The sequence below is a fragment of the Microcebus murinus genome, chromosome 22 (genome assembly GCF_040939455.1).
Source record: "Microcebus murinus isolate Inina chromosome 22, M.murinus_Inina_mat1.0, whole genome shotgun sequence".
NCBI classification, from domain to species: Eukaryota; Metazoa; Chordata; class Mammalia; order Primates; family Cheirogaleidae; genus Microcebus; species Microcebus murinus.
Window position 1 is genome coordinate 27,461,904 of NC_134125.1, and position 57,649 is coordinate 27,519,552.

At 62.9% G+C, this 57,649-nt stretch overlaps 2 non-coding genes and 12 pseudogenes across 2 annotated transcripts; all 14 read left to right on the forward strand.

Annotated features, from left to right (window-relative positions):
* Nucleotides 1-3,099: 3,099 nt before the first annotated feature.
* Nucleotides 3,100-3,218, forward strand: LOC142863628 (uncharacterized; annotated as a pseudogene).
* Nucleotides 3,219-7,018: 3,800 nt separating this feature from the next.
* On the forward strand, nt 7,019-7,137 carry LOC142863630 (uncharacterized; annotated as a pseudogene).
* Nucleotides 7,138-10,925: 3,788 nt separating this feature from the next.
* On the forward strand, nt 10,926-11,044 carry LOC142863631 (uncharacterized; annotated as a pseudogene).
* Nucleotides 11,045-14,830: 3,786 nt separating this feature from the next.
* On the forward strand, nt 14,831-14,949 carry LOC142863632 (uncharacterized; annotated as a pseudogene).
* Nucleotides 14,950-18,745: 3,796 nt separating this feature from the next.
* LOC142863633 (uncharacterized) lies at nt 18,746-18,864 on the forward strand (annotated as a pseudogene).
* Nucleotides 18,865-22,660: 3,796 nt separating this feature from the next.
* Nucleotides 22,661-22,779, forward strand: LOC142863634 (uncharacterized; annotated as a pseudogene).
* Nucleotides 22,780-26,575: 3,796 nt separating this feature from the next.
* Nucleotides 26,576-26,694, forward strand: LOC142863635 (uncharacterized; annotated as a pseudogene).
* Nucleotides 26,695-30,490: 3,796 nt separating this feature from the next.
* On the forward strand, nt 30,491-30,609 carry LOC142863636 (uncharacterized; annotated as a pseudogene).
* A 3,799-nt stretch (nt 30,610-34,408) lies between these two features.
* On the forward strand, nt 34,409-34,527 carry LOC142863649 (uncharacterized; annotated as a pseudogene).
* Nucleotides 34,528-38,314: 3,787 nt separating this feature from the next.
* On the forward strand, nt 38,315-38,433 carry LOC142863579 (5S ribosomal RNA). Its single transcript, XR_012914350.1, has one exon. It is a non-coding gene; the product is annotated as a 5S ribosomal RNA (ribosomal RNA).
* A 3,797-nt stretch (nt 38,434-42,230) lies between these two features.
* Nucleotides 42,231-42,349, forward strand: LOC142863650 (uncharacterized; annotated as a pseudogene).
* Nucleotides 42,350-46,153: 3,804 nt separating this feature from the next.
* Nucleotides 46,154-46,272, forward strand: LOC142863637 (uncharacterized; annotated as a pseudogene).
* A 3,791-nt stretch (nt 46,273-50,063) lies between these two features.
* Nucleotides 50,064-50,182, forward strand: LOC142863580 (5S ribosomal RNA). The gene has a single exon (XR_012914351.1). It is a non-coding gene; the product is annotated as a 5S ribosomal RNA (ribosomal RNA).
* Nucleotides 50,183-53,980: 3,798 nt separating this feature from the next.
* On the forward strand, nt 53,981-54,099 carry LOC142863651 (uncharacterized; annotated as a pseudogene).
* The last annotated feature ends 3,550 nt before the right edge of the window (nt 54,100-57,649 follow it).

Sequence of the window (57,649 nt, forward strand, 5' to 3'; positions counted from 1 at the left end):
CAATCCTGCTGCCTCAGCCTCCCGAGTAGTTGGGACTACAGGCATGCACCACCACGCCCGGCTGTGTTTTTCTATATATATTAGTTGGCCAATTAATTTCTTTCTATTTTTAGTAGAGACGGGGGTCTCGCTCTTGCTCAGGCTGGTTTCGAACTCCTGACCTGGAGCAATCCGCCCGCCTCGGCCTCCCAGAGAGCTAGGATTACAGGCGTGAGCCACCGCGCCCGGCCCCCCCTGTGTTCTTATTCATATACCTCTCATGTTGTTGCAGCGTATTGTGGGGGTACCAATGTTAAGGTCGGGTGCCTTGCCCTCTCCAAGCCTCCCCCCTCGGGTCAGAGCTTCAAGTGCGCCCATCCCCCAGTCGGTGCGCACCCACCCCATGCCTAATGGATGTGTATGCCCCTCCCCTCCCCCCACCCGCCCGACACCCACCCGATGAAGGTGATTCCTCTCTGTCCACTTAGGCGTCCATCCGTTCGTACCAATTTGCTGGTGAGCGCGCTCACGTGGTGCTCGTGTGTCCATTCTTGGGATACCTGGCTTACTGGAACGGGTTCCAGCTCTGGCCAGGAGAACACGAGAGGCGCCCTCTCACCGCTGCTCCTCACAGCCGAATGGCACTCCGTGGTGTCCACGCGCCACATTTTATTAATGCACTCCTGGATGGATGGGCACTCGGGTCGCTTCCACGTCTTTGCGATTGTGAATTGTGCCCTAACTGTCACCCTAACCCTTACCCAGCCCGTCTCCTCTGCCCCTGCCTGACGCGCTCCTCCCCGGCCAGGCCCGTCACTGTCCTGGGCCCCCGCCTGACCGGCTCCTCCCCGCCCGGCCTGTCACCGTCCTCTGCCCCTGCCTGACATGCTCCTTCCCGCCCGGCCTCTCACCGTCCTCGGCCCCTGCCTGACCGGCTCCTCCGTCGCCTGGGCCTTCCAAGGGCTTGGTGTGGACGCTGCTTCCAGGAAGCCCTCCAGAAACCCGGCAGCAGGGTGGCCGCAGCAGTCTCCAGCAGCCGTCCCTAAGTCGCGTGAGTGCGGGGGACGTGCCCCCGCTGTGCCGCGGGGGCCCAGCCTGGTGTCTTCCCTGAGGCCCTGCGGCTGCCGGCTGGGCTGCCGCTCCCCGCAAGGGGAGAGCCGCGGAGGTGGGGACCGCCTCCTGATGGGGACGTACACGCAGCTCTCCAAGTCGGATTCCGGGGCTCTCTGTCCTGCCCGAAGGCCCAGCTGGCCTGCTGGTCCTTAGAGTGGCAAAAACCTCCGAAAACTGAGACTGAGGGTCCGGTGGGTGTCTGCACTTTTGTGCTGGGCACCCCAGGGAGGCCCGGGGGCTGGCTGGACAACGTGGTCTGCTGGGCTGGGGGGTTGGAGGAGCAACTGATGCCCTTTGCACTTTGGGTAGCAAGAGTCTGAGGTGTCTCTGAGCCCTGTGCCCTGTGGGGGGGGGGCGGGGGGAGGAGGAGGAGGAGGAGGAGGAGGAGGTGGGAAGGGCCGGGGCCTGCAGTCCTGTTCCCGGGGTGGCACGGCAAGTGGCTTCTTCCACAGGCTGCTTGGCCTGGGCTCCCTGCACCTGGGCCTTTGGAGGACCGGCCCTGTGCTTGCCAACACTTCCTGCAGGGACCCAGAGCTGGGAGGTGGCATCTCTCAGCCCTGGGTCGGGCAGAGCCCCAGCGGGCCATGCCCACAACCTCTCTCAGCACCGGTCCCCCAGAAGGCTCCTTTGGGACCAGGATTCTCTTGCGGTGACTCTTTAAGGTCTGGCCCCTGGATGGAGGGGCACCAGGAGTAGAGGAGCAGGAAGGGGAAGGGGGTGGCCATGCGAGGGGACACTTTGAGGCCAAGTCCCAGCTTCAGCCTGATCCTCCTGGGAACCCCGCTCTGAGACAAGGAGCCGGGCTTCCCATTCCCACAGCAGCCAGTCGTGGGCTGAGGACACCTGGGGCGTTGGGAACTCCCTGGCTTCTCCTTGGTTTAACATCTGGAGCTGCTTGTGAATCGCGCCGCCACACACACCCGAGCGCAGGTGTCTTCCGCACAGACTGCGGGCCTCGCTCTTCTGAATGCCGCTAGCTCGCCACCCACCCACGGGTGAACCCGGTCAGGGTGCTTTCTCTAAGGGGCAGACTCTTTTCCGGGCGGGCTACCGGTGTCTCTGTTTGCTCGTTTCTTTCTTCCATTTCGGGAAAGTCTTCCTTGCTGGGTGTGGAAATCTCCTATGCCTTCCCTCGCCTATTCTGTCAGCTTTAAAATTCTCTTTCAGTTGCCACCCTCACAGATGGATTAGGAAACTCTTTCCGGTGCACTCATTAGTGAAATGACCTCCAGGAAGCTGGAATCCAATATCTAATGGCCGATTTTTAGCGAGTCCACACGCCAGGGTGGTCGGGGTCCAATGCAGCCCCGGCCAGGCCCAGGCCCCTTGGACTGGGCCACAGGAGGACACGGAGGAGGGTCCCGGCCCCCACGAAGCGGTGCCGGCAGTTCTCCACGGGCTTGGGCGTTTTCCAGAGGTAGGAGATGGAGGGGACTGATTTCTTCAGCGCCCCCCAAACCAGGCCACCCCACCCCACCCATGGGACACATCCCCAGAGAGAGACGCCCCATACACTGGCTGTGCCCCAGCCCTGGCCCGGGGGAATAGGCGGCAGCCCACCCACAGGGCGAGGGGGGGGGCGCAGCTGAAAGGGGTTGTGGGGGAGGGCGGCCCCTGGCTGGGGTCAAAGGACGAGCGTCCCGCGCGTGCGCAGTCAGCGGCAGGCAGCGACGCGCTGGGGGTGGGCAGCGGGTAGGTGAAGGAGGCCGGGCGAGGAGACGAGGGGGGCTGGGAGGGCTCCACCTTGGCGAGTCCAGCCGTGGAGGCGCATCTTGTGTGAGTGTGAGTGAGTGTGAGTGTGTGTGTGTGTGTATAGAGAGACAGCCCCCCGCCCCGCCCCGCCCCGCCCCGCCCCGCCCATCACCCCCGTCCCTGGGAGCCCGCGGGACCCGGCCGGCGAACTCAACCGGCCCGGCCCGGCGCGGGGCCTGGGGCGGGAGGCGGCGGCGGGGAAGCCCAGAGAGGCTCGGCTTCTTGAGCGGGGCAGGGGCGCCCTCCGCCACCGCCGTCTAGGGCCACACCACCCTGAACGCCCCCGATCTCGTCTGGTCTCGGAAGCTAAGCGGGGTCGGGCCTGGTTAGTACTTGGATGGGAGACCGCCTGGGAGTACCGGGTGCCACAGGCTGCTGCTTTTTTTTTTTTTTTTTTTTTTTGCCTCTTGTTCTGTCCCCTTTCTGGGAGCGCGGCGGCGGCCCGGGGTGGGGGTCACCCCCACCCTCAGCGCCCGCCCGCGGTGCCTGGCGCCCCAGCCCGCACCGTGGGGCCTCCTCTTGTCCCAAGCCGCGACACCGCCGCCACGCGGCAGCATGCGTGGCATCTGGACTGTCAGGTCTCAGACCAAAGGTCTGCTCTGTGGGAACCGACACGCTGGAGGAAACCTTGAGAGTCTGAGAGGGGAGGGAGTTCCAGAAGAAGGCCAGGATGTCATTTTGAGGGAGTATGTGACCAGAACTCGTCCCGTTGCTTTTGGGGTTCTATGGGCTACACGCAGGAATCTTTGGTGGTGGCACCTGATGTTGGGGGATCCGGAGTCACACCCAGACCTGCTCCACAGGCCTCCTTTTACTTTTCTCTTCGGATTCATGATTTTTAAAAAGTGTCTCTTACCTCTATGATTGCATTTTCTTTTCTCTCTCTTTTCAAGCAGATGATGGGAGTACAAGTATTCAGGTGACATGTGTTGCCCGTGCCCCCCTCCCCCCTGTGTTCTTTTTTTTTTTTTTTTTTTTTTTTTTTGAGACAGAGTCTCGTTTTGCTGCCCAGGCTAGAGTGAGTGCCATGGCGTCAGCCTAGCTCACGGCAACCTCAATCTCCGGGCTCAAGCAATCCTGCTGCCTCAGCCTCCCGAGTAGTTGGGACTACAGGCATGCACCACCACGCCCGGCTGTGTTTTTCTATATATATTAGTTGGCCAATTAATTTCTTTCTATTTTTAGTAGAGACGGGGGTCTCGCTCTTGCTCAGGCTGGTTTCGAACTCCTGACCTGGAGCAATCCGCCCGCCTCGGCCTCCCAGAGAGCTAGGATTACAGGCGTGAGCCACCGCGCCCGGCCCCCCCTGTGTTCTTATTCATATACCTCTCATGTTGTTGCAGCGTATTGTGGGGGTACCAATGTTAAGGTCGGGTGCCTTGCCCTCTCCAAGCCTCCCCCCTCGGGTCAGAGCTTCAAGTGCGCCCATCCCCCAGTCGGTGCGCACCCACCCCATGCCTAATGGATGTGTATGCCCCTCCCCTCCCCCCACCCGCCCGACACCCACCCGATGAAGGTGATTCCTCTCTGTCCACTTAGGCGTCCATCCGTTCGTACCAATTTGCTGGTGAGCGCGCTCACGTGGTGCTCGTGTGTCCATTCTTGGGATACCTGGCTTACTGGAACGGGTTCCAGCTCTGGCCAGGAGAACACGAGAGGCGCCCTCTCACCGCTGCTCCTCACAGCCGAATGGCACTCCGTGGTGTCCACGCGCCACATTTTATTAATGCACTCCTGGATGGATGGGCACTCGGGTCGCTTCCACGTCTTTGCGATTGTGAATTGTGCCCTAACTGTCACCCTAACCCTTACCCAGCCCGTCTCCTCTGCCCCTGCCTGACGCGCTCCTCCCCGGCCAGGCCCGTCACTGTCCTGGGCCCCCGCCTGACCGGCTCCTCCCCGCCCGGCCTGTCACCGTCCTCTGCCCCTGCCTGACATGCTCCTTCCCGCCCGGCCTCTCACCGTCCTCGGCCCCTGCCTGACCGGCTCCTCCGTCGCCTGGGCCTTCCAAGGGCTTGGTGTGGACGCTGCTTCCAGGAAGCCCTCCAGAAACCCGGCAGCAGGGTGGCCGCAGCAGTCTCCAGCAGCCGTCCCTAAGTCGCGTGAGTGCGGGGGACGTGCCCCCGCTGTGCCGCGGGGGCCCAGCCTGGTGTCTTCCCTGAGGCCCTGCGGCTGCCGGCTGGGCTGCCGCTCCCCGCAAGGGGAGAGCCGCGGAGGTGGGGACCGCCTCCTGATGGGGACGTACACGCAGCTCTCCAAGTCGGATTCCGGGGCTCTCTGTCCTGCCCGAAGGCCCAGCTGGCCTGCTGGTCCTTAGAGTGGCAAAAACCTCCGAAAACTGAGACTGAGGGTCCGGTGGGTGTCTGCACTTTTGTGCTGGGCACCCCAGGGAGGCCCGGGGGCTGGCTGGACAACGTGGTCTGCTGGGCTGGGGGGTTGGAGGAGCAACTGATGCCCTTTGCACTTTGGGTAGCAAGAGTCTGAGGTGTCTCTGAGCCCTGTGCCCTGTGGGGGGGGGGGCGGGGGGGAGGAGGAGGAGGAGGAGGAGGAGGAGGTGGGAAGGGCCGGGGCCTGCAGTCCTGTTCCCGGGGTGGCACGGCAAGTGGCTTCTTCCACAGGCTGCTTGGCCTGGGCTCCCTGCACCTGGGCCTTTGGAGGACCGGCCCTGTGCTTGCCAACACTTCCTGCAGGGACCCAGAGCTGGGAGGTGGCATCTCTCAGCCCTGGGTCGGGCAGAGCCCCAGCGGGCCATGCCCACAACCTCTCTCAGCACCGGTCCCCCAGAAGGCTCCTTTGGGACCAGGATTCTCTTGCGGTGACTCTTTAAGGTCTGGCCCCTGGATGGAGGGGCACCAGGAGTAGAGGAGCAGGAAGGGGAAGGGGGTGGCCATGCGAGGGGACACTTTGAGGCCAAGTCCCAGCTTCAGCCTGATCCTCCTGGGAACCCCGCTCTGAGACAAGGAGCCGGGCTTCCCATTCCCACAGCAGCCAGTCGTGGGCTGAGGACACCTGGGGCGTTGGGAACTCCCTGGCTTCTCCTTGGTTTAACATCTGGAGCTGCTTGTGAATCGCGCCGCCACACACACCCGAGCGCAGGTGTCTTCCGCACAGACTGCGGGCCTCGCTCTTCTGAATGCCGCTAGCTCGCCACCCACCCACGGGTGAACCCGGTCAGGGTGCTTTCTCTAAGGGGCAGACTCTTTTCCGGGCGGGCTACCGGTGTCTCTGTTTGCTCGTTTCTTTCTTCCATTTCGGGAAAGTCTTCCTTGCTGGGTGTGGAAATCTCCTATGCCTTCCCTCGCCTATTCTGTCAGCTTTAAAATTCTCTTTCAGTTGCCACCCTCACAGATGGATTAGGAAACTCTTTCCGGTGCACTCATTAGTGAAATGACCTCCAGGAAGCTGGAATCCAATATCTAATGGCCGATTTTTAGCGAGTCCACACGCCAGGGTGGTCGGGGTCCAATGCAGCCCCGGCCAGGCCCAGGCCCCTTGGACTGGGCCACAGGAGGACACGGAGGAGGGTCCCGGCCCCCACGAAGCGGTGCCGGCAGTTCTCCACGGGCTTGGGCGTTTTCCAGAGGTAGGAGATGGAGGGGACTGATTTCTTCAGCGCCCCCCAAACCAGGCCACCCCACCCCACCCATGGGACACATCCCCAGAGAGAGACGCCCCATACACTGGCTGTGCCCCAGCCCTGGCCCGGGGGAATAGGCGGCAGCCCACCCACAGGGCGAGGGGGGGGGGCGCAGCTGAAAGGGGTTGTGGGGGAGGGCGGCCCCTGGCTGGGGTCAAAGGACGAGCGTCCCGCGCGTGCGCAGTCAGCGGCAGGCAGCGACGCGCTGGGGGTGGGCAGCGGGTAGGTGAAGGAGGCCGGGCGAGGAGACGAGGGGGGCTGGGAGGGCTCCACCTTGGCGAGTCCAGCCGTGGAGGCGCATCTTGTGTGAGTGTGAGTGAGTGTGAGTGTGTGTGTGTGTGTATAGAGAGACAGCCCCCCGCCCCGCCCCGCCCCGCCCCGCCCCGCCCATCACCCCCGTCCCTGGGAGCCCGCGGGACCCGGCCGGCGAACTCAACCGGCCCGGCCCGGCGCGGGGCCTGGGGCGGGAGGCGGCGGCGGGGAAGCCCAGAGAGGCTCGGCTTCTTGAGCGGGGCAGGGGCGCCCTCCGCCACCGCCGTCTAGGGCCACACCACCCTGAACGCCCCCGATCTCGTCTGGTCTCGGAAGCTAAGCGGGGTCGGGCCTGGTTAGTACTTGGATGGGAGACCGCCTGGGAGTACCGGGTGCCACAGGCTGCTGCTTTTTTTTTTTTTTTTTTTTTTTGCCTCTTGTTCTGTCCCCTTTCTGGGAGCGCGGCGGCGGCCCGGGGTGGGGGTCACCCCCACCCTCAGCGCCCGCCCGCGGTGCCTGGCGCCCCAGCCCGCACCGTGGGGCCTCCTCTTGTCCCAAGCCGCGACACCGCCGCCACGCGGCAGCATGCGTGGCATCTGGACTGTCAGGTCTCAGACCAAAGGTCTGCTCTGTGGGAACCGACACGCTGGAGGAAACCTTGAGAGTCTGAGAGGGGAGGGAGTTCCAGAAGAAGGCCAGGATGTCATTTTGAGGGAGTATGTGACCAGAACTCGTCCCGTTGCTTTTGGGGTTCTATGGGCTACACGCAGGAATCTTTGGTGGTGGCACCTGATGTTGGGGGATCCGGAGTCACACCCAGACCTGCTCCACAGGCCTCCTTTTACTTTTCTCTTCGGATTCATGATTTTTAAAAAGTGTCTCTTACCTCTATGATTGCATTTTCTTTTCTCTCTCTTTTCAAGCAGATGATGGGAGTACAAGTATTCAGGTGACATGTGTTGCCCGTGCCCCCCTCCCCCCTGTGTTCTTTTTTTTTTTTTTTTTTTTTTTTTGAGACAGAGTCTCGTTTTGCTGCCCAGGCTAGAGTGAGTGCCATGGCGTCAGCCTAGCTCACGGCAACCTCAATCTCCGGGCTCAAGCAATCCTGCTGCCTCAGCCTCCCGAGTAGTTGGGACTACAGGCATGCACCACCACGCCCGGCTGTGTTTTTCTATATATATTAGTTGGCCAATTAATTTCTTTCTATTTTTAGTAGAGACGGGGGTCTCGCTCTTGCTCAGGCTGGTTTCGAACTCCTGACCTGGAGCAATCCGCCCGCCTCGGCCTCCCAGAGAGCTAGGATTACAGGCGTGAGCCACCGCGCCCGGCCCCCCCTGTGTTCTTATTCATATACCTCTCATGTTGTTGCAGCGTATTGTGGGGGTACCAATGTTAAGGTCGGGTGCCTTGCCCTCTCCAAGCCTCCCCCCTCGGGTCAGAGCTTCAAGTGCGCCCATCCCCCAGTCGGTGCGCACCCACCCCATGCCTAATGGATGTGTATGCCCCTCCCCTCCCCCCACCCGCCCGACACCCACCCGATGAAGGTGATTCCTCTCTGTCCACTTAGGCGTCCATCCGTTCGTACCAATTTGCTGGTGAGCGCGCTCACGTGGTGCTCGTGTGTCCATTCTTGGGATACCTGGCTTACTGGAACGGGTTCCAGCTCTGGCCAGGAGAACACGAGAGGCGCCCTCTCACCGCTGCTCCTCACAGCCGAATGGCACTCCGTGGTGTCCACGCGCCACATTTTATTAATGCACTCCTGGATGGATGGGCACTCGGGTCGCTTCCACGTCTTTGCGATTGTGAATTGTGCCCTAACTGTCACCCTAACCCTTACCCAGCCCGTCTCCTCTGCCCCTGCCTGACGCGCTCCTCCCCGGCCAGGCCCGTCACTGTCCTGGGCCCCCGCCTGACCGGCTCCTCCCCGCCCGGCCTGTCACCGTCCTCTGCCCCTGCCTGACATGCTCCTTCCCGCCCGGCCTCTCACCGTCCTCGGCCCCTGCCTGACCGGCTCCTCCGTCGCCTGGGCCTTCCAAGGGCTTGGTGTGGACGCTGCTTCCAGGAAGCCCTCCAGAAACCCGGCAGCAGGGTGGCCGCAGCAGTCTCCAGCAGCCGTCCCTAAGTCGCGTGAGTGCGGGGGACGTGCCCCCGCTGTGCCGCGGGGGCCCAGCCTGGTGTCTTCCCTGAGGCCCTGCGGCTGCCGGCTGGGCTGCCGCTCCCCGCAAGGGGAGAGCCGCGGAGGTGGGGACCGCCTCCTGATGGGGACGTACACGCAGCTCTCCAAGTCGGATTCCGGGGCTCTCTGTCCTGCCCGAAGGCCCAGCTGGCCTGCGGGTCCTTAGAGTGGCAAAAACCTCCGAAAACTGAGACTGAGGGTCCGGTGGGTGTCTGCACTTTTGTGCTGGGCACCCCAGGGAGGCCCGGGGGCTGGCTGGACAACGTGGTCTGCTGGGCTGGGGGGTTGGAGGAGCAACTGATGCCCTTTGCACTTTGGGTAGCAAGAGTCTGAGGTGTCTCTGAGCCCTGTGCCCTGTGGGGGGGGGGGCGGGGGGGAGGAGGAGGAGGAGGAGGAGGAGGAGGTGGGAAGGGCCGGGGCCTGCAGTCCTGTTCCCGGGGTGGCACGGCAAGTGGCTTCTTCCACAGGCTGCTTGGCCTGGGCTCCCTGCACCTGGGCCTTTGGAGGACCGGCCCTGTGCTTGCCAACACTTCCTGCAGGGACCCAGAGCTGGGAGGTGGCATCTCTCAGCCCTGGGTCGGGCAGAGCCCCAGCGGGCCATGCCCACAACCTCTCTCAGCACCGGTCCCCCAGAAGGCTCCTTTGGGACCAGGATTCTCTTGCGGTGACTCTTTAAGGTCTGGCCCCTGGATGGAGGGGCACCAGGAGTAGAGGAGCAGGAAGGGGAAGGGGGTGGCCATGCGAGGGGACACTTTGAGGCCAAGTCCCAGCTTCAGCCTGATCCTCCTGGGAACCCCGCTCTGAGACAAGGAGCCGGGCTTCCCATTCCCACAGCAGCCAGTCGTGGGCTGAGGACACCTGGGGCGTTGGGAACTCCCTGGCTTCTCCTTGGTTTAACATCTGGAGCTGCTTGTGAATCGCGCCGCCACACACACCCGAGCGCAGGTGTCTTCCGCACAGACTGCGGGCCTCGCTCTTCTGAATGCCGCTAGCTCGCCACCCACCCACGGGTGAACCCGGTCAGGGTGCTTTCTCTAAGGGGCAGACTCTTTTCCGGGCGGGCTACCGGTGTCTCTGTTTGCTCGTTTCTTTCTTCCATTTCGGGAAAGTCTTCCTTGCTGGGTGTGGAAATCTCCTATGCCTTCCCTCGCCTATTCTGTCAGCTTTAAAATTCTCTTTCAGTTGCCACCCTCACAGATGGATTAGGAAACTCTTTCCGGTGCACTCATTAGTGAAATGACCTCCAGGAAGCTGGAATCCAATATCTAATGGCCGATTTTTAGCGAGTCCACACGCCAGGGTGGTCGGGGTCCAATGCAGCCCCGGCCAGGCCCAGGCCCCTTGGACTGGGCCACAGGAGGACACGGAGGAGGGTCCCGGCCCCCACGAAGCGGTGCCGGCAGTTCTCCACGGGCTTGGGCGTTTTCCAGAGGTAGGAGATGGAGGGGACTGATTTCTTCAGCGCCCCCCAAACCAGGCCACCCCACCCCACCCATGGGACACATCCCCAGAGAGAGACGCCCCATACACTGGCTGTGCCCCAGCCCTGGCCCGGGGGAATAGGCGGCAGCCCACCCACAGGGCGAGGGGGGGGGGCGCAGCTGAAAGGGGTTGTGGGGGAGGGCGGCCCCTGGCTGGGGTCAAAGGACGAGCGTCCCGCGCGTGCGCAGTCAGCGGCAGGCAGCGACGCGCTGGGGGTGGGCAGCGGGTAGGTGAAGGAGGCCGGGCGAGGAGACGAGGGGGGCTGGGAGGGCTCCACCTTGGCGAGTCCAGCCGTGGAGGCGCATCTTGTGTGAGTGTGAGTGAGTGTGAGTGTGTGTGTGTGTGTATAGAGAGACAGCCCCCCGCCCCGCCCCGCCCCGCCCATCACCCCCGTCCCTGGGAGCCCGCGGGACCTGGCCGGCGAACTCAACCGGCCCGGCCCGGCGCGGGGCCTGGGGCGGGAGGCGGCGGCGGGGAAGCCCAGAGAGGCTCGGCTTCTTGAGCGGGGCAGGGGCGCCCTCCGCCACCGCCGTCTAGGGCCACACCACCCTGAACGCCCCCGATCTCGTCTGGTCTCGGAAGCTAAGCGGGGTCGGGCCTGGTTAGTACTTGGATGGGAGACCGCCTGGGAGTACCGGGTGCCACAGGCTGCTGCTTTTTTTTTTTTTTTTTTTTTTTGCCTCTTGTTCTGTCCCCTTTCTGGGAGCGCGGCGGCGGCCCGGGGTGGGGGTCACCCCCACCCTCAGCGCCCGCCCGCGGTGCCTGGCGCCCCAGCCCGCACCGTGGGGCCTCCTCTTGTCCCAAGCCGCGACACCGCCGCCACGCGGCAGCATGCGTGGCATCTGGACTGTCAGGTCTCAGACCAAAGGTCTGCTCTGTGGGAACCGACACGCTGGAGGAAACCTTGAGAGTCTGAGAGGGGAGGGAGTTCCAGAAGAAGGCCAGGATGTCATTTTGAGGGAGTATGTGACCAGAACTCGTCCCGTTGCTTTTGGGGTTCTATGGGCTACACGCAGGAATCTTTGGTGGTGGCACCTGATGTTGGGGGATCCGGAGTCACACCCAGACCTGCTCCACAGGCCTCCTTTTACTTTTCTCTTCGGATTCATGATTTTTAAAAAGTGTCTCTTACCTCTATGATTGCATTTTCTTTTCTCTCTCTTTTCAAGCAGATGATGGGAGTACAAGTATTCAGGTGACATGTGTTGCCCGTGCCCCCCTCCCCCCTGTGTTCTTTTTTTTTTTTTTTTTTTTTTTTTGAGACAGAGTCTCGTTTTGCTGCCCAGGCTAGAGTGAGTGCCATGGCGTCAGCCTAGCTCACGGCAACCTCAATCTCCGGGCTCAAGCAATCCTGCTGCCTCAGCCTCCCGAGTAGTTGGGACTACAGGCATGCACCACCACGCCCGGCTGTGTTTTTCTATATATATTAGTTGGCCAATTAATTTCTTTCTATTTTTAGTAGAGACGGGGGTCTCGCTCTTGCTCAGGCTGGTTTCGAACTCCTGACCTGGAGCAATCCGCCCGCCTCGGCCTCCCAGAGAGCTAGGATTACAGGCGTGAGCCACCGCGCCCGGCCCCCCCTGTGTTCTTATTCATATACCTCTCATGTTGTTGCAGCGTATTGTGGGGGTACCAATGTTAAGGTCGGGTGCCTTGCCCTCTCCAAGCCTCCCCCCTCGGGTCAGAGCTTCAAGTGCGCCCATCCCCCAGTCGGTGCGCACCCACCCCATGCCTAATGGATGTGTATGCCCCTCCCCTCCCCCCACCCGCCCGACACCCACCCGATGAAGGTGATTCCTCTCTGTCCACTTAGGCGTCCATCCGTTCGTACCAATTTGCTGGTGAGCGCGCTCACGTGGTGCTCGTGTGTCCATTCTTGGGATACCTGGCTTACTGGAACGGGTTCCAGCTCTGGCCAGGAGAACACGAGAGGCGCCCTCTCACCGCTGCTCCTCACAGCCGAATGGCACTCCGTGGTGTCCACGCGCCACATTTTATTAATGCACTCCTGGATGGATGGGCACTCGGGTCGCTTCCACGTCTTTGCGATTGTGAATTGTGCCCTAACTGTCACCCTAACCCTTACCCAGCCCGTCTCCTCTGCCCCTGCCTGACGCGCTCCTCCCCGGCCAGGCCCGTCACTGTCCTGGGCCCCCGCCTGACCGGCTCCTCCCCGCCCGGCCTGTCACCGTCCTCTGCCCCTGCCTGACATGCTCCTTCCCGCCCGGCCTCTCACCGTCCTCGGCCCCTGCCTGACCGGCTCCTCCGTCGCCTGGGCCTTCCAAGGGCTTGGTGTGGACGCTGCTTCCAGGAAGCCCTCCAGAAACCCGGCAGCAGGGTGGCCGCAGCAGTCTCCAGCAGCCGTCCCTAAGTCGCGTGAGTGCGGGGGACGTGCCCCCGCTGTGCCGCGGGGGCCCAGCCTGGTGTCTTCCCTGAGGCCCTGCGGCTGCCGGCTGGGCTGCCGCTCCCCGCAAGGGGAGAGCCGCGGAGGTGGGGACCGCCTCCTGATGGGGACGTACACGCAGCTCTCCAAGTCGGATTCCGGGGCTCTCTGTCCTGCCCGAAGGCCCAGCTGGCCTGCTGGTCCTTAGAGTGGCAAAAACCTCCGAAAACTGAGACTGAGGGTCCGGTGGGTGTCTGCACTTTTGTGCTGGGCACCCCAGGGAGGCCCGGGGGCTGGCTGGACAACGTGGTCTGCTGGGCTGGGGGGTTGGAGGAGCAACTGATGCCCTTTGCACTTTGGGTAGCAAGAGTCTGAGGTGTCTCTGAGCCCTGTGCCCTGTGGGGGGGGGGCGGGGGGGAGGAGGAGGAGGAGGAGGAGGAGGAGGTGGGAAGGGCCGGGGCCTGCAGTCCTGTTCCCGGGGTGGCACGGCAAGTGGCTTCTTCCACAGGCTGCTTGGCCTGGGCTCCCTGCACCTGGGCCTTTGGAGGACCGGCCCTGTGCTTGCCAACACTTCCTGCAGGGACCCAGAGCTGGGAGGTGGCATCTCTCAGCCCTGGGTCGGGCAGAGCCCCAGCGGGCCATGCCCACAACCTCTCTCAGCACCGGTCCCCCAGAAGGCTCCTTTGGGACCAGGATTCTCTTGCGGTGACTCTTTAAGGTCTGGCCCCTGGATGGAGGGGCACCAGGAGTAGAGGAGCAGGAAGGGGAAGGGGGTGGCCATGCGAGGGGACACTTTGAGGCCAAGTCCCAGCTTCAGCCTGATCCTCCTGGGAACCCCGCTCTGAGACAAGGAGCCGGGCTTCCCATTCCCACAGCAGCCAGTCGTGGGCTGAGGACACCTGGGGCGTTGGGAACTCCCTGGCTTCTCCTTGGTTTAACATCTGGAGCTGCTTGTGAATCGCGCCGCCACACACACCCGAGCGCAGGTGTCTTCCGCACAGACTGCGGGCCTCGCTCTTCTGAATGCCGCTAGCTCGCCACCCACCCACGGGTGAACCCGGTCAGGGTGCTTTCTCTAAGGGGCAGACTCTTTTCCGGGCGGGCTACCGGTGTCTCTGTTTGCTCGTTTCTTTCTTCCATTTCGGGAAAGTCTTCCTTGCTGGGTGTGGAAATCTCCTATGCCTTCCCTCGCCTATTCTGTCAGCTTTAAAATTCTCTTTCAGTTGCCACCCTCACAGATGGATTAGGAAACTCTTTCCGGTGCACTCATTAGTGAAATGACCTCCAGGAAGCTGGAATCCAATATCTAATGGCCGATTTTTAGCGAGTCCACACGCCAGGGTGGTCGGGGTCCAATGCAGCCCCGGCCAGGCCCAGGCCCCTTGGACTGGGCCACAGGAGGACACGGAGGAGGGTCCCGGCCCCCACGAAGCGGTGCCGGCAGTTCTCCACGGGCTTGGGCGTTTTCCAGAGGTAGGAGATGGAGGGGACTGATTTCTTCAGCGCCCCCCAAACCAGGCCACCCCACCCCACCCATGGGACACATCCCCAGAGAGAGACGCCCCATACACTGGCTGTGCCCCAGCCCTGGCCCGGGGGAATAGGCGGCAGCCCACCCACAGGGCGAGGGGGGGGGCGCAGCTGAAAGGGGTTGTGGGGGAGGGCGGCCCCTGGCTGGGGTCAAAGGACGAGCGTCCCGCGCGTGCGCAGTCAGCGGCAGGCAGCGACGCGCTGGGGGTGGGCAGCGGGTAGGTGAAGGAGGCCGGGCGAGGAGACGAGGGGGGCTGGGAGGGCTCCACCTTGGCGAGTCCAGCCGTGGAGGCGCATCTTGTGTGAGTGTGAGTGAGTGTGAGTGTGTGTGTGTGTGTATAGAGAGACAGCCCCCCGCCCCGCCCCGCCCCGCCCATCACCCCCGTCCCTGGGAGCCCGCGGGACCTGGCCGGCGAACTCAACCGGCCCGGCCCGGCGCGGGGCCTGGGGCGGGAGGCGGCGGCGGGGAAGCCCAGAGAGGCTCGGCTTCTTGAGCGGGGCAGGGGCGCCCTCCGCCACCGCCGTCTAGGGCCACACCACCCTGAACGCCCCCGATCTCGTCTGGTCTCGGAAGCTAAGCGGGGTCGGGCCTGGTTAGTACTTGGATGGGAGACCGCCTGGGAGTACCGGGTGCCACAGGCTGCTGCTTTTTTTTTTTTTTTTTTTTTTTGCCTCTTGTTCTGTCCCCTTTCTGGGAGCGCGGCGGCGGCCTGGGGTGGGGGTCACCCCCACCCTCAGCGCCCGCCCGCGGTGCCTGGCGCCCCAGCCCGCACCGTGGGGCCTCCTCTTGTCCCAAGCCGCGACACCGCCGCCACGCGGCAGCATGCGTGGCATCTGGACTGTCAGGTCTCAGACCAAAGGTCTGCTCTGTGGGAACCGACACGCTGGAGGAAACCTTGAGAGTCTGAGAGGGGAGGGAGTTCCAGAAGAAGGCCAGGATGTCATTTTGAGGGAGTATGTGACCAGAACTCGTCCCGTTGCTTTTGGGGTTCTATGGGCTACACGCAGGAATCTTTGGTGGTGGCACCTGATGTTGGGGGATCCGGAGTCACACCCAGACCTGCTCCACAGGCCTCCTTTTACTTTTCTCTTCGGATTCATGATTTTTAAAAAGTGTCTCTTACCTCTATGATTGCATTTTCTTTTCTCTCTCTTTTCAAGCAGATGATGGGAGTACAAGTATTCAGGTGACATGTGTTGCCCGTGCCCCCCTCCCCCCTGTGTTCTTTTTTTTTTTTTTTTTTTTTTTTTGAGACAGAGTCTCGTTTTGCTGCCCAGGCTAGAGTGAGTGCCATGGCGTCAGCCTAGCTCACGGCAACCTCAATCTCCGGGCTCAAGCAATCCTGCTGCCTCAGCCTCCCGAGTAGTTGGGACTACAGGCATGCACCACCACGCCCGGCTGTGTTTTTCTATATATATTAGTTGGCCAATTAATTTCTTTCTATTTTTAGTAGAGACGGGGGTCTCGCTCTTGCTCAGGCTGGTTTCGAACTCCTGACCTGGAGCAATCCGCCCGCCTCGGCCTCCCAGAGAGCTAGGATTACAGGCGTGAGCCACCGCGCCCGGCCCCCCCTGTGTTCTTATTCATATACCTCTCATGTTGTTGCAGCGTATTGTGGGGGTACCAATGTTAAGGTCGGGTGCCTTGCCCTCTCCAAGCCTCCCCCCTCGGGTCAGAGCTTCAAGTGCGCCCATCCCCCAGTCGGTGCGCACCCACCCCATGCCTAATGGATGTGTATGCCCCTCCCCTCCCCCCACCCGCCCGACACCCACCCGATGAAGGTGATTCCTCTCTGTCCACTTAGGCGTCCATCCGTTCGTACCAATTTGCTGGTGAGCGCGCTCACGTGGTGCTCGTGTGTCCATTCTTGGGATACCTGGCTTACTGGAACGGGTTCCAGCTCTGGCCAGGAGAACACGAGAGGCGCCCTCTCACCGCTGCTCCTCACAGCCGAATGGCACTCCGTGGTGTCCACGCGCCACATTTTATTAATGCACTCCTGGATGGATGGGCACTCGGGTCGCTTCCACGTCTTTGCGATTGTGAATTGTGCCCTAACTGTCACCCTAACCCTTACCCAGCCCGTCTCCTCTGCCCCTGCCTGACGCGCTCCTCCCCGGCCAGGCCCGTCACTGTCCTGGGCCCCCGCCTGACCGGCTCCTCCCCGCCCGGCCTGTCACCGTCCTCTGCCCCTGCCTGACATGCTCCTTCCCGCCCGGCCTCTCACCGTCCTCGGCCCCTGCCTGACCGGCTCCTCCGTCGCCTGGGCCTTCCAAGGGCTTGGTGTGGACGCTGCTTCCAGGAAGCCCTCCAGAAACCCGGCAGCAGGGTGGCCGCAGCAGTCTCCAGCAGCCGTCCCTAAGTCGCGTGAGTGCGGGGGACGTGCCCCCGCTGTGCCGCGGGGGCCCAGCCTGGTGTCTTCCCTGAGGCCCTGCGGCTGCCGGCTGGGCTGCCGCTCCCCGCAAGGGGAGAGCCGCGGAGGTGGGGACCGCCTCCTGATGGGGACGTACACGCAGCTCTCCAAGTCGGATTCCGGGGCTCTCTGTCCTGCCCGAAGGCCCAGCTGGCCTGCTGGTCCTTAGAGTGGCAAAAACCTCCGAAAACTGAGACTGAGGGTCCGGTGGGTGTCTGCACTTTTGTGCTGGGCACCCCAGGGAGGCCCGGGGGCTGGCTGGACAACGTGGTCTGCTGGGCTGGGGGGTTGGAGGAGCAACTGATGCCCTTTGCACTTTGGGTAGCAAGAGTCTGAGGTGTCTCTGAGCCCTGTGCCCTGTGGGGGGGGGGCGGGGGGGAGGAGGAGGAGGAGGAGGAGGAGGAGGTGGGAAGGGCCGGGGCCTGCAGTCCTGTTCCCGGGGTGGCACGGCAAGTGGCTTCTTCCACAGGCTGCTTGGCCTGGGCTCCCTGCACCTGGGCCTTTGGAGGACCGGCCCTGTGCTTGCCAACACTTCCTGCAGGGACCCAGAGCTGGGAGGTGGCATCTCTCAGCCCTGGGTCGGGCAGAGCCCCAGCGGGCCATGCCCACAACCTCTCTCAGCACCGGTCCCCCAGAAGGCTCCTTTGGGACCAGGATTCTCTTGCGGTGACTCTTTAAGGTCTGGCCCCTGGATGGAGGGGCACCAGGAGTAGAGGAGCAGGAAGGGGAAGGGGGTGGCCATGCGAGGGGACACTTTGAGGCCAAGTCCCAGCTTCAGCCTGATCCTCCTGGGAACCCCGCTCTGAGACAAGGAGCCGGGCTTCCCATTCCCACAGCAGCCAGTCGTGGGCTGAGGACACCTGGGGCGTTGGGAACTCCCTGGCTTCTCCTTGGTTTAACATCTGGAGCTGCTTGTGAATCGCGCCGCCACACACACCCGAGCGCAGGTGTCTTCCGCACAGACTGCGGGCCTCGCTCTTCTGAATGCCGCTAGCTCGCCACCCACCCACGGGTGAACCCGGTCAGGGTGCTTTCTCTAAGGGGCAGACTCTTTTCCGGGCGGGCTACCGGTGTCTCTGTTTGCTCGTTTCTTTCTTCCATTTCGGGAAAGTCTTCCTTGCTGGGTGTGGAAATCTCCTATGCCTTCCCTCGCCTATTCTGTCAGCTTTAAAATTCTCTTTCAGTTGCCACCCTCACAGATGGATTAGGAAACTCTTTCCGGTGCACTCATTAGTGAAATGACCTCCAGGAAGCTGGAATCCAATATCTAATGGCCGATTTTTAGCGAGTCCACACGCCAGGGTGGTCGGGGTCCAATGCAGCCCCGGCCAGGCCCAGGCCCCTTGGACTGGGCCACAGGAGGACACGGAGGAGGGTCCCGGCCCCCACGAAGCGGTGCCGGCAGTTCTCCACGGGCTTGGGCGTTTTCCAGAGGTAGGAGATGGAGGGGACTGATTTCTTCAGCGCCCCCCAAACCAGGCCACCCCACCCCACCCATGGGACACATCCCCAGAGAGAGACGCCCCATACACTGGCTGTGCCCCAGCCCTGGCCCGGGGGAATAGGCGGCAGCCCACCCACAGGGCGAGGGGGGGGGCGCAGCTGAAAGGGGTTGTGGGGGAGGGCGGCCCCTGGCTGGGGTCAAAGGACGAGCGTCCCGCGCGTGCGCAGTCAGCGGCAGGCAGCGACGCGCTGGGGGTGGGCAGCGGGTAGGTGAAGGAGGCCGGGCGAGGAGACGAGGGGGGCTGGGAGGGCTCCACCTTGGCGAGTCCAGCCGTGGAGGCGCATCTTGTGTGAGTGTGAGTGAGTGTGAGTGTGTGTGTTTGTGTATAGAGAGACAGCCCCCCGCCCCGCCCCGCCCCGCCCCGCCCCGCCCATCACCCCCGTCCCTGGGAGCCCGCGGGACCCGGCCGGCGAACTCAACCGGCCCGGCCCGGCGCGGGGCCTGGGGCGGGAGGCGGCGGCGGGGAAGCCCAGAGAGGCTCGGCTTCTTGAGCGGGGCAGGGGCGCCCTCCGCCACCGCCGTCTAGGGCCACACCACCCTGAACGCCCCCGATCTCGTCTGGTCTCGGAAGCTAAGCGGGGTCGGGCCTGGTTAGTACTTGGATGGGAGACCGCCTGGGAGTACCGGGTGCCACAGGCTGCTGCTTTTTTTTTTTTTTTTTTTTTTTGCCTCTTGTTCTGTCCCCTTTCTGGGAGCGCGGCGGCGGCCCGGGGTGGGGGTCACCCCCACCCTCAGCGCCCGCCCGCGGTGCCTGGCGCCCCAGCCCGCACCGTGGGGCCTCCTCTTGTCCCAAGCCGCGACACCGCCGCCACGCGGCAGCATGCGTGGCATCTGGACTGTCAGGTCTCAGACCAAAGGTCTGCTCTGTGGGAACCGACACGCTGGAGGAAACCTTGAGAGTCTGAGAGGGGAGGGAGTTCCAGAAGAAGGCCAGGATGTCATTTTGAGGGAGTATGTGACCAGAACTCGTCCCGTTGCTTTTGGGGTTCTATGGGCTACACGCAGGAATCTTTGGTGGTGGCACCTGATGTTGGGGGATCCGGAGTCACACCCAGACCTGCTCCACAGGCCTCCTTTTACTTTTCTCTTCGGATTCATGATTTTTAAAAAGTGTCTCTTACCTCTATGATTGCATTTTCTTTTCTCTCTCTTTTCAAGCAGATGATGGGAGTACAAGTATTCAGGTGACATGTGTTGCCCGTGCCCCCCTCCCCCCTGTGTTCTTTTTTTTTTTTTTTTTTTTTTTTTGAGACAGAGTCTCGTTTTGCTGCCCAGGCTAGAGTGAGTGCCATGGCGTCAGCCTAGCTCACGGCAACCTCAATCTCCGGGCTCAAGCAATCCTGCTGCCTCAGCCTCCCGAGTAGTTGGGACTACAGGCATGCACCACCACGCCCGGCTGTGTTTTTCTATATATATTAGTTGGCCAATTAATTTCTTTCTATTTTTAGTAGAGACGGGGGTCTCGCTCTTGCTCAGGCTGGTTTCGAACTCCTGACCTGGAGCAATCCGCCCGCCTCGGCCTCCCAGAGAGCTAGGATTACAGGCGTGAGCCACCGCGCCCGGCCCCCCCTGTGTTCTTATTCATATACCTCTCATGTTGTTGCAGCGTATTGTGGGGGTACCAATGTTAAGGTCGGGTGCCTTGCCCTCTCCAAGCCTCCCCCCTCGGGTCAGAGCTTCAAGTGCGCCCATCCCCCAGTCGGTGCGCACCCACCCCATGCCTAATGGATGTGTATGCCCCTCCCCTCCCCCCACCCGCCCGACACCCACCCGATGAAGGTGATTCCTCTCTGTCCACTTAGGCGTCCATCCGTTCGTACCAATTTGCTGGTGAGCGCGCTCACGTGGTGCTCGTGTGTCCATTCTTGGGATACCTGGCTTACTGGAACGGGTTCCAGCTCTGGCCAGGAGAACACGAGAGGCGCCCTCTCACCGCTGCTCCTCACAGCCGAATGGCACTCCGTGGTGTCCACGCGCCACATTTTATTAATGCACTCCTGGATGGATGGGCACTCGGGTCGCTTCCACGTCTTTGCGATTGTGAATTGTGCCCTAACTGTCACCCTAACCCTTACCCAGCCCGTCTCCTCTGCCCCTGCCTGACGCGCTCCTCCCCGGCCAGGCCCGTCACTGTCCTGGGCCCCCGCCTGACCGGCTCCTCCCCGCCCGGCCTGTCACCGTCCTCTGCCCCTGCCTGACATGCTCCTTCCCGCCCGGCCTCTCACCGTCCTCGGCCCCTGCCTGACCGGCTCCTCCGTCGCCTGGGCCTTCCAAGGGCTTGGTGTGGACGCTGCTTCCAGGAAGCCCTCCAGAAACCCGGCAGCAGGGTGGCCGCAGCAGTCTCCAGCAGCCGTCCCTAAGTCGCGTGAGTGCGGGGGACGTGCCCCCGCTGTGCCGCGGGGGCCCAGCCTGGTGTCTTCCCTGAGGCCCTGCGGCTGCCGGCTGGGCTGCCGCTCCCCGCAAGGGGAGAGCCGCGGAGGTGGGGACCGCCTCCTGATGGGGACGTACACGCAGCTCTCCAAGTCGGATTCCGGGGCTCTCTGTCCTGCCCGAAGGCCCAGCTGGCCTGCTGGTCCTTAGAGTGGCAAAAACCTCCGAAAACTGAGACTGAGGGTCCGGTGGGTGTCTGCACTTTTGTGCTGGGCACCCCAGGGAGGCCCGGGGGCTGGCTGGACAACGTGGTCTGCTGGGCTGGGGGGTTGGAGGAGCAACTGATGCCCTTTGCACTTTGGGTAGCAAGAGTCTGAGGTGTCTCTGAGCCCTGTGCCCTGTGGGGGGGGGGCGGGGGGGAGGAGGAGGAGGAGGAGGAGGAGGAGGTGGGAAGGGCCGGGGCCTGCAGTCCTGTTCCCGGGGTGGCACGGCAAGTGGCTTCTTCCACAGGCTGCTTGGCCTGGGCTCCCTGCACCTGGGCCTTTGGAGGACCGGCCCTGTGCTTGCCAACACTTCCTGCAGGGACCCAGAGCTGGGAGGTGGCATCTCTCAGCCCTGGGTCGGGCAGAGCCCCAGCGGGCCATGCCCACAACCTCTCTCAGCACCGGTCCCCCAGAAGGCTCCTTTGGGACCAGGATTCTCTTGCGGTGACTCTTTAAGGTCTGGCCCCTGGATGGAGGGGCACCAGGAGTAGAGGAGCAGGAAGGGGAAGGGGGTGGCCATGCGAGGGGACACTTTGAGGCCAAGTCCCAGCTTCAGCCTGATCCTCCTGGGAACCCCGCTCTGAGACAAGGAGCCGGGCTTCCCATTCCCACAGCAGCCAGTCGTGGGCTGAGGACACCTGGGGCGTTGGGAACTCCCTGGCTTCTCCTTGGTTTAACATCTGGAGCTGCTTGTGAATCGCGCCGCCACACACACCCGAGCGCAGGTGTCTTCCGCACAGACTGCGGGCCTCGCTCTTCTGAATGCCGCTAGCTCGCCACCCACCCACGGGTGAACCCGGTCAGGGTGCTTTCTCTAAGGGGCAGACTCTTTTCCGGGCGGGCTACCGGTGTCTCTGTTTGCTCGTTTCTTTCTTCCATTTCGGGAAAGTCTTCCTTGCTGGGTGTGGAAATCTCCTATGCCTTCCCTCGCCTATTCTGTCAGCTTTAAAATTCTCTTTCAGTTGCCACCCTCACAGATGGATTAGGAAACTCTTTCCGGTGCACTCATTAGTGAAATGACCTCCAGGAAGCTGGAATCCAATATCTAATGGCCGATTTTTAGCGAGTCCACACGCCAGGGTGGTCGGGGTCCAATGCAGCCCCGGCCAGGCCCAGGCCCCTTGGACTGGGCCACAGGAGGACACGGAGGAGGGTCCCGGCCCCCACGAAGCGGTGCCGGCAGTTCTCCACGGGCTTGGGCGTTTTCCAGAGGTAGGAGATGGAGGGGACTGATTTCTTCAGCGCCCCCCAAACCAGGCCACCCCACCCCACCCATGGGACACATCCCCAGAGAGAGACGCCCCATACACTGGCTGTGCCCCAGCCCTGGCCCGGGGGAATAGGCGGCAGCCCACCCACAGGGCGAGGGGGGGGGCGCAGCTGAAAGGGGTTGTGGGGGAGGGCGGCCCCTGGCTGGGGTCAAAGGACGAGCGTCCCGCGCGTGCTCAGTCAGCGGCAGGCAGCGACGCGCTGGGGGTGGGCAGCGGGTAGGTGAAGGAGGCCGGGCGAGGAGACGAGGGGGGCTGGGAGGGCTCCACCTTGGCGAGTCCAGCCGTGGAGGCGCATCTTGTGTGAGTGTGAGTGAGTGTGAGTGTGTGTGTTTGTGTATAGAGAGACAGCCCCCCGCCCCGCCCCGCCCCGCCCCGCCCCGCCCATCACCCCCGTCCCTGGGAGCCCGCGGGACCCGGCCGGCGAACTCAACCGGCCCGGCCCGGCGCGGGGCCTGGGGCGGGAGGCGGCGGCGGGGAAGCCCAGAGAGGCTCGGCTTCTTGAGCGGGGCAGGGGCGCCCTCCGCCACCGCCGTCTAGGGCCACACCACCCTGAACGCCCCCGATCTCGTCTGGTCTCGGAAGCTAAGCGGGGTCGGGCCTGGTTAGTACTTGGATGGGAGACCGCCTGGGAGTACCGGGTGCCACAGGCTGCTGCTTTTTTTTTTTTTTTTTTTTTTTGCCTCTTGTTCTGTCCCCTTTCTGGGAGCGCGGCGGCGGCCCGGGGTGGGGGTCACCCCCACCCTCAGCGCCCGCCCGCGGTGCCTGGCGCCCCAGCCCGCACCGTGGGGCCTCCTCTTGTCCCAAGCCGCGACACCGCCGCCACGCGGCAGCATGCGTGGCATCTGGACTGTCAGGTCTCAGACCAAAGGTCTGCTCTGTGGGAACCGACACGCTGGAGGAAACCTTGAGAGTCTGAGAGGGGAGGGAGTTCCAGAAGAAGGCCAGGATGTCATTTTGAGGGAGTATGTGACCAGAACTCGTCCCGTTGCTTTTGGGGTTCTATGGGCTACACGCAGGAATCTTTGGTGGTGGCACCTGATGTTGGGGGATCCGGAGTCACACCCAGACCTGCTCCACAGGCCTCCTTTTACTTTTCTCTTCGGATTCATGATTTTTAAAAAGTGTCTCTTACCTCTATGATTGCATTTTCTTTTCTCTCTCTTTTCAAGCAGATGATGGGAGTACAAGTATTCAGGTGACATGTGTTGCCCGTGCCCCCCTCCCCCCTGTGTTCTTTTTTTTTTTTTTTTTTTTTTTTTGAGACAGAGTCTCGTTTTGCTGCCCAGGCTAGAGTGAGTGCCATGGCGTCAGCCTAGCTCACGGCAACCTCAATCTCCGGGCTCAAGCAATCCTGCTGCCTCAGCCTCCCGAGTAGTTGGGACTACAGGCATGCACCACCACGCCCGGCTGTGTTTTTCTATATATATTAGTTGGCCAATTAATTTCTTTCTATTTTTAGTAGAGACGGGGGTCTCGCTCTTGCTCAGGCTGGTTTCGAACTCCTGACCTGGAGCAATCCGCCCGCCTCGGCCTCCCAGAGAGCTAGGATTACAGGCGTGAGCCACCGCGCCCGGCCCCCCCTGTGTTCTTATTCATATACCTCTCATGTTGTTGCAGCGTATTGTGGGGGTACCAATGTTAAGGTCGGGTGCCTTGCCCTCTCCAAGCCTCCCCCCTCGGGTCAGAGCTTCAAGTGCGCCCATCCCCCAGTCGGTGCGCACCCACCCCATGCCTAATGGATGTGTATGCCCCTCCCCTCCCCCCACCCGCCCGACACCCACCCGATGAAGGTGATTCCTCTCTGTCCACTTAGGCGTCCATCCGTTCGTACCAATTTGCTGGTGAGCGCGCTCACGTGGTGCTCGTGTGTCCATTCTTGGGATACCTGGCTTACTGGAACGGGTTCCAGCTCTGGCCAGGAGAACACGAGAGGCGCCCTCTCACCGCTGCTCCTCACAGCCGAATGGCACTCCGTGGTGTCCACGCGCCACATTTTATTAATGCACTCCTGGATGGATGGGCACTCGGGTCGCTTCCACGTCTTTGCGATTGTGAATTGTGCCCTAACTGTCACCCTAACCCTTACCCAGCCCGTCTCCTCTGCCCCTGCCTGACGCGCTCCTCCCCGGCCAGGCCCGTCACTGTCCTGGGCCCCCGCCTGACCGGCTCCTCCCCGCCCGGCCTGTCACCGTCCTCTGCCCCTGCCTGACATGCTCCTTCCCGCCCGGCCTCTCACCGTCCTCGGCCCCTGCCTGACCGGCTCCTCCGTCGCCTGGGCCTTCCAAGGGCTTGGTGTGGACGCTGCTTCCAGGAAGCCCTCCAGAAACCCGGCAGCAGGGTGGCCGCAGCAGTCTCCAGCAGCCGTCCCTAAGTCGCGTGAGTGCGGGGGACGTGCCCCCGCTGTGCCGCGGGGGCCCAGCCTGGTGTCTTCCCTGAGGCCCTGCGGCTGCCGGCTGGGCTGCCGCTCCCCGCAAGGGGAGAGCCGCGGAGGTGGGGACCGCCTCCTGATGGGGACGTACACGCAGCTCTCCAAGTCGGATTCCGGGGCTCTCTGTCCTGCCCGAAGGCCCAGCTGGCCTGCTGGTCCTTAGAGTGGCAAAAACCTCCGAAAACTGAGACTGAGGGTCCGGTGGGTGTCTGCACTTTTGTGCTGGGCACCCCAGGGAGGCCCGGGGGCTGGCTGGACAACGTGGTCTGCTGGGCTGGGGGGTTGGAGGAGCAACTGATGCCCTTTGCACTTTGGGTAGCAAGAGTCTGAGGTGTCTCTGAGCCCTGTGCCCTGTGGGGGGGGGGCGGGGGGGAGGAGGAGGAGGAGGAGGAGGAGGAGGTGGGAAGGGCCGGGGCCTGCAGTCCTGTTCCCGGGGTGGCACGGCAAGTGGCTTCTTCCACAGGCTGCTTGGCCTGGGCTCCCTGCACCTGGGCCTTTGGAGGACCGGCCCTGTGCTTGCCAACACTTCCTGCAGGGACCCAGAGCTGGGAGGTGGCATCTCTCAGCCCTGGGTCGGGCAGAGCCCCAGCGGGCCATGCCCACAACCTCTCTCAGCACCGGTCCCCCAGAAGGCTCCTTTGGGACCAGGATTCTCTTGCGGTGACTCTTTAAGGTCTGGCCCCTGGATGGAGGGGCACCAGGAGTAGAGGAGCAGGAAGGGGAAGGGGGTGGCCATGCGAGGGGACACTTTGAGGCCAAGTCCCAGCTTCAGCCTGATCCTCCTGGGAACCCCGCTCTGAGACAAGGAGCCGGGCTTCCCATTCCCACAGCAGCCAGTCGTGGGCTGAGGACACCTGGGGCGTTGGGAACTCCCTGGCTTCTCCTTGGTTTAACATCTGGAGCTGCTTGTGAATCGCGCCGCCACACACACCCGAGCGCAGGTGTCTTCCGCACAGACTGCGGGCCTCGCTCTTCTGAATGCCGCTAGCTCGCCACCCACCCACGGGTGAACCCGGTCAGGGTGCTTTCTCTAAGGGGCAGACTCTTTTCCGGGCGGGCTACCGGTGTCTCTGTTTGCTCGTTTCTTTCTTCCATTTCGGGAAAGTCTTCCTTGCTGGGTGTGGAAATCTCCTATGCCTTCCCTCGCCTATTCTGTCAGCTTTAAAATTCTCTTTCAGTTGCCACCCTCACAGATGGATTAGGAAACTCTTTCCGGTGCACTCATTAGTGAAATGACCTCCAGGAAGCTGGAATCCAATATCTAATGGCCGATTTTTAGCGAGTCCACACGCCAGGGTGGTCGGGGTCCAATGCAGCCCCGGCCAGGCCCAGGCCCCTTGGACTGGGCCACAGGAGGACACGGAGGAGGGTCCCGGCCCCCACGAAGCGGTGCCGGCAGTTCTCCACGGGCTTGGGCGTTTTCCAGAGGTAGGAGATGGAGGGGACTGATTTCTTCAGCGCCCCCCAAACCAGGCCACCCCACCCCACCCATGGGACACATCCCCAGAGAGAGACGCCCCATACACTGGCTGTGCCCCAGCCCTGGCCCGGGGGAATAGGCGGCAGCCCACCCACAGGGCGAGGGGGGGGGCGCAGCTGAAAGGGGTTGTGGGGGAGGGCGGCCCCTGGCTGGGGTCAAAGGACGAGCGTCCCGCGCGTGCGCAGTCAGCGGCAGGCAGCGACGCGCTGGGGGTGGGCAGCGGGTAGGTGAAGGAGGCCGGGCGAGGAGACGAGGGGGGCTGGGAGGGCTCCACCTTGGCGAGTCCAGCCGTGGAGGCGCATCTTGTGTGAGTGTGAGTGAGTGTGAGTGTGTGTGTTTGTGTATAGAGAGACAGCCCCCCGCCCCGCCCCGCCCCGCCCCGCCCCGCCCATCACCCCCGTCCCTGGGAGCCCGCGGGACCCGGCCGGCGAACTCAACCGGCCCGGCCCGGCGCGGGGCCTGGGGCGGGAGGCGGCGGCGGGGAAGCCCAGAGAGGCTCGGCTTCTTGAGCGGGGCAGGGGCGCCCTCCGCCACCGCCGTCTAGGGCCACACCACCCTGAACGCCCCCGATCTCGTCTGGTCTCGGAAGCTAAGCGGGGTCGGGCCTGGTTAGTACTTGGATGGGAGACCGCCTGGGAGTACCGGGTGCCACAGGCTGCTGCTTTTTTTTTTTTTTTTTTTTTTTGCCTCTTGTTCTGTCCCCTTTCTGGGAGCGCGGCGGCGGCCCGGGGTGGGGGTCACCCCCACCCTCAGCGCCCGCCCGCGGTGCCTGGCGCCCCAGCCCGCACCGTGGGGCCTCCTCTTGTCCCAAGCCGCGACACCGCCGCCACGCGGCAGCATGCGTGGCATCTGGACTGTCAGGTCTCAGACCAAAGGTCTGCTCTGTGGGAACCGACACGCTGGAGGAAACCTTGAGAGTCTGAGAGGGGAGGGAGTTCCAGAAGAAGGCCAGGATGTCATTTTGAGGGAGTATGTGACCAGAACTCGTCCCGTTGCTTTTGGGGTTCTATGGGCTACACGCAGGAATCTTTGGTGGTGGCACCTGATGTTGGGGGATCCGGAGTCACACCCAGACCTGCTCCACAGGCCTCCTTTTACTTTTCTCTTCGGATTCATGATTTTTAAAAAGTGTCTCTTACCTCTATGATTGCATTTTCTTTTCTCTCTCTTTTCAAGCAGATGATGGGAGTACAAGTATTCAGGTGACATGTGTTGCCCGTGCCCCCCTCCCCCCTGTGTTCTTTTTTTTTTTTTTTTTTTTTTTTTGAGACAGAGTCTCGTTTTGCTGCCCAGGCTAGAGTGAGTGCCATGGCGTCAGCCTAGCTCACGGCAACCTCAATCTCCGGGCTCAAGCAATCCTGCTGCCTCAGCCTCCCGAGTAGTTGGGACTACAGGCATGCACCACCACGCCCGGCTGTGTTTTTCTATATATATTAGTTGGCCAATTAATTTCTTTCTATTTTTAGTAGAGACGGGGGTCTCGCTCTTGCTCAGGCTGGTTTCGAACTCCTGACCTGGAGCAATCCGCCCGCCTCGGCCTCCCAGAGAGCTAGGATTACAGGCGTGAGCCACCGCGCCCGGCCCCCCCTGTGTTCTTATTCATATACCTCTCATGTTGTTGCAGCGTATTGTGGGGGTACCAATGTTAAGGTCGGGTGCCTTGCCCTCTCCAAGCCTCCCCCCTCGGGTCAGAGCTTCAAGTGCGCCCATCCCCCAGTCGGTGCGCACCCACCCCATGCCTAATGGATGTGTATGCCCCTCCCCTCCCCCCACCCGCCCGACACCCACCCGATGAAGGTGATTCCTCTCTGTCCACTTAGGCGTCCATCCGTTCGTACCAATTTGCTGGTGAGCGCGCTCACGTGGTGCTCGTGTGTCCATTCTTGGGATACCTGGCTTACTGGAACGGGTTCCAGCTCTGGCCAGGAGAACACGAGAGGCGCCCTCTCACCGCTGCTCCTCACAGCCGAATGGCACTCCGTGGTGTCCACGCGCCACATTTTATTAATGCACTCCTGGATGGATGGGCACTCGGGTCGCTTCCACGTCTTTGCGATTGTGAATTGTGCCCTAACTGTCACCCTAACCCTTACCCAGCCCGTCTCCTCTGCCCCTGCCTGACGCGCTCCTCCCCGGCCAGGCCCGTCACTGTCCTGGGCCCCCGCCTGACCGGCTCCTCCCCGCCCGGCCTGTCACCGTCCTCTGCCCCTGCCTGACATGCTCCTTCCCGCCCGGCCTCTCACCGTCCTCGGCCCCTGCCTGACCGGCTCCTCCGTCGCCTGGGCCTTCCAAGGGCTTGGTGTGGACGCTGCTTCCAGGAAGCCCTCCAGAAACCCGGCAGCAGGGTGGCCGCAGCAGTCTCCAGCAGCCGTCCCTAAGTCGCGTGAGTGCGGGGGACGTGCCCCCGCTGTGCCGCGGGGGCCCAGCCTGGTGTCTTCCCTGAGGCCCTGCGGCTGCCGGCTGGGCTGCCGCTCCCCGCAAGGGGAGAGCCGCGGAGGTGGGGACCGCCTCCTGATGGGGACGTACACGCAGCTCTCCAAGTCGGATTCCGGGGCTCTCTGTCCTGCCCGAAGGCCCAGCTGGCCTGCTGGTCCTTAGAGTGGCAAAAACCTCCGAAAACTGAGACTGAGGGTCCGGTGGGTGTCTGCACTTTTGTGCTGGGCACCCCAGGGAGGCCCGGGGGCTGGCTGGACAACGTGGTCTGCTGGGCTGGGGGGTTGGAGGAGCAACTGATGCCCTTTGCACTTTGGGTAGCAAGAGTCTGAGGTGTCTCTGAGCCCTGTGCCCTGTGGGGGGGGGGCGGGGGGAGGAGGAGGAGGAGGAGGAGGAGGAGGTGGGAAGGGCCGGGGCCTGCAGTCCTGTTCCCGGGGTGGCACGGCAAGTGGCTTCTTCCACAGGCTGCTTGGCCTGGGCTCCCTGCACCTGGGCCTTTGGAGGACCGGCCCTGTGCTTGCCAACACTTCCTGCAGGGACCCAGAGCTGGGAGGTGGCATCTCTCAGCCCTGGGTCGGGCAGAGCCCCAGCGGGCCATGCCCACAACCTCTCTCAGCACCGGTCCCCCAGAAGGCTCCTTTGGGACCAGGATTCTCTTGCGGTGACTCTTTAAGGTCTGGCCCCTGGATGGAGGGGCACCAGGAGTAGAGGAGCAGGAAGGGGAAGGGGGTGGCCATGCGAGGGGACACTTTGAGGCCAAGTCCCAGCTTCAGCCTGATCCTCCTGGGAACCCCGCTCTGAGACAAGGAGCCGGGCTTCCCATTCCCACAGCAGCCAGTCGTGGGCTGAGGACACCTGGGGCGTTGGGAACTCCCTGGCTTCTCCTTGGTTTAACATCTGGAGCTGCTTGTGAATCGCGCCGCCACACACACCCGAGCGCAGGTGTCTTCCGCACAGACTGCGGGCCTCGCTCTTCTGAATGCCGCTAGCTCGCCACCCACCCACGGGTGAACCCGGTCAGGGTGCTTTCTCTAAGGGGCAGACTCTTTTCCGGGCGGGCTACCGGTGTCTCTGTTTGCTCGTTTCTTTCTTCCATTTCGGGAAAGTCTTCCTTGCTGGGTGTGGAAATCTCCTATGCCTTCCCTCGCCTATTCTGTCAGCTTTAAAATTCTCTTTCAGTTGCCACCCTCACAGATGGATTAGGAAACTCTTTCCGGTGCACTCATTAGTGAAATGACCTCCAGGAAGCTGGAATCCAATATCTAATGGCCGATTTTTAGCGAGTCCACACGCCAGGGTGGTCGGGGTCCAATGCAGCCCCGGCCAGGCCCAGGCCCCTTGGACTGGGCCACAGGAGGACACGGAGGAGGGTCCCGGCCCCCACGAAGCGGTGCCGGCAGTTCTCCACGGGCTTGGGCGTTTTCCAGAGGTAGGAGATGGAGGGGACTGATTTCTTCAGCGCCCCCCAAACCAGGCCACCCCACCCCACCCATGGGACACATCCCCAGAGAGAGACGCCCCATACACTGGCTGTGCCCCAGCCCTGGCCCGGGGGAATAGGCGGCAGCCCACCCACAGGGCGAGGGGGGGGGGCGCAGCTGAAAGGGGTTGTGGGGGAGGGCGGCCCCTGGCTGGGGTCAAAGGACGAGCGTCCCGCGCGTGCGCAGTCAGCGGCAGGCAGCGACGCGCTGGGGGTGGGCAGCGGGTAGGTGAAGGAGGCCGGGCGAGGAGACGAGGGGGGCTGGGAGGGCTCCACCTTGGCGAGTCCAGCCGTGGAGGCGCATCTTGTGTGAGTGTGAGTGAGTGTGAGTGTGTGTGTGTGTGTATAGAGAGACAGCCCCCCGCCCCGCCCCGCCCCGCCCCGCCCCGCCCATCACCCCCGTCCCTGGGAGCCCGCGGGACCTGGCCGGCGAACTCAACCGGCCCGGCCCGGCGCGGGGCCTGGGGCGGGAGGCGGCGGCGGGGAAGCCCAGAGAGGCTCGGCTTCTTGAGCGGGGCAGGGGCGCCCTCCGCCACCGCCGTCTAGGGCCACACCACCCTGAACGCCCCCGATCTCGTCTGGTCTCGGAAGCTAAGCGGGGTCGGGCCTGGTTAGTACTTGGATGGGAGACCGCCTGGGAGTACCGGGTGCCACAGGCTGCTGCTTTTTTTTTTTTTTTTTTTTTTTGCCTCTTGTTCTGTCCCCTTTCTGGGAGCGCGGCGGCGGCCCGGGGTGGGGGTCACCCCCACCCTCAGCGCCCGCCCGCGGTGCCTGGCGCCCCAGCCCGCACCGTGGGGCCTCCTCTTGTCCCAAGCCGCGACACCGCCGCCACGCGGCAGCATGCGTGGCATCTGGACTGTCAGGTCTCAGACCAAAGGTCTGCTCTGTGGGAACCGACACGCTGGAGGAAACCTTGAGAGTCTGAGAGGGGAGGGAGTTCCAGAAGAAGGCCAGGATGTCATTTTGAGGGAGTATGTGACCAGAACTCGTCCCGTTGCTTTTGGGGTTCTATGGGCTACACGCAGGAATCTTTGGTGGTGGCACCTGATGTTGGGGGATCCGGAGTCACACCCAGACCTGCTCCACAGGCCTCCTTTTACTTTTCTCTTCGGATTCATGATTTTTAAAAAGTGTCTCTTACCTCTATGATTGCATTTTCTTTTCTCTCTCTTTTCAAGCAGATGATGGGAGTACAAGTATTCAGGTGACATGTGTTGCCCGTGCCCCCCTCCCCCCTGTGTTCTTTTTTTTTTTTTTTTTTTTTTTTTTTGAGACAGAGTCTCGTTTTGCTGCCCAGGCTAGAGTGAGTGCCATGGCGTCAGCCTAGCTCACGGCAACCTCAATCTCCGGGCTCAAGCAATCCTGCTGCCTCAGCCTCCCGAGTAGTTGGGACTACAGGCATGCACCACCACGCCCGGCTGTGTTTTTCTATATATATTAGTTGGCCAATTAATTTCTTTCTATTTTTAGTAGAGACGGGGGTCTCGCTCTTGCTCAGGCTGGTTTCGAACTCCTGACCTGGAGCAATCCGCCCGCCTCGGCCTCCCAGAGAGCTAGGATTACAGGCGTGAGCCACCGCGCCCGGCCCCCCCTGTGTTCTTATTCATATACCTCTCATGTTGTTGCAGCGTATTGTGGGGGTACCAATGTTAAGGTCGGGTGCCTTGCCCTCTCCAAGCCTCCCCCCTCGGGTCAGAGCTTCAAGTGCGCCCATCCCCCAGTCGGTGCGCACCCACCCCATGCCTAATGGATGTGTATGCCCCTCCCCTCCCCCCACCCGCCCGACACCCACCCGATGAAGGTGATTCCTCTCTGTCCACTTAGGCGTCCATCCGTTCGTACCAATTTGCTGGTGAGCGCGCTCACGTGGTGCTCGTGTGTCCATTCTTGGGATACCTGGCTTACTGGAACGGGTTCCAGCTCTGGCCAGGAGAACACGAGAGGCGCCCTCTCACCGCTGCTCCTCACAGCCGAATGGCACTCCGTGGTGTCCACGCGCCACATTTTATTAATGCACTCCTGGATGGATGGGCACTCGGGTCGCTTCCACGTCTTTGCGATTGTGAATTGTGCCCTAACTGTCACCCTAACCCTTACCCAGCCCGTCTCCTCTGCCCCTGCCTGACGCGCTCCTCCCCGGCCAGGCCCGTCACTGTCCTGGGCCCCCGCCTGACCGGCTCCTCCCCGCCCGGCCTGTCACCGTCCTCTGCCCCTGCCTGACATGCTCCTTCCCGCCCGGCCTCTCACCGTCCTCGGCCCCTGCCTGACCGGCTCCTCCGTCGCCTGGGCCTTCCAAGGGCTTGGTGTGGACGCTGCTTCCAGGAAGCCCTCCAGAAACCCGGCAGCAGGGTGGCCGCAGCAGTCTCCAGCAGCCGTCCCTAAGTCGCGTGAGTGCGGGGGACGTGCCCCCGCTGTGCCGCGGGGGCCCAGCCTGGTGTCTTCCCTGAGGCCCTGCGGCTGCCGGCTGGGCTGCCGCTCCCCGCAAGGGGAGAGCCGCGGAGGTGGGGACCGCCTCCTGATGGGGACGTACACGCAGCTCTCCAAGTCGGATTCCGGGGCTCTCTGTCCTGCCCGAAGGCCCAGCTGGCCTGCTGGTCCTTAGAGTGGCAAAAACCTCCGAAAACTGAGACTGAGGGTCCGGTGGGTGTCTGCACTTTTGTGCTGGGCACCCCAGGGAGGCCCGGGGGCTGGCTGGACAACGTGGTCTGCTGGGCTGGGGGGTTGGAGGAGCAACTGATGCCCTTTGCACTTTGGGTAGCAAGAGTCTGAGGTGTCTCTGAGCCCTGTGCCCTGTGGGGGGGGGGCGGGGGGGAGGAGGAGGAGGAGGAGGAGGAGGAGGTGGGAAGGGCCGGGGCCTGCAGTCCTGTTCCCGGGGTGGCACGGCAAGTGGCTTCTTCCACAGGCTGCTTGGCCTGGGCTCCCTGCACCTGGGCCTTTGGAGGACCGGCCCTGTGCTTGCCAACACTTCCTGCAGGGACCCAGAGCTGGGAGGTGGCATCTCTCAGCCCTGGGTCGGGCAGAGCCCCAGCGGGCCATGCCCACAACCTCTCTCAGCACCGGTCCCCCAGAAGGCTCCTTTGGGACCAGGATTCTCTTGCGGTGACTCTTTAAGGTCTGGCCCCTGGATGGAGGGGCACCAGGAGTAGAGGAGCAGGAAGGGGAAGGGGGTGGCCATGCGAGGGGACACTTTGAGGCCAAGTCCCAGCTTCAGCCTGATCCTCCTGGGAACCCCGCTCTGAGACAAGGAGCCGGGCTTCCCATTCCCACAGCAGCCAGTCGTGGGCTGAGGACACCTGGGGCGTTGGGAACTCCCTGGCTTCTCCTTGGTTTAACATCTGGAGCTGCTTGTGAATCGCGCCGCCACACACACCCGAGCGCAGGTGTCTTCCGCACAGACTGCGGGCCTCGCTCTTCTGAATGCCGCTAGCTCGCCACCCACCCACGGGTGAACCCGGTCAGGGTGCTTTCTCTAAGGGGCAGACTCTTTTCCGGGCGGGCTACCGGTGTCTCTGTTTGCTCGTTTCTTTCTTCCATTTCGGGAAAGTCTTCCTTGCTGGGTGTGGAAATCTCCTATGCCTTCCCTCGCCTATTCTGTCAGCTTTAAAATTCTCTTTCAGTTGCCACCCTCACAGATGGATTAGGAAACTCTTTCCGGTGCACTCATTAGTGAAATGACCTCCAGGAAGCTGGAATCCAATATCTAATGGCCGATTTTTAGCGAGTCCACACGCCAGGGTGGTCGGGGTCCAATGCAGCCCCGGCCAGGCCCAGGCCCCTTGGACTGGGCCACAGGAGGACACGGAGGAGGGTCCCGGCCCCCACGAAGCGGTGCCGGCAGTTCTCCACGGGCTTGGGCGTTTTCCAGAGGTAGGAGATGGAGGGGACTGATTTCTTCAGCGCCCCCCAAACCAGGCCACCCCACCCCACCCATGGGACACATCCCCAGAGAGAGACGCCCCATACACTGGCTGTGCCCCAGCCCTGGCCCGGGGGAATAGGCGGCAGCCCACCCACAGGGCGAGGGGGGGGGGCGCAGCTGAAAGGGGTTGTGGGGGAGGGCGGCCCCTGGCTGGGGTCAAAGGACGAGCGTCCCGCGCGTGCGCAGTCAGCGGCAGGCAGCGACGCGCTGGGGGTGGGCAGCGGGTAGGTGAAGGAGGCCGGGCGAGGAGACGAGGGGGGCTGGGAGGGCTCCACCTTGGCGAGTCCAGCCGTGGAGGCGCATCTTGTGTGAGTGTGAGTGAGTGTGAGTGTGTGTGTGTGTGTATAGAGAGACAGCCCCCCGCCCCGCCCCGCCCCGCCCCGCCCCGCCCATCACCCCCGTCCCTGGGAGCCCGCGGGACCTGGCCGGCGAACTCAACCGGCCCGGCCCGGCGCGGGGCCTGGGGCGGGAGGCGGCGGCGGGGAAGCCCAGAGAGGCTCGGCTTCTTGAGCGGGGCAGGGGCGCCCTCCGCCACCGCCATCTAGGGCCACACCACCCTGAACGCCCCCGATCTCGTCTGGTCTCGGAAGCTAAGCGGGGTCGGGCCTGGTTAGTACTTGGATGGGAGACCGCCTGGGAGTACCGGGTGCCACAGGCTGCTGCTTTTTTTTTTTTTTTTTTTTTTTGCCTCTTGTTCTGTCCCCTTTCTGGGAGCGCGGCGGCGGCCCGGGGTGGGGGTCACCCCCACCCTCAGCGCCCGCCCGCGGTGCCTGGCGCCCCAGCCCGCACCGTGGGGCCTCCTCTTGTCCCAAGCCGCGACACCGCCGCCACGCGGCAGCATGCGTGGCATCTGGACTGTCAGGTCTCAGACCAAAGGTCTGCTCTGTGGGAACCGACACGCTGGAGGAAACCTTGAGAGTCTGAGAGGGGAGGGAGTTCCAGAAGAAGGCCAGGATGTCATTTTGAGGGAGTATGTGACCAGAACTCGTCCCGTTGCTTTTGGGGTTCTATGGGCTACACGCAGGAATCTTTGGTGGTGGCACCTGATGTTGGGGGATCCGGAGTCACACCCAGACCTGCTCCACAGGCCTCCTTTTACTTTTCTCTTCGGATTCATGATTTTTAAAAAGTGTCTCTTACCTCTATGATTGCATTTTCTTTTCTCTCTCTTTTCAAGCAGATGATGGGAGTACAAGTATTCAGGTGACATGTGTTGCCCGTGCCCCCCTCCCCCCTGTGTTCTTTTTTTTTTTTTTTTTTTTTTTTTTGAGACAGAGTCTCGTTTTGCTGCCCAGGCTAGAGTGAGTGCCATGGCGTCAGCCTAGCTCACGGCAACCTCAATCTCCGGGCTCAAGCAATCCTGCTGCCTCAGCCTCCCGAGTAGTTGGGACTACAGGCATGCACCACCACGCCCGGCTGTGTTTTTCTATATATATTAGTTGGCCAATTAATTTCTTTCTATTTTTAGTAGAGACGGGGGTCTCGCTCTTGCTCAGGCTGGTTTCGAACTCCTGACCTGGAGCAATCCGCCCGCCTCGGCCTCCCAGAGAGCTAGGATTACAGGCGTGAGCCACCGCGCCCGGCCCCCCCTGTGTTCTTATTCATATACCTCTCATGTTGTTGCAGCGTATTGTGGGGGTACCAATGTTAAGGTCGGGTGCCTTGCCCTCTCCAAGCCTCCCCCCTCGGGTCAGAGCTTCAAGTGCGCCCATCCCCCAGTCGGTGCGCACCCACCCCATGCCTAATGGATGTGTATGCCCCTCCCCTCCCCCCACCCGCCCGACACCCACCCGATGAAGGTGATTCCTCTCTGTCCACTTAGGCGTCCATCCGTTCGTACCAATTTGCTGGTGAGCGCGCTCACGTGGTGCTCGTGTGTCCATTCTTGGGATACCTGGCTTACTGGAACGGGTTCCAGCTCTGGCCAGGAGAACACGAGAGGCGCCCTCTCACCGCTGCTCCTCACAGCCGAATGGCACTCCGTGGTGTCCACGCGCCACATTTTATTAATGCACTCCTGGATGGATGGGCACTCGGGTCGCTTCCACGTCTTTGCGATTGTGAATTGTGCCCTAACTGTCACCCTAACCCTTACCCAGCCCGTCTCCTCTGCCCCTGCCTGACGCGCTCCTCCCCGGCCAGGCCCGTCACTGTCCTGGGCCCCCGCCTGACCGGCTCCTCCCCGCCCGGCCTGTCACCGTCCTCTGCCCCTGCCTGACATGCTCCTTCCCGCCCGGCCTCTCACCGTCCTCGGCCCCTGCCTGACCGGCTCCTCCGTCGCCTGGGCCTTCCAAGGGCTTGGTGTGGACGCTGCTTCCAGGAAGCCCTCCAGAAACCCGGCAGCAGGGTGGCCGCAGCAGTCTCCAGCAGCCGTCCCTAAGTCGCGTGAGTGCGGGGGACGTGCCCCCGCTGTGCCGCGGGGGCCCAGCCTGGTGTCTTCCCTGAGGCCCTGCGGCTGCCGGCTGGGCTGCCGCTCCCCGCAAGGGGAGAGCCGCGGAGGTGGGGACCGCCTCCTGATGGGGACGTACACGCAGCTCTCCAAGTCGGATTCCGGGGCTCTCTGTCCTGCCCGAAGGCCCAGCTGGCCTGCGGGTCCTTAGAGTGGCAAAAACCTCCGAAAACTGAGACTGAGGGTCCGGTGGGTGTCTGCACTTTTGTGCTGGGCACCCCAGGGAGGCCCGGGGGCTGGCTGGACAACGTGGTCTGCTGGGCTGGGGGGTTGGAGGAGCAACTGATGCCCTTTGCACTTTGGGTAGCAAGAGTCTGAGGTGTCTCTGAGCCCTGTGCCCTGTGGGGGGGGGGCGGGGGGGAGGAGGAGGAGGAGGAGGAGGAGGAGGTGGGAAGGGCCGGGGCCTGCAGTCCTGTTCCCGGGGTGGCACGGCAAGTGGCTTCTTCCACAGGCTGCTTGGCCTGGGCTCCCTGCACCTGGGCCTTTGGAGGACCGGCCCTGTGCTTGCCAACACTTCCTGCAGGGACCCAGAGCTGGGAGGTGGCATCTCTCAGCCCTGGGTCGGGCAGAGCCCCAGCGGGCCATGCCCACAACCTCTCTCAGCACCGGTCCCCCAGAAGGCTCCTTTGGGACCAGGATTCTCTTGCGGTGACTCTTTAAGGTCTGGCCCCTGGATGGAGGGGCACCAGGAGTAGAGGAGCAGGAAGGGGAAGGGGGTGGCCATGCGAGGGGACACTTTGAGGCCAAGTCCCAGCTTCAGCCTGATCCTCCTGGGAACCCCGCTCTGAGACAAGGAGCCGGGCTTCCCATTCCCACAGCAGCCAGTCGTGGGCTGAGGACACCTGGGGCGTTGGGAACTCCCTGGCTTCTCCTTGGTTTAACATCTGGAGCTGCTTGTGAATCGCGCCGCCACACACACCCGAGCGCAGGTGTCTTCCGCACAGACTGCGGGCCTCGCTCTTCTGAATGCCGCTAGCTCGCCACCCACCCACGGGTGAACCCGGTCAGGGTGCTTTCTCTAAGGGGCAGACTCTTTTCCGGGCGGGCTACCGGTGTCTCTGTTTGCTCGTTTCTTTCTTCCATTTCGGGAAAGTCTTCCTTGCTGGGTGTGGAAATCTCCTATGCCTTCCCTCGCCTATTCTGTCAGCTTTAAAATTCTCTTTCAGTTGCCACCCTCACAGATGGATTAGGAAACTCTTTCCGGTGCACTCATTAGTGAAATGACCTCCAGGAAGCTGGAATCCAATATCTAATGGCCGATTTTTAGCGAGTCCACACGCCAGGGTGGTCGGGGTCCAATGCAGCCCCGGCCAGGCCCAGGCCCCTTGGACTGGGCCACAGGAGGACACGGAGGAGGGTCCCGGCCCCCACGAAGCGGTGCCGGCAGTTCTCCACGGGCTTGGGCGTTTTCCAGAGGTAGGAGATGGAGGGGACTGATTTCTTCAGCGCCCCCCAAACCAGGCCACCCCACCCCACCCATGGGACACATCCCCAGAGAGAGACGCCCCATACACTGGCTGTGCCCCAGCCCTGGCCCGGGGGAATAGGCGGCAGCCCACCCACAGGGCGAGGGGGGGGGCGCAGCTGAAAGGGGTTGTGGGGGAGGGCGGCCCCTGGCTGGGGTCAAAGGGCGAGCGTCCCGCGCGTGCGCAGTCAGCGGCAGGCAGCGACGCGCTGGGGGTGGGCAGCGGGTAGGTGAAGGAGGCCGGGCGAGGAGACGAGGGGGGCTGGGAGGGCTCCACCTTGGCGAGTCCAGCCGTGGAGGCGCATCTTGTGTGAGTGTGAGTGAGTGTGAGTGTGTGTGTGTGTGTATAGAGAGACAGCCCCCCGCCCCGCCCCGCCCCGCCCATCACCCCCGTCCCTGGGAGCCCGCGGGACCCGGCCGGCGAACTCAACCGGCCCGGCCCGGCGCGGGGCCTGGGGCGGGAGGCGGCGGCGGGGAAGCCCAGAGAGGCTCGGCTTCTTGAGCGGGGCAGGGGCGCCCTCCGCCGCCGCCGTCTAGGGCCACACCACCCTGAACGCCCCCGATCTCGTCTGGTCTCGGAAGCTAAGCGGGGTCGGGCCTGGTTAGTACTTGGATGGGAGACCGCCTGGGAATACCGGGTGCCACAGGCTGCTGCTTTTTTTTTTTTTTTTTTTTTTTTGCCTCTTGTTCTGTCCCCTTTCTGGGAGCGCGGCGGCGGCCCGGGGTGGGGGTCACCCCCACCCTCAGCGCCCGCCCGCGGTGCCTGGCGCCCCAGCCCGCACCGTGGGGCCTCCTCTTGTCCCAAGCCGCGACACCGCCGCCACGCGGCAGCATGCGTGGCATCTGGACTGTCAGGTCTCAGACCAAAGGTCTGCTCTGTGGGAACCGACACGCTGGAGGAAACCTTGAGAGTCTGAGAGGGGAGGGAGTTCCAGAAGAAGGCCAGGATGTCATTTTGAGGGAGTATGTGACCAGAACTCGTCCCGTTGCTTTTGGGGTTCTATGGGCTACACGCAGGAATCTTTGGTGGTGGCACCTGATGTTGGGGGATCCGGAGTCACACCCAGACCTGCTCCACAGGCCTCCTTTTACTTTTCTCTTCGGATTCATGATTTTTAAAAAGTGTCTCTTACCTCTATGATTGCATTTTCTTTTCTCTCTCTTTTCAAGCAGATGATGGGAGTACAAGTATTCAGGTGACATGTGTTGCCCGTGCCCCCCTCCCCCCTGTGTTCTTTTTTTTTTTTTTTTTTTTTTTTTGAGACAGAGTCTCGTTTTGCTGCCCAGGCTAGAGTGAGTGCCATGGCGTCAGCCTAGCTCACGGCAACCTCAATCTCCGGGCTCAAGCAATCCTGCTGCCTCAGCCTCCCGAGTAGTTGGGACTACAGGCATGCACCACCACGCCCGGCTGTGTTTTTCTATATATATTAGTTGGCCAATTAATTTCTTTCTATTTTTAGTAGAGACGGGGGTCTCGCTCTTGCTCAGGCTGGTTTCGAACTCCTGACCTGGAGCAATCCGCCCGCCTCGGCCTCCCAGAGAGCTAGGATTACAGGCGTGAGCCACCGCGCCCGGCCCCCCCTGTGTTCTTATTCATATACCTCTCATGTTGTTGCAGCGTATTGTGGGGGTACCAATGTTAAGGTCGGGTGCCTTGCCCTCTCCAAGCCTCCCCCCTCGGGTCAGAGCTTCAAGTGCGCCCATCCCCCAGTCGGTGCGCACCCACCCCATGCCTAATGGATGTGTATGCCCCTCCCCTCCCCCCACCCGCCCGACACCCACCCGATGAAGGTGATTCCTCTCTGTCCACTTAGGCGTCCATCCGTTCGTACCAATTTGCTGGTGAGCGCGCTCACGTGGTGCTCGTGTGTCCATTCTTGGGATACCTGGCTTACTGGAACGGGTTCCAGCTCTGGCCAGGAGAACACGAGAGGCGCCCTCTCACCGCTGCTCCTCACAGCCGAATGGCACTCCGTGGTGTCCACGCGCCACATTTTATTAATGCACTCCTGGATGGATGGGCACTCGGGTCGCTTCCACGTCTTTGCGATTGTGAATTGTGCCCTAACTGTCACCCTAACCCTTACCCAGCCCGTCTCCTCTGCCCCTGCCTGACGCGCTCCTCCCCGGCCAGGCCCGTCACTGTCCTGGGCCCCCGCCTGACCGGCTCCTCCCCGCCCGGCCTGTCACCGTCCTCTGCCCCTGCCTGACATGCTCCTTCCCGCCCGGCCTCTCACCGTCCTCGGCCCCTGCCTGACCGGCTCCTCCGTCGCCTGGGCCTTCCAAGGGCTTGGTGTGGACGCTGCTTCCAGGAAGCCCTCCAGAAACCCGGCAGCAGGGTGGCCGCAGCAGTCTCCAGCAGCCGTCCCTAAGTCGCGTGAGTGCGGGGGACGTGCCCCCGCTGTGCCGCGGGGGCCCAGCCTGGTGTCTTCCCTGAGGCCCTGCGGCTGCCGGCTGGGCTGCCGCTCCCCGCAAGGGGAGAGCCGCGGAGGTGGGGACCGCCTCCTGATGGGGACGTACACGCAGCTCTCCAAGTCGGATTCCGGGGCTTTCTGTCCTGCCCGAAGGCCCAGCCGGCCTGCGGGTCCTTAGAGTGGCAAAAACCTCCGAAAACTGAGACTGAGGGTCCGGTGGGTGTCTGCACTTTTGTGCTGGGCACCCCAGGGAGGCCCGGGGGCTGGCTGGACAACGTGGTCTGCTGGGCTGGGGGGTTGGAGGAGCAACTGATGCCCTTTGCACTTTGGGTAGCAAGAGTCTGAGGTGTCTCTGAGCCCTGTGCCCTGTGGGGGGGGGCGGGGGGGAGGAGGAGGAGGAGGAGGAGGAGGAGGTGGGAAGGGCCGGGGCCTGCAGTCCTGTTCCCGGGGTGGCACGGCAAGTGGCTTCTTCCACAGGCTGCTTGGCCTGGGCTCCCTGCACCTGGGCCTTTGGAGGACCGGCCCTGTGCTTGCCAACACTTCCTGCAGGGACCCAGAGCTGGGAGGTGGCATCTCTCAGCCCTGGGTCGGGCAGAGCCCCAGCGGGCCATGCCCACAACCTCTCTCAGCACCGGTCCCCCAGAAGGCTCCTTTGGGACCAGGATTCTCTTGCGGTGACTCTTTAAGGTCTGGCCCCTGGATGGAGGGGCACCAGGAGTAGAGGAGCAGGAAGGGGAAGGGGGTGGCCATGCGAGGGGACACTTTGAGGCCAAGTCCCAGCTTCAGCCTGATCCTCCTGGGAACCCCGCTCTGAGACAAGGAGCCGGGCTTCCCATTCCCACAGCAGCCAGTCGTGGGCTGAGGACACCTGGGGCGTTGGGAACTCCCTGGCTTCTCCTTGGTTTAACATCTGGAGCTGCTTGTGAATCGCGCCGCCACACACACCCGAGCGCAGGTGTCTTCCGCACAGACTGCGGGCCTCGCTCTTCTGAATGCCGCTAGCTCGCCACCCACCCACGGGTGAACCCGGTCAGGGTGCTTTCTCTAAGGGGCAGACTCTTTTCCGGGCGGGCTACCGGTGTCTCTGTTTGCTCGTTTCTTTCTTCCATTTCGGGAAAGTCTTCCTTGCTGGGTGTGGAAATCTCCTATGCCTTCCCTCGCCTATTCTGTCAGCTTTAAAATTCTCTTTCAGTTGCCACCCTCACAGATGGATTAGGAAACTCTTTCCGGTGCACTCATTAGTGAAATGACCTCCAGGAAGCTGGAATCCAATATCTAATGGCCGATTTTTAGCGAGTCCACACGCCAGGGTGGTCGGGGTCCAATGCAGCCCCGGCCAGGCCCAGGCCCCTTGGACTGGGCCACAGGAGGACACGGAGGAGGGTCCCGGCCCCCACGAAGCGGTGCCGGCAGTTCTCCACGGGCTTGGGCGTTTTCCAGAGGTAGGAGATGGAGGGGACTGATTTCTTCAGCGCCCCCCAAACCAGGCCACCCCACCCCACCCATGGGACACATCCCCAGAGAGAGACGCCCCATACACTGGCTGTGCCCCAGCCCTGGCCCGGGGGAATAGGCGGCAGCCCACCCACAGGGCGAGGGGGGGGGGCGCAGCTGAAAGGGGTTGTGGGGGAGGGCGGCCCCTGGCTGGGGTCAAAGGGCGAGCGTCCCGCGCGTGCGCAGTCAGCGGCAGGCAGCGACGCGCTGGGGGTGGGCAGCGGGTAGGTGAAGGAGGCCGGGCGAGGAGACGAGGGGGGCTGGGAGGGCTCCACCTTGGCGAGTCCAGCCGTGGAGGCGCATCTTGTGTGAGTGTGAGTGAGTGTGAGTGTGTGTGTGTGTGTATAGAGAGACAGCCCCCCGCCCCGCCCCGCCCCGCCCCGCCCCGCCCATCACCCCCGTCCCTGGGAGCCCGCGGGACCTGGCCGGCGAACTCAACCGGCCCGGCCCGGCGCGGGGCCTGGGGCGGGAGGCGGCGGCGGGGAAGCCCAGAGAGGCTCGGCTTCTTGAGCGGGGCAGGGGCGCCCTCCGCCACCGCCATCTAGGGCCACACCACCCTGAACGCCCCCGATCTCGTCTGGTCTCGGAAGCTAAGCGGGGTCGGGCCTGGTTAGTACTTGGATGGGAGACCGCCTGGGAGTACCGGGTGCCACAGGCTGCTGCTTTTTTTTTTTTTTTTTTTTTTTGCCTCTTGTTCTGTCCCCTTTCTGGGAGCGCGGCGGCGGCCCGGGGTGGGGGTCACCCCCACCCTCAGCGCCCGCCCGCGGTGCCTGGCGCCCCAGCCCGCACCGTGGGGCCTCCTCTTGTCCCAAGCCGCGACACCGCCGCCACGCGGCAGCATGCGTGGCATCTGGACTGTCAGGTCTCAGACCAAAGGTCTGCTCTGTGGGAACCGACACGCTGGAGGAAACCTTGAGAGTCTGAGAGGGGAGGGAGTTCCAGAAGAAGGCCAGGATGTCATTTTGAGGGAGTATGTGACCAGAACTCGTCCCGTTGCTTTTGGGGTTCTATGGGCTACACGCAGGAATCTTTGGTGGTGGCACCTGATGTTGGGGGATCCGGAGTCACACCCAGACCTGCTCCACAGGCCTCCTTTTACTTTTCTCTTCGGATTCATGATTTTTAAAAAGTGTCTCTTACCTCTATGATTGCATTTTCTTTTCTCTCTCTTTTCAAGCAGATGATGGGAGTACAAGTATTCAGGTGACATGTGTTGCCCGTGCCCCCCTCCCCCCTGTGTTCTTTTTTTTTTTTTTTTTTTTTTTTTTTTGAGACAGAGTCTCGTTTTGCTGCCCAGGCTAGAGTGAGTGCCATGGCGTCAGCCTAGCTCACGGCAACCTCAATCTCCGGGCTCAAGCAATCCTGCTGCCTCAGCCTCCCGAGTAGTTGGGACTACAGGCATGCACCACCACGCCCGGCTGTGTTTTTCTATATATATTAGTTGGCCAATTAATTTCTTTCTATTTTTAGTAGAGACGGGGGTCTCGCTCTTGCTCAGGCTGGTTTCGAACTCCTGACCTGGAGCAATCCGCCCGCCTCGGCCTCCCAGAGAGCTAGGATTACAGGCGTGAGCCACCGCGCCCGGCCCCCCCTGTGTTCTTATTCATATACCTCTCATGTTGTTGCAGCGTATTGTGGGGGTACCAATGTTAAGGTCGGGTGCCTTGCCCTCTCCAAGCCTCCCCCCTCGGGTCAGAGCTTCAAGTGCGCCCATCCCCCAGTCGGTGCGCACCCACCCCATGCCTAATGGATGTGTATGCCCCTCCCCTCCCCCCACCCGCCCGACACCCACCCGATGAAGGTGATTCCTCTCTGTCCACTTAGGCGTCCATCCGTTCGTACCAATTTGCTGGTGAGCGCGCTCACGTGGTGCTCGTGTGTCCATTCTTGGGATACCTGGCTTACTGGAACGGGTTCCAGCTCTGGCCAGGAGAACACGAGAGGCGCCCTCTCACCGCTGCTCCTCACAGCCGAATGGCACTCCGTGGTGTCCACGCGCCACATTTTATTAATGCACTCCTGGATGGATGGGCACTCGGGTCGCTTCCACGTCTTTGCGATTGTGAATTGTGCCCTAACTGTCACCCTAACCCTTACCCAGCCCGTCTCCTCTGCCCCTGCCTGACGCGCTCCTCCCCGGCCAGGCCCGTCACTGTCCTGGGCCCCCGCCTGACCGGCTCCTCCCCGCCCGGCCTGTCACCGTCCTCTGCCCCTGCCTGACATGCTCCTTCCCGCCCGGCCTCTCACCGTCCTCGGCCCCTGCCTGACCGGCTCCTCCGTCGCCTGGGCCTTCCAAGGGCTTGGTGTGGACGCTGCTTCCAGGAAGCCCTCCAGAAACCCGGCAGCAGGGTGGCCGCAGCAGTCTCCAGCAGCCGTCCCTAAGTCGCGTGAGTGCGGGGGACGTGCCCCCGCTGTGCCGCGGGGGCCCAGCCTGGTGTCTTCCCTGAGGCCCTGCGGCTGCCGGCTGGGCTGCCGCTCCCCGCAAGGGGAGAGCCGCGGAGGTGGGGACCGCCTCCTGATGGGGACGTACACGCAGCTCTCCAAGTCGGATTCCGGGGCTCTCTGTCCTGCCCGAAGGCCCAGCTGGCCTGCGGGTCCTTAGAGTGGCAAAAACCTCCGAAAACTGAGACTGAGGGTCCGGTGGGTGTCTGCACTTTTGTGCTGGGCACCCCAGGGAGGCCCGGGGGCTGGCTGGACAACGTGGTCTGCTGGGCTGGGGGGTTGGAGGAGCAACTGATGCCCTTTGCACTTTGGGTAGCAAGAGTCTGAGGTGTCTCTGAGCCCTGTGCCCTGTGGGGGGGGGGCGGGGGGGAGGAGGAGGAGGAGGAGGAGGAGGAGGTGGGAAGGGCCGGGGCCTGCAGTCCTGTTCCCGGGGTGGCACGGCAAGTGGCTTCTTCCACAGGCTGCTTGGCCTGGGCTCCCTGCACCTGGGCCTTTGGAGGACCGGCCCTGTGCTTGCCAACACTTCCTGCAGGGACCCAGAGCTGGGAGGTGGCATCTCTCAGCCCTGGGTCGGGCAGAGCCCCAGCGGGCCATGCCCACAACCTCTCTCAGCACCGGTCCCCCAGAAGGCTCCTTTGGGACCAGGATTCTCTTGCGGTGACTCTTTAAGGTCTGGCCCCTGGATGGAGGGGCACCAGGAGTAGAGGAGCAGGAAGGGGAAGGGGGTGGCCATGCGAGGGGACACTTTGAGGCCAAGTCCCAGCTTCAGCCTGATCCTCCTGGGAACCCCGCTCTGAGACAAGGAGCCGGGCTTCCCATTCCCACAGCAGCCAGTCGTGGGCTGAGGACACCTGGGGCGTTGGGAACTCCCTGGCTTCTCCTTGGTTTAACATCTGGAGCTGCTTGTGAATCGCGCCGCCACACACACCCGAGCGCAGGTGTCTTCCGCACAGACTGCGGGCCTCGCTCTTCTGAATGCCGCTAGCTCGCCACCCACCCACGGGTGAACCCGGTCAGGGTGCTTTCTCTAAGGGGCAGACTCTTTTCCGGGCGGGCTACCGGTGTCTCTGTTTGCTCGTTTCTTTCTTCCATTTCGGGAAAGTCTTCCTTGCTGGGTGTGGAAATCTCCTATGCCTTCCCTCGCCTATTCTGTCAGCTTTAAAATTCTCTTTCAGTTGCCACCCTCACAGATGGATTAGGAAACTCTTTCCGGTGCACTCATTAGTGAAATGACCTCCAGGAAGCTGGAATCCAATATCTAATGGCCGATTTTTAGCGAGTCCACACGCCAGGGTGGTCGGGGTCCAATGCAGCCCCGGCCAGGCCCAGGCCCCTTGGACTGGGCCACAGGAGGACACGGAGGAGGGTCCCGGCCCCCACGAAGCGGTGCCGGCAGTTCTCCACGGGCTTGGGCGTTTTCCAGAGGTAGGAGATGGAGGGGACTGATTTCTTCAGCGCCCCCCAAACCAGGCCACCCCACCCCACCCATGGGACACATCCCCAGAGAGAGACGCCCCATACACTGGCTGTGCCCCAGCCCTGGCCCGGGGGAATAGGCGGCAGCCCACCCACAGGGCGAGGGGGGGGGCGCAGCTGAAAGGGGTTGTGGGGGAGGGCGGCCCCTGGCTGGGGTCAAAGGGCGAGCGTCCCGCGCGTGCGCAGTCAGCGGCAGGCAGCGACGCGCTGGGGGTGGGCAGCGGGTAGGTGAAGGAGGCCGGGCGAGGAGACGAGGGGGGCTGGGAGGGCTCCACCTTGGCGAGTCCAGCCGTGGAGGCGCATCTTGTGTGAGTGTGAGTGAGTGTGAGTGTGTGTGTGTGTGTATAGAGAGACAGCCCCCCGCCCCGCCCCGCCCCGCCCCGCCCCGCCCCGCCCATCACCCCCGTCCCTGGGAGCCCGCGGGACCCGGCCGGCGAACTCAACCGGCCCGGCCCGGCGCGGGGCCTGGGGCGGGAGGCGGCGGCGGGGAAGCCCAGAGAGGCTCGGCTTCTTGAGCGGGGCAGGGGCGCCCTCCGCCGCCGCCGTCTAGGGCCACACCACCCTGAACGCCCCCGATCTCGTCTGGTCTCGGAAGCTAAGCGGGGTCGGGCCTGGTTAGTACTTGGATGGGAGACCGCCTGGGAGTACCGGGTGCCACAGGCTGCTGCTTTTTTTTTTTTTTTTTTTTTTTTTGCCTCTTGTTCTGTCCCCTTTCTGGGAGCGCGGCGGCGGCCCGGGGTGGGGGTCACCCCCACCCTCAGCGCCCGCCCGCGGTGCCTGGCGCCCCAGCCCGCACCGTGGGGCCTCCTCTTGTCCCAAGCCGCGACACCGCCGCCACGCGGCAGCATGCGTGGCATCTGGACTGTCAGGTCTCAGACCAAAGGTCTGCTCTGTGGGAACCGACACGCTGGAGGAAACCTTGAGAGTCTGAGAGGGGAGGGAGTTCCAGAAGAAGGCCAGGATGTCATTTTGAGGGAGTATGTGACCAGAACTCGTCCCGTTGCTTTTGGGGTTCTATGGGCTACACGCAGGAATCTTTGGTGGTGGCACCTGATGTTGGGGGATCCGGAGTCACACCCAGACCTGCTCCACAGGCCTCCTTTTACTTTTCTCTTCGGATTCATGATTTTTAAAAAGTGTCTCTTACCTCTATGATTGCATTTTCTTTTCTCTCTCTTTTCAAGCAGATGATGGGAGTACAAGTATTCAGGTGACATGTGTTGCCCGTGCCCCCCTCCCCCCTGTGTTCTTTTTTTTTTTTTTTTTTTTTTTTTTTTGAGACAGAGTCTCGTTTTGCTGCCCAGGCTAGAGTGAGTGCCATGGCGTCAGCCTAGCTCACGGCAACCTCAATCTCCGGGCTCAAGCAATCCTGCTGCCTCAGCCTCCCGAGTAGTTGGGACTACAGGCATGCACCACCACGCCCGGCTGTGTTTTTCTATATATATTAGTTGGCCAATTAATTTCTTTCTATTTTTAGTAGAGACGGGGGTCTCGCTCTTGCTCAGGCTGGTTTCGAACTCCTGACCTGGAGCAATCCGCCCGCCTCGGCCTCCCAGAGAGCTAGGATTACAGGCGTGAGCCACCGCGCCCGGCCCCCCCTGTGTTCTTATTCATATACCTCTCATGTTGTTGCAGCGTATTGTGGGGGTACCAATGTTAAGGTCGGGTGCCTTGCCCTCTCCAAGCCTCCCCCCTCGGGTCAGAGCTTCAAGTGCGCCCATCCCCCAGTCGGTGCGCACCCACCCCATGCCTAATGGATGTGTATGCCCCTCCCCTCCCCCCACCCGCCCGACACCCACCCGATGAAGGTGATTCCTCTCTGTCCACTTAGGCGTCCATCCGTTCGTACCAATTTGCTGGTGAGCGCGCTCACGTGGTGCTCGTGTGTCCATTCTTGGGATACCTGGCTTACTGGAACGGGTTCCAGCTCTGGCCAGGAGAACACGAGAGGCGCCCTCTCACCGCTGCTCCTCACAGCCGAATGGCACTCCGTGGTGTCCACGCGCCACATTTTATTAATGCACTCCTGGATGGATGGGCACTCGGGTCGCTTCCACGTCTTTGCGATTGTGAATTGTGCCCTAACTGTCACCCTAACCCTTACCCAGCCCGTCTCCTCTGCCCCTGCCTGACGCGCTCCTCCCCGGCCAGGCCCGTCACTGTCCTGGGCCCCCGCCTGACCGGCTCCTCCCCGCCCGGCCTGTCACCGTCCTCTGCCCCTGCCTGACATGCTCCTTCCCGCCCGGCCTCTCACCGTCCTCGGCCCCTGCCTGACCGGCTCCTCCGTCGCCTGGGCCTTCCAAGGGCTTGGTGTGGACGCTGCTTCCAGGAAGCCCTCCAGAAACCCGGCAGCAGGGTGGCCGCAGCAGTCTCCAGCAGCCGTCCCTAAGTCGCGTGAGTGCGGGGGACGTGCCCCCGCTGTGCCGCGGGGGCCCAGCCTGGTGTCTTCCCTGAGGCCCTGCGGCTGCCGGCTGGGCTGCCGCTCCCCGCAAGGGGAGAGCCGCGGAGGTGGGGACCGCCTCCTGATGGGGACGTACACGCAGCTCTCCAAGTCGGATTCCGGGGCTCTCTGTCCTGCCCGAAGGCCCAGCTGGCCTGCGGGTCCTTAGAGTGGCAAAAACCTCCGAAAACTGAGACTGAGGGTCCGGTGGGTGTCTGCACTTTTGTGCTGGGCACCCCAGGGAGGCCCGGGGGCTGGCTGGACAACGTGGTCTGCTGGGCTGGGGGGTTGGAGGAGCAACTGATGCCCTTTGCACTTTGGGTAGCAAGAGTCTGAGGTGTCTCTGAGCCCTGTGCCCTGTGGGGGGGGGGCGGGGGGGAGGAGGAGGAGGAGGAGGAGGAGGAGGTGGGAAGGGCCGGGGCCTGCAGTCCTGTTCCCGGGGTGGCACGGCAAGTGGCTTCTTCCACAGGCTGCTTGGCCTGGGCTCCCTGCACCTGGGCCTTTGGAGGACCGGCCCTGTGCTTGCCAACACTTCCTGCAGGGACCCAGAGCTGGGAGGTGGCATCTCTCAGCCCTGGGTCGGGCAGAGCCCCAGCGGGCCATGCCCACAATCTCTCTCAGCACCGGTCCCCCAGAAGGCTCCTTTGGGACCAGGATTCTCTTGCGGTGACTCTTTAAGGTCTGGCCCCTGGATGGAGGGGCACCAGGAGTAGAGGAGCAGGAAGGGGAAGGGGGTGGCCATGCGAGGGGACACTTTGAGGCCAAGTCCCAGCTTCAGCCTGATCCTCCTGGGAACCCCGCTCTGAGACAAGGAGCCGGGCTTCCCATTCCCACAGCAGCCAGTCGTGGGCTGAGGACACCTGGGGCGTTGGGAACTCCCTGGCTTCTCCTTGGTTTAACATCTGGAGCTGCTTGTGAATCGCGCCGCCACACACACCCGAGCGCAGGTGTCTTCCGCACAGACTGCGGGCCTCGCTCTTCTGAATGCCGCTAGCTCGCCACCCACCCACGGGTGAACCCGGTCAGGGTGCTTTCTCTAAGGGGCAGACTCTTTTCCGGGCGGGCTACCGGTGTCTCTGTTTGCTCGTTTCTTTCTTCCATTTCGGGAAAGTCTTCCTTGCTGGGTGTGGAAATCTCCTATGCCTTCCCTCGCCTATTCTGTCAGCTTTAAAATTCTCTTTCAGTTGCCACCCTCACAGATGGATTAGGAAACTCTTTCCGGTGCACTCATTAGTGAAATGACCTCCAGGAAGCTGGAATCCAATATCTAATGGCCGATTTTTAGCGAGTCCACACGCCAGGGTGGTCGGGGTCCAATGCAGCCCCGGCCAGGCCCAGGCCCCTTGGACTGGGCCACAGGAGGACACGGAGGAGGGTCCCGGCCCCCACGAAGCGGTGCCGGCAGTTCTCCACGGGCTTGGGCGTTTTCCAGAGGTAGGAGATGGAGGGGACTGATTTCTTCAGCGCCCCCCAAACCAGGCCACCCCACCCCACCCATGGGACACATCCCCAGAGAGAGACGCCCCATACACTGGCTGTGCCCCAGCCCTGGCCCGGGGGAATAGGCGGCAGCCCACCCACAGGGCGAGGGGGGGGGCGCAGCTGAAAGGGGTTGTGGGGGAGGGCGGCCCCTGGCTGGGGTCAAAGGGCGAGCGTCCCGCGCGTGCGCAGTCAGCGGCAGGCAGCGACGCGCTGGGGGTGGGCAGCGGGTAGGTGAAGGAGGCCGGGCGAGGAGACGAGGGGGGCTGGGAGGGCTCCACCTTGGCGAGTCCAGCCGTGGAGGCGCATCTTGTGTGAGTGTGAGTGAGTGTGAGTGTGTGTGTGTGTGTATAGAGAGACAGCCCCCCGCCCCGCCCCGCCCCGCCCATCACCCCCGTCCCTGGGAGCCCGCGGGACCCGGCCGGCGAACTCAACCGGCCCGGCCCGGCGCGGGGCCTGGGGCGGGAGGCGGCGGCGGGGAAGCCCAGAGAGGCTCGGCTTCTTGAGCGGGGCAGGGGCGCCCTCCGCCGCCGCCGTCTAGGGCCACACCACCCTGAACGCCCCCGATCTCGTCTGGTCTCGGAAGCTAAGCGGGGTCGGGCCTGGTTAGTACTTGGATGGGAGACCGCCTGGGAATACCGGGTGCCACAGGCTGCTGCTTTTTTTTTTTTTTTTTTTTTTTTTGCCTCTTGTTCTGTCCCCTTTCTGGGAGCGCGGCGGCGGCCCGGGGTGGGGGTCACCCCCACCCTCAGCGCCCGCCCGCGGTGCCTGGCGCCCCAGCCCGCACCGTGGGGCCTCCTCTTGTCCCAAGCCGCGACACCGCCGCCACGCGGCAGCATGCGTGGCATCTGGACTGTCAGGTCTCAGACCAAAGGTCTGCTCTGTGGGAACCGACACGCTGGAGGAAACCTTGAGAGTCTGAGAGGGGAGGGAGTTCCAGAAGAAGGCCAGGATGTCATTTTGAGGGAGTATGTGACCAGAACTCGTCCCGTTGCTTTTGGGGTTCTATGGGCTACACGCAGGAATCTTTGGTGGTGGCACCTGATGTTGGGGGATCCGGAGTCACACCCAGACCTGCTCCACAGGCCTCCTTTTACTTTTCTCTTCGGATTCATGATTTTTAAAAAGTGTCTCTTACCTCTATGATTGCATTTTCTTTTCTCTCTCTTTTCAAGCAGATGATGGGAGTACAAGTATTCAGGTGACATGTGTTGCCCGTGCCCCCCTCCCCCCTGTGTTCTTTTTTTTTTTTTTTTTTTTTTTTTGAGACAGAGTCTCGTTTTGCTGCCCAGGCTAGAGTGAGTGCCATGGCGTCAGCCTAGCTCACGGCAACCTCAATCTCCGGGCTCAAGCAATCCTGCTGCCTCAGCCTCCCGAGTAGTTGGGACTACAGGCATGCACCACCACGCCCGGCTGTGTTTTTCTATATATATTAGTTGGCCAATTAATTTCTTTCTATTTTTAGTAGAGACGGGGGTCTCGCTCTTGCTCAGGCTGGTTTCGAACTCCTGACCTGGAGCAATCCGCCCGCCTCGGCCTCCCAGAGAGCTAGGATTACAGGCGTGAGCCACCGCGCCCGGCCCCCCCTGTGTTCTTATTCATATACCTCTCATGTTGTTGCAGCGTATTGTGGGGGTACCAATGTTAAGGTCGGGTGCCTTGCCCTCTCCAAGCCTCCCCCCTCGGGTCAGAGCTTCAAGTGCGCCCATCCCCCAGTCGGTGCGCACCCACCCCATGCCTAATGGATGTGTATGCCCCTCCCCTCCCCCCACCCGCCCGACACCCACCCGATGAAGGTGATTCCTCTCTGTCCACTTAGGCGTCCATCCGTTCGTACCAATTTGCTGGTGAGCGCGCTCACGTGGTGCTCGTGTGTCCATTCTTGGGATACCTGGCTTACTGGAACGGGTTCCAGCTCTGGCCAGGAGAACACGAGAGGCGCCCTCTCACCGCTGCTCCTCACAGCCGAATGGCACTCCGTGGTGTCCACGCGCCACATTTTATTAATGCACTCCTGGATGGATGGGCACTCGGGTCGCTTCCACGTCTTTGCGATTGTGAATTGTGCCCTAACTGTCACCCTAACCCTTACCCAGCCCGTCTCCTCTGCCCCTGCCTGACGCGCTCCTCCCCGGCCAGGCCCGTCACTGTCCTGGGCCCCCGCCTGACCGGCTCCTCCCCGCCCGGCCTGTCACCGTCCTCTGCCCCTGCCTGACATGCTCCTTCCCGCCCGGCCTCTCACCGTCCTCGGCCCCTGCCTGACCGGCTCCTCCGTCGCCTGGGCCTTCCAAGGGCTTGGTGTGGACGCTGCTTCCAGGAAGCCCTCCAGAAACCCGGCAGCAGGGTGGCCGCAGCAGTCTCCAGCAGCCGTCCCTAAGTCGCGTGAGTGCGGGGGACGTGCCCCCGCTGTGCCGCGGGGGCCCAGCCTGGTGTCTTCCCTGAGGCCCTGCGGCTGCCGGCTGGGCTGCCGCTCCCCGCAAGGGGAGAGCCGCGGAGGTGGGGACCGCCTCCTGATGGGGACGTACACGCAGCTCTCCAAGTCGGATTCCGGGGCTCTCTGTCCTGCCCGAAGGCCCAGCCGGCCTGCGGGTCCTTAGAGTGGCAAAAACCTCCGAAAACTGAGACTGAGGGTCCGGTGGGTGTCTGCACTTTTGTGCTGGGCACCCCAGGGAGGCCCGGGGGCTGGCTGGACAACGTGGTCTGCTGGGCTGGGGGGTTGGAGGAGCAACTGATGCCCTTTGCACTTTGGGTAGCAAGAGTCTGAGGTGTCTCTGAGCCCTGTGCCCTGTGGGGGGGGGCGGGGGGGAGGAGGAGGAGGAGGAGGAGGAGGAGGTGGGAAGGGCCGGGGCCTGCAGTCCTGTTCCCGGGGTGGCACGGCAAGTGGCTTCTTCCACAGGCTGCTTGGCCTGGGCTCCCTGCACCTGGGCCTTTGGAGGACCGGCCCTGTGCTTGCCAACACTTCCTGCAGGGACCCAGAGCTGGGAGGTGGCATCTCTCAGCCCTGGGTCGGGCAGAGCCCCAGCGGGCCATGCCCACAACCTCTCTCAGCACCGGTCCCCCAGAAGGCTCCTTTGGGACCAGGATTCTCTTGCGGTGACTCTTTAAGGTCTGGCCCCTGGATGGAGGGGCACCAGGAGTAGAGGAGCAGGAAGGGGAAGGGGGTGGCCATGCGAGGGGACACTTTGAGGCCAAGTCCCAGCTTCAGCCTGATCCTCCTGGGAACCCCGCTCTGAGACAAGGAGCCGGGCTTCCCATTCCCACAGCAGCCAGTCGTGGGCTGAGGACACCTGGGGCGTTGGGAACTCCCTGGCTTCTCCTTGGTTTAACATCTGGAGCTGCTTGTGAATCGCGCCGCCACACACACCCGAGCGCAGGTGTCTTCCGCACAGACTGCGGGCCTCGCTCTTCTGAATGCCGCTAGCTCGCCACCCACCCACGGGTGAACCCGGTCAGGGTGCTTTCTCTAAGGGGCAGACTCTTTTCCGGGCGGGCTACCGGTGTCTCTGTTTGCTCGTTTCTTTCTTCCATTTCGGGAAAGTCTTCCTTGCTGGGTGTGGAAATCTCCTATGCCTTCCCTCGCCTATTCTGTCAGCTTTAAAATTCTCTTTCAGTTGCCACCCTCACAGATGGATTAGGAAACTCTTTCCGGTGCACTCATTAGTGAAATGACCTCCAGGAAGCTGGAATCCAATATCTAATGGCCGATTTTTAGCGAGTCCACACGCCAGGGTGGTCGGGGTCCAATGCAGCCCCGGCCAGGCCCAGGCCCCTTGGACTGGGCCACAGGAGGACACGGAGGAGGGTCCCGGCCCCCACGAAGCGGTGCCGGCAGTTCTCCACGGGCTTGGGCGTTTTCCAGAGGTAGGAGATGGAGGGGACTGATTTCTTCAGCGCCCCCCAAACCAGGCCACCCCACCCCACCCATGGGACACATCCCCAGAGAGAGACGCCCCATACACTGGCTGTGCCCCAGCCCTGGCCCGGGGGAATAGGCGGCAGCCCACCCCCAGGGCGAGGGGGGGGGGCGCAGCTGAAAGGGGTTGTGGGGGAGGGCGGCCCCTGGCTGGGGTCAAAGGACGAGCGTCCCGCGCGTGCGCAGTCAGCGGCAGGCAGCGACGCGCTGGGGGTGGGCAGCGGGTAGGTGAAGGAGGCCGGGCGAGGAGACGAGGGGGGCTGGGAGGGCTCCACCTTGGCGAGTCCAGCCGTGGAGGCGCATCTTGTGTGAGTGTGAGTGAGTGTGAGTGTGTGTGTGTGTGTATAGAGAGACAGCCCCCCGCCCCGCCCCGCCCCGCCCCGCCCCGCCCATCACCCCCGTCCCTGGGAGCCCGCGGGACCTGGCCGGCGAACTCAACCGGCCCGGCCCGGCGCGGGGCCTGGGGCGGGAGGCGGCGGCGGGGAAGCCCAGAGAGGCTCGGCTTCTTGAGCGGGGCAGGGGCGCCCTCCGCCACCGCCATCTAGGGCCACACCACCCTGAACGCCCCCGATCTCGTCTGGTCTCGGAAGCTAAGCGGGGTCGGGCCTGGTTAGTACTTGGATGGGAGACCGCCTGGGAGTACCGGGTGCCACAGGCTGCTGCTTTTTTTTTTTTTTTTTTTTTTTGCCTCTTGTTCTGTCCCCTTTCTGGGAGCGCGGCGGCGGCCCGGGGTGGGGGTCACCCCCACCCTCAGCGCCCGCCCGCGGTGCCTGGCGCCCCAGCCCGCACCGTGGGGCCTCCTCTTGTCCCAAGCCGCGACACCGCCGCCACGCGGCAGCATGCGTGGCATCTGGACTGTCAGGTCTCAGACCAAAGGTCTGCTCTGTGGGAACCGACACGCTGGAGGAAACCTTGAGAGTCTGAGAGGGGAGGGAGTTCCAGAAGAAGGCCAGGATGTCATTTTGAGGGAGTATGTGACCAGAACTCGTCCCGTTGCTTTTGGGGTTCTATGGGCTACACGCAGGAATCTTTGGTGGTGGCACCTGATGTTGGGGGATCCGGAGTCACACCCAGACCTGCTCCACAGGCCTCCTTTTACTTTTCTCTTCGGATTCATGATTTTTAAAAAGTGTCTCTTACCTCTATGATTGCATTTTCTTTTCTCTCTCTTTTCAAGCAGATGATGGGAGTACAAGTATTCAGGTGACATGTGTTGCCCGTGCCCCCCTCCCCCCTGTGTTCTTTTTTTTTTTTTTTTTTTTTTTTTTTTGAGACAGAGTCTCGTTTTGCTGCCCAGGCTAGAGTGAGTGCCATGGCGTCAGCCTAGCTCACGGCAACCTCAATCTCCGGGCTCAAGCAATCCTGCTGCCTCAGCCTCCCGAGTAGTTGGGACTACAGGCATGCACCACCACGCCCGGCTGTGTTTTTCTATATATATTAGTTGGCCAATTAATTTCTTTCTATTTTTAGTAGAGACGGGGGTCTCGCTCTTGCTCAGGCTGGTTTCGAACTCCTGACCTGGAGCAATCCGCCCGCCTCGGCCTCCCAGAGAGCTAGGATTACAGGCGTGAGCCACCGCGCCCGGCCCCCCCTGTGTTCTTATTCATATACCTCTCATGTTGTTGCAGCGTATTGTGGGGGTACCAATGTTAAGGTCGGGTGCCTTGCCCTCTCCAAGCCTCCCCCCTCGGGTCAGAGCTTCAAGTGCGCCCATCCCCCAGTCGGTGCGCACCCACCCCATGCCTAATGGATGTGTATGCCCCTCCCCTCCCCCCACCCGCCCGACACCCACCCGATGAAGGTGATTCCTCTCTGTCCACTTAGGCGTCCATCCGTTCGTACCAATTTGCTGGTGAGCGCGCTCACGTGGTGCTCGTGTGTCCATTCTTGGGATACCTGGCTTACTGGAACGGGTTCCAGCTCTGGCCAGGAGAACACGAGAGGCGCCCTCTCACCGCTGCTCCTCACAGCCGAATGGCACTCCGTGGTGTCCACGCGCCACATTTTATTAATGCACTCCTGGATGGATGGGCACTCGGGTCGCTTCCACGTCTTTGCGATTGTGAATTGTGCCCTAACTGTCACCCTAACCCTTACCCAGCCCGTCTCCTCTGCCCCTGCCTGACGCGCTCCTCCCCGGCCAGGCCCGTCACTGTCCTGGGCCCCCGCCTGACCGGCTCCTCCCCGCCCGGCCTGTCACCGTCCTCTGCCCCTGCCTGACATGCTCCTTCCCGCCCGGCCTCTCACCGTCCTCGGCCCCTGCCTGACCGGCTCCTCCGTCGCCTGGGCCTTCCAAGGGCTTGGTGTGGACGCTGCTTCCAGGAAGCCCTCCAGAAACCCGGCAGCAGGGTGGCCGCAGCAGTCTCCAGCAGCCGTCCCTAAGTCGCGTGAGTGCGGGGGACGTGCCCCCGCTGTGCCGCGGGGGCCCAGCCTGGTGTCTTCCCTGAGGCCCTGCGGCTGCCGGCTGGGCTGCCGCTCCCCGCAAGGGGAGAGCCGCGGAGGTGGGGACCGCCTCCTGATGGGGACGTACACGCAGCTCTCCAAGTCGGATTCCGGGGCTCTCTGTCCTGCCCGAAGGCCCAGCTGGCCTGCGGGTCCTTAGAGTGGCAAAAACCTCCGAAAACTGAGACTGAGGGTCCGGTGGGTGTCTGCACTTTTGTGCTGGGCACCCCAGGGAGGCCCGGGGGCTGGCTGGACAACGTGGTCTGCTGGGCTGGGGGGTTGGAGGAGCAACTGATGCCCTTTGCACTTTGGGTAGCAAGAGTCTGAGGTGTCTCTGAGCCCTGTGCCCTGTGGGGGGGGGGCGGGGGGGAGGAGGAGGAGGAGGAGGAGGAGGAGGTGGGAAGGGCCGGGGCCTGCAGTCCTGTTCCCGGGGTGGCACGGCAAGTGGCTTCTTCCACAGGCTGCTTGGCCTGGGCTCCCTGCACCTGGGCCTTTGGAGGACCGGCCCTGTGCTTGCCAACACTTCCTGCAGGGACCCAGAGCTGGGAGGTGGCATCTCTCAGCCCTGGGTCGGGCAGAGCCCCAGCGGGCCATGCCCACAACCTCTCTCAGCACCGGTCCCCCAGAAGGCTCCTTTGGGACCAGGATTCTCTTGCGGTGACTCTTTAAGGTCTGGCCCCTGGATGGAGGGGCACCAGGATAGAGGAGCAGGAAGGGGAAGGGGGTGGCCATGCGAGGGGACACTTTGAGGCCAAGTCCCAGCTTCAGCCTGATCCTCCTGGGAACCCCGCTCTGAGACAAGGAGCCGGGCTTCCCATTCCCACAGCAGCCAGTCGTGGGCTGAGGACACCTGGGGCGTTGGGAACTCCCTGGCTTCTCCTTGGTTTAACATCTGGAGCTGCTTGTGAATCGCGCCGCCACACACACCCGAGCGCAGGTGTCTTCCGCACAGACTGCGGGCCTCGCTCTTCTGAATGCCGCTAGCTCGCCACCCACCCACGGGTGAACCCGGTCAGGGTGCTTTCTCTAAGGGGCAGACTCTTTTCCGGGCGGGCTACCGGTGTCTCTGTTTGCTCGTTTCTTTCTTCCATTTCGGGAAAGTCTTCCTTGCTGGGTGTGGAAATCTCCTATGCCTTCCCTCGCCTATTCTGTCAGCTTTAAAATTCTCTTTCAGTTGCCACCCTCACAGATGGATTAGGAAACTCTTTCCGGTGCACTCATTAGTGAAATGACCTCCAGGAAGCTGGAATCCAATATCTAATGGCCGATTTTTAGCGAGTCCACACGCCAGGGTGGTCGGGGTCCAATGCAGCCCCGGCCAGGCCCAGGCCCCTTGGACTGGGCCACAGGAGGACACGGAGGAGGGTCCCGGCCCCCACGAAGCGGTGCCGGCAGTTCTCCACGGGCTTGGGCGTTTTCCAGAGGTAGGAGATGGAGGGGACTGATTTCTTCAGCGCCCCCCAAACCAGGCCACCCCACCCCACCCATGGGACACATCCCCAGAGAGAGACGCCCCATACACTGGCTGTGCCCCAGCCCTGGCCCGGGGGAATAGGCGGCAGCCCACCCACAGGGCGAGGGGGGGGGCGCAGCTGAAAGGGGTTGTGGGGGAGGGCGGCCCCTGGCTGGGGTCAAAGGGCGAGCGTCCCGCGCGTGCGCAGTCAGCGGCAGGCAGCGACGCGCTGGGGGTGGGCAGCGGGTAGGTGAAGGAGGCCGGGCGAGGAGACGAGGGGGGCTGGGAGGGCTCCACCTTGGCGAGTCCAGCC